This window comes from Triticum urartu, chromosome 6A (assembly GCF_056163025.1).
Source record: "Triticum urartu cultivar PI428250 chromosome 6A, HENAU_Tu73, whole genome shotgun sequence".
In the NCBI taxonomy this organism is placed as follows: domain Eukaryota; kingdom Viridiplantae; phylum Streptophyta; class Magnoliopsida; order Poales; family Poaceae; genus Triticum; species Triticum urartu.
This window is the reverse complement of record NC_141878.1, coordinates 100999927-101072015: the sequence shown is the minus strand read 5'-3', so window position 1 is coordinate 101072015 and position 72089 is coordinate 100999927. Positions and strand designations below refer to the sequence as shown.

General features: G+C 45.6%; 1 protein-coding gene and 1 pseudogene across 1 annotated transcript; one reads left to right on the top strand and one right to left on the bottom strand.

Annotated features, from left to right (window-relative positions):
• Positions 1-54192: 54192 nt before the first annotated feature.
• On the top strand, positions 54193-55960 carry LOC147964232 (uncharacterized; annotated as a pseudogene).
• Positions 55961-61401: 5441 nt separating this feature from the next.
• Positions 61402-62683, bottom strand: LOC125526858 (uncharacterized). Its single transcript, XM_048691475.2, has one exon. The coding sequence runs from the start codon at positions 62569-62571 to the stop codon at positions 61621-61623; it is 951 nt and encodes a 316-aa protein (XP_048547432.2). The 5' UTR covers positions 62572-62683; the 3' UTR covers positions 61402-61620.
• Between the last annotated feature and the right edge of the window lie 9406 nt (positions 62684-72089).

Here is a 72089-nt window from a genome sequence, read left to right as displayed (position 1 = left end):
AATGTGCCACAAATAACTGATGTATATGTTCAGTTTTCTATGCAGATACTTCTTTGTATCTCGCTTTCAGTTCTTCATTATGGACCAATGGATTATGTTTTTCTTTCCCTTTCCTTGAGAAATGGGCCTTGGTGTTCATATTTTTTCCATCATCTTAATCTTGAGCCATGAGCTTTATTGGTTGCATAGTCCATTCTATAAAAAAACATTATATCTGTTAGCGTTACTCTGGAGTGGAGTAATCACTTAGCTGTCAGTGACACGAGTTTAGTTGTTCAAAATTTGAAATTCTTATCAAAATTTGCCTCTAGCTAACAAGATTAGCATATGTTTTAGCATTCTTTCTAGGCAAACATTAGAAGAAAGAAGTATCTGCAGATTATTGGTATTTTGTAGCCGGTGCCGCATAAGGTATTTGTGAAACTTGGCAGGTGTATAATTTTCTAGCCTCACGTGACTAAGGGGAAATAATCACGAATGGACAATGAACACCTATATTTGCTTGGTTCCCGGATTCTAGGAGAACGCTCTGTATGGGTCGAGTACTAGATCTTTCATCAAGTAGCCTCCCACAGTTTTAGTTAAGATAACAGAGCTCACAACAACATGGTTGGATAGCCTTCCAATGTTGTTAGTTAGCAGCATAGAATACATGTCACCAGGTAAATCTAACAAGCATTATCAGCCATGGTTTACAAAATATCTTTTGAACTTCTGCATGAGCATGGATCAATATACATCTTTTAGCTAAATGTTCGTTCGATGGTTGGAAGTTTTGAAGAGATTTGATGTTTGAGATCATTGAGAGGTTATGCATCATAAAGTTTATAAATTGATCTTGTGTTGTTTGATAGGCGTACTATTGTAACAGCGAGCATACCGGAACAACAGTTTACCGCAAGAAGTCACCAATCGATTGTCCGCGGGTGCGTGCCAAGGAAAAGTTTGGTGTATAGTCACAGAATTGATTTTAGGATGAGCCGAAGTGGGTCGGCCCAATTTGCTTTTTTTAGGATCCCATTTGGTATGAATTCATTTGCTTAGTTTTTTGTCAGCCTTTCGATGTCTTTCTTTGGTTTTCTCCTTTCCCTTTTTTTCGGTTTTGTATGTTTATTCCTTTTCTCTTTTTTTTCTTTTACAAAAATAAAATTAAAAATCGTGTGACCACTTTAAAAACTTGAGCAGTTTTAACATGCTCCCACCTATCTTCTCTATTCACATGAGAGGTAAGAGTATATAATAGATCTGAGCCATTGATCTCATTAATTAGTGGTCTGATTAACTCTTATCTTCTTACTTTATGTGTAAAAGGAGAGGGTAAGAGGGAGGATGTTAAAATTTGCCTTAAAATTAATTAGAAAAATCTTAATTGCATGAATATTTTTTGAAAACATGGGGACACTTTTAGTTACAAAAACATAAATAATTTGAGTAAAACTAGTTTCTTGATAAAGTCAATGCCCATCTTATAGTTGATTCAATTCATCGATCTCGCCTTTTCTTTCGGACCGAGCTAAGGGGGCCAGAAGACACCAACTAGCCCGACGGATGTACCTAAGCTCTATTCCTGCTCGAAATAAAGATGAATGAGAATATAGTCATGAATATAACTTAATCGAATGAACCCAGTTTTGGATGATTATACCTTAGCATCAAAGGTTTGTCCTCTAGGTGGTTCATCCTTTTTTACAACACCATTTTGACCAAGCAATATACATAATTATGATCAATCACTAGTAGAAAAAGGGTCAAATGTGAAGCACATTAGTGCCGGTTTGAATTTGAGCCTGCACTAATATGTGCATTAATGCCGGTTCCAACGGCTAGCCGGTTGCTCTCATTAGTACCGGTTCGTGGCGAACCTTTAGCACCGGTTCGTGCCACGAACCGGTACTAAAGTGAGTGGTGGCAGGATGTTGTCAGTCCCGGGCCCCTCCAGCACCTTTAGTACCGGGTCGTATCATGAACCGGTACTAAAGGTCGTCCTACATAGACCCTTCGTCCACCCGAGCTCGCTCTGTTCTTCCCCTTTCCCCTCTCCTCTCTGTTCTTTTCCCTCTTCCTCTCAAGCTCATCACATATTTTGCCCAAAATTTGTCAAGATTTGAAGGCCCCCATCCATTCAAATGATCACAAAGGTTAGCAACTTTGTCCTTTCATCTCTCATTGCTAGATTAGCTCGTGCAATGCTTTATATACTGATTGATTTTTGAGTTTAGTAATTTGGGAGGAATTATATATATGTGCTAGTATTTGATTTATATGCAATTTGAGGTCAAAAATAACACTTAGTTTGCACATGTAGGTGTGGTTTACTTAGTACCTTCTAAATCTCCGTCGTAACCACCGTCGATCGCTCGCAACGTCCCGTCGCCGGCACCACCCATTGATGTTTGTGTGATTTGGATATATAGTTACTCGTATAATTATCTTACCCATACATTGTTTGTTATACATAGTGCCATGGTTTTGATATCCGTCCTCGTCGGCCCTCGTCCGGGTTATGATTCGGATGTGGTATATTCTCTTTTAAAACTATTCATTGCATTTCGTGTTTATGACAAATTATGCCCATCAAGTTGACATAGATATTTGTATGTGGAGGTAGTTGAACCAGAAATTCCAACCGACCCTATTGTCGAGAGGTTAAATTTAGTTGAAAGAGAAAACGAGGATATGAAGGAAAAATTGAAAAGAATTGAGGGGGAGAAGATGGAATTGGAGTTGCATGTTGCCGATGTCGTCGATGATCACAAGATTAAGATGGATAAAATGCGCTTGAAGATTAGAAAGATTAGAAAATATGCCATTCATAGTGAGGCTTGGTATCATTATGCTGTTGGGTCAATTGTTACCATAGTTGCGATCTTGATCGCATTTGTTGTTGCATTTAAATTCTTTAGCTAGAGAGTTATTTGTTTGTTGCATTTAAGTGTTGTATGATCTTTATGTATGAACTTTATGTATTGCATTAATTTGGTGTTTTCGGTGCTGTGTATTGAAGATGAGCCGGCAATGGATGTACGATGACCGATGCTCTCCCGAGTTCATTAATGGCGTGCGTATTTTTCTGCTTGCGGCTGAGGCAAACAAGCGGGCTGATGGTTTTATGCCTTGTCCATGTGCTGGCTATAAGAATCACTACAGGAATCAGCTACTTTGCCATCTGCCACGGCAGACGGCAAAGGCATGAATGGCTGACGACAAAGGTCTTTGCCGTCTGCTGCGGACGGCAAAAGGGGACGGCAAAGTAAGGTTCGGCAAAGAGCTACTTTGCCGTCTGCTTTCGGCGGCTGACGGCAAAGGGGCCTTTGCCATCAGCAGCCGACAGAAAAGAAAGCAGACGGATGGCAAAGCCACTGGATAGGGTTTGCTCCGTTAGCCTCTAACGGGAGGCTTTGCCGTCAGCCTCCTACAATCACAGACGGCAAAGAAGTTTGTTTGTTTATTAAAATAAATAAACAGTCCAAGTGCAGAGGCTATAAATAAACATGACATTATCCATCCACACTTTGTTCCAAGAATCAAAGACGAACGGACAAATTTCACAATACAAAATTACAATATTTACATAGAATACATCATCCACGAATGGACAAATTTCACAATACGAACATGACATTATCCATCCACACTTTGTTCCAAGAACGAACGGACTCCTCTATGCCCGTGGTCGCCGGAGCAACTAGCAGTCGCCCCCTCTAACTTCTCCTCGAGGACGGGGCCGGGGTTCGAGGCCGACGGAGGCCGGCGGGGCTGACGGAGCCGGGGCCGATGGAGGCCGGCAGGGGAGACGGGGTGCGGAGGCCGCCGCGGTCGACGAGCGACGAGACACGGAGGCAGGCGGGGGCAACGGGCGACGGGGCCGGGGCCGGCAGGCGAGATGGCGGCCAACGAGGTGGTGACCGGTGCCGGCGGGCCGATGGAGGCCGGTGGGGGCGACGGGCGAAGTGGCCGGGGCCGGCGGTGAAGGGGGAAGTGGACGCGGCCGGCGGAAGAGGTGGTGGCCGGCGAGGCTGGATCCGGCAGGCGGGCGCCGGCCGGCAAGGCCGGGGGTCAAGGCGGTGGCGGGCGCTGGCCGGCCGGTGTGCCGATTTGGATCGAGAGGGAGAGAAAGGAGAGAGAGAGATGTGGTAGGGTGAGGTGGGGATAAGGGACAGAGAGAGACGTGGTGGGGTGATGCTGCCCTCAGGGCGTGTGCATCGTGGGTGCATGCGTGGGCGTGCGTCCGATGGGGTGTGGGTGGGGATGCCAAGTCATCGATCCGCATGATCGATCCGGGTGTTGTGCTTCTTCTTTGCCGTCCGCCCCGGCTTTGCCGACTGCTATTTGTTCTTTGCCGTCTGCTAGCAGACGACAAAGAAGTTAACCTAGCCACGCCATGCCCCATGGGGCCACTAGGCTCTTTGCCGTCTGCCTTTTCCCTCTTTGCCGTCAGCTGGCAGACGACAAATAGCCAGCTGATGGCAAATAGTCTCTTTGCCATCTGCCAGCTCTTTGCCGTCTGCTATCCCAAGGCAGACGGCAAAGAGCCTCTTTGCCATCAGCTGGCAGACGGCAAAGAGCTGGCAGATGGCAAAGTAGCAGATTCCAGTAGTGAATGGTCACAATTACTCTACATCAAGAACCATTCACGTCCACCTGTTTGAGTCCGGTTTCATTCCCCCCTATAATGTTTGGACCAAGCATGGATAAAGAGGGGTTATGATGGAAGACAATGAAGAAGAAGAGGACGACGACAACTATCCTGGCCATGGGTTCCCTGAATACGATGATACAACAATGAGCGAAGAAGCCGAGCCGGTAATGCGGGAAGAAGCTGAGCCGGCAATGCGGGAAGAAGCTGAAGAAGAGGCATCGGATGAGCCCGTTGATGATCTAGGTCGGGCCATTGCCGATACAAAGAGAAACTACGCAAGTGATTTGGAGAAGAAGAAGTTGCAGCGCATGTTAGAGAATCACAAAAAATTGTTGTACCCGAATTGCGTAGGTGACACGAAAAAGTTGGGCACCACACTGGAATTGCTACAATGGAAGGCAGAGAATGGTGTATCTGACAAGGGATTTGGAAAGTTGCTGGTAATGATAAAGAATATGCTTCCAAAGGACAACGAATTGCCCGAGAGTACGTACGAAGCAAAGAAGGCTGTCTGCCCTCTAGGGTTAGAGGTGCAGAAGATACATGCATGCCCTAATGATTGCATCCTCTACCGCGGTGAGTACGAGGATTTGAACGCTTGTCCAGTATGCGGTGCATTGTGCTATAAGATCAGCCGTGATGACCCTGGTGATGTCGAGGGCGAGCGCCCCAGGAAGAAGATTCCTACCAAGGTGATGTGGTATGCTCCTATAATACCACGGTTGAAACGTTTGTTCCAAAACAAAGAGCATGCCAAGGCGATGCGATGGCACAGAGAAGACCGTAAGAAAGACGGAAAGTTGAGAGTACCCGCTGACGGGTCGCAGTGTAGAAAAATCGAAAGAAAGTATGGAAAGGAGTTTGCAGATGACGCAAGGAACATATGGTTTGCTCTAAGCGCAGATGACATTAATCCTTTTGGGGAGCAGAGCAGCAACCATAGCACCTGGCCTGTGACTCTATGTTTGTATAACCTTCCTCCTTGGTTGTCCATGAAGCGGAAGTTCATTATGATGCCAGTGCTCATCCAAGGCCCTAAGCAACCCGGCAACGACATTGATGTGTACCTAAGGCCATTAGTTGAAGAACTCTTACAACTGTGGAATGGAACAGGTGTACGTGCGTGGGATGAGCACATGGGGGAATAATTTGACATAAAGGCGTTGCTGTTCGTGACCATCAATGATTGGCCTGCTCCTAGTAACCTTTCAGGACAGACAAACAAGGGATACCGCGCATGCATGCACTGTTTGGACGATACCGACAATATATATTTGGCTAATTGTAAGAAGAATGTGTACCTGGGACATCGTCGATTTCTTCTGAGTAGGCATCCCGTAAGAAAGAAAGGCAAGCATTTCAAAAGTGAGGCGGATCACCGGACGAAGCCTCGCCACCGTACTGGTGCTGATGTACATGATATGGTCAATGATTTGAAGATGGTCTTTGGAAAGGGTCCTGGTGGACAACCTGTTCCGAATGATGCTGACGGACACGCACCCATGTGGAAGAAGAAATCTATATTTTGGGACCTGCCCTATTGGAAACCCTAGAGGTCCACTCCGTAATCGACGTGATGCACGTGACGAAGAATTTTTGTGTGACCCTGCTTGGCTTCTTGGGCGTGTATGGGAAGACAAAAGATACACCTGAGGCACGGGAGGACCAGCAACGTATGCACAGAAAAGACAACATACATCAGGGTCATGCAAGCTACGCTCTTACCAAAGAAGAGAAGGAAATCTTCTTTGAATGCCTACTCAGTATTAAGGTACCGTCAGGCTTCTCGTCGAATATAAAGGGAATAATATACATGGCAGAGAAAGAATTTCAGAACCTAAAGTCTCATGACTGCCACGTGATTATGACGCAACTGCTTCCGGTTGCATTGAGGGGGCTTCTACCGGAAAACGTTCGATTAGCCATTGTGAAGCTATGTGCATTCCTCAATGCAATCTCTCATAAGGTAATCGATCCAGAAATCATACTAAGGTTAGAGAATGATTTGATGCAATGTCTTGTCAGTTTTGAGTTGGTGTTCCCACCATCCTTCTTCAACATCATGACGCACGTTCTAGTTCATCTATGTGAAGAGATTAACGTTTTGGGTCCTGTATTTCTACACAATATGTTCCCCTTTGAGAGGTTCATGGGAGTCTTAAAGAAATATGTTCATAACCGTGCTAGGCCAGAAGGAAGCATCTCCAAGGGCCATGAAAATGAGGAGGTCATTGAGTTTTGTATTGACTTTATTCCTGACCTTAAGCCGATTGGTGTTCCTGAATCGCGGCATAAAGGCAGACTGGATGGAAAAGGCACGCTAGGAGGGAAACAAATAATATGTATGGACGGACATTCTCTCACTAAAGCACACTACACAGTTCTACAGAATTCTACCTTGGTGGCTTCTTATATGGATGAACACAAGAATTTGCTATGCTCCAAACACCCGGAGCGGTCTGATGACTGGATTACACATGAACAAACCAGGAGTTTCGCCAGCTGGTTGCAGACACGTACCATGCATGACGCCTCTATTGAAGATGACCTGTAGTTGCTGTCCTAGTTACCATCTTCGAATATAATGACTTTCAAAGGGTACGAGATAAATGGTAATACATTTTACACGATCGCCCAAGATAAGAAGAGAACCAACCAAAACAGTGGTGTCCGCTTTGATGCAGAAACCAAGACGGGAAAGGAAACATATTATGGTTATATACAGGACATATGGGAACTTGACTATCGACGTAGTTTCAAGGTCCCTTTATTTCGGTGCAAATGGGTCAATATGACACGAGGCGGGGTAACGGAAGACCCGCAGTACGGAATGACAACAGTGGATCTCAACAATCTTGCGTATGCAGACGAACCATTCGTCCTAGCCAATGATGTGGCACAGGTTTTCTATATGAAGGACATGTCTACCAAGCCGAGGAAAAGAAAAAGATAAGGAAGCGAATGCATCGTACGATGAGCCAAAGCAGCACATAGTTCTTTCTGGGAAGAGAAACATCGTGGGAGTCGATGACAAGACAGACATGTCAGGAGATTATGAAAAGTTTGATGAAATTGCTCCATTCACAGTGAATATTGACCCGAGCATCCAGTTAAATGATGAAGATTTTCCATGGCTACGGCGCAAAGGGACACACGCGAAGAAAAAGTTTCACACCCAAAGATCTGGGATGTGATCGACTTCACTATCATCACTTTCTTCTGTGTTTCACACCCAGGAGGGAATCTCTGTAATAGTTAGGGTAGCTAGTTATGTGTTTTGGCATTTGAAACGCGAAGAAATTTTATGTGCAAGCAAATTCTTTCATGCATTTACTGATTTTTTCAGCTAAATGACCCTAAAATTGAAAAGCATTTCAAATGAACTCAGAAAAGGTTGAAAGTTGGCATGGTATCATAATTTCACCCACATAGCATATGCAAAAAAGTAGAGAGGGTTACCGCAAAAACTGGTTGCACTTCGTGTACAAAATGGACAATCTCTTCCGAAGTATCAGTGTTTCGGACGAAAACTCATCCGTTACAAAGGCATTTCATTTTTTAAATAATCTAAGCATTACCAAATTGAATATAATGATAAAACACACTAATATTAAACATAAGAAAAAAGAATCATTAAAAAATCTATTTTCAAAGTTAAGTTATTCACAAACTAGTGATTCACACAAATTTCAAATAATTCAAAATTTAAACTATTCAAATTTGTAAACTACCGGTACTAACAGAAAGTTTGTTATTTTTTGTACCTAAAGCAAAAATATTCATAAAGAAACTCTAAATACAACAAAAAACAACTCAAAAATAAATAAAACAAAAATAAATAAAGCAAAAAAATAAGAAAAAAAAGCCCACCTACTGGGCCACAGCGGCCTGCATACCACTAGAAACCCAAATTCAAGTTGGGACAGCATGCAGGCCCGCTAGCCCAGTAGGTCCAATAGGGCATCGCAGCAGAGGTACGCCTAGAAGGCATGCTTAAGAGAGGAGCTCGAGACAGCAGCGACGGCGGGGCTTATAAGCAGATGCGAGTGCCCCTCGGCTAGCGAGGTGGGACTAAACTTTTGCGCCCCTCGCCTGGCAGCGCACACCCTTTAGTACTGGGTCGTGGCTCCAACCGGTACTAAAGGGGGGGCCTTTAGTACCGGTTGGCACCATGACCCGGTACTAAAGGGGGTGCGGTTCCTGCCGCTTCGCCTGGCCAAAACAGATCTTTAGTACCGGTTGGTGGCTCCAACCGGTACTAAAGGTGGGTTCTATATAAGAAAACACTTCATAAAAAATTGTCAGTTTCTCATCTCTCCCTGCTTCTTTCTCCTCTGCCCCGTCACCGCCGCCACTCGTCGCCGCCCCCGTTGCCGTCCGTCGCCGTCCCCGTCGCCGTCCGTCGCCGTCGTCGTCCCCGTCCCCGTCGTCCCCGTCGCCGCGCTGCGCCCCGTCGCCGCGCCCCGCCCCGTCCTCCCGTCGTCCCCGCCCGGCCCGTCCCCGTCGTCCCTGTCATCGCCGCCCCGTCCCCGTCCCCGTCGCCGTCTCCGTCCCCGTCGCCGCCCACCGTCGTCGCGCCTCGCCGGTGAGCTCCTGCCCCGGCCGCCAACCACACACACACATTAATTGTTATAGAATTGTTAGCAATCTTTCTGTTTTTAGTTATAGAATTATTAGAAATGTTAGTTTTAGTTATAGAAATGTTAGTTATATAGAAATGTTAGTTATATAGAAATATTAGAAATGTTAGTTATATAGAAATGTTAGTTATATTAGAAATGTTAGTTATATAGAAATGTTAGTTAGTTATAGAAATATTAGAAATGTTAGTTTTAGTTATAGAAATATTAGAAATGTTAGTTTTAGTTATAAAATTTAGAATTTGCATATATGAAATCACAATCCATCATTTAAAAAATGTTACTTTACTTTTGTGGAATATAGTATTTGTTGTCGACGATGCCCGGCCCGCATCCTCACCGTCGACCCGTTCGCGACGACGTCCTGCTTCAGAGGACCCATGTCCGGGACTGGGCTCCGCCGGGCTGGCACTGGGAGGTGCTACCTTCAGGGCCGCGACGCTTGGTGAGGAACCCGGCCCCGGGTCCCGTTGTCAGTGTCAAAACCGGCGGATCTCGGGTAGGGGGTCCCGAACTGTGCGTCTAGGCCAGATGGTAACAGGAGGCAAGGGGCACAAAGTTTTACCCAGGTTCGGGCCCTCTCGATGGAGGTAAAACCCTACGTCCTGCTTGATTAATATTGATGATATGGGTAGTACAAGAGTAGATCTACCACGAGATCGAAGAGTCTAAACCCTAGAAGCTAGCCTATGGTATGATTGTTGTTATGTATGTTGTCCTACGGACTAAAACCCTCCGGTTTATATAGACACTGGAGAGGGTTAGGGTTACACAAAGTCGGTTACAATGGTAGGAGATCTGCATATCCGTATCGCCAAGCTTGCCTTCCACGCCAAGGAAAGTCCCTTCCGGACACGGGACGAAGTCTTCAATCTTGTATCTTCATAGTCCAGGAGTCCGGCTGAAGGTATAGTCCGGCCATCCGGACACCCCCTAATCCAGGACTCCCTCAGTAGCCCCTGAACCAGGCTCCAATGACGACAAGTCCGGCGCGCAGATTGTCTTCGGCATTGCAAGGCAGGTTCCTCCTCCAAGTACTTCATAGAAGATTTTGAACACAAAGATAGTGTCCGGCTCTGCAAAATAAGTTTCCACATATTGCCATAGAGAGAATAATATTTACACAAATCTAATCTGCTGACGTATTCCGTAGTGTGACACACCACGGCCAAGCCTTTATCCGAGTCGTTTCATTATCCCACCTCAGCGCGTCATGCGAGGCGGTTTCCTTGGCATGTCTTGTTAAAGCAGAGATTGTGTCCCCTTATTCCGGGATTCTCATCAATACGGGCGTGGGTAACCCAACCGCTTCTAGGACTCCTAGATTATAGGCAAGTCCAAACGGGCACGGAGAGGACGCTTGATATTCACCCTCTTTATAAAGGGACAAGGATTTTATTTTTCCCTTCCGTGCTCAATCGAATCCTTCCCCCACCTCAAGCTCAAGCGCCCAAAGTTCAGGTCAGGTGTTCCGAACCTTCAGTCATGTCCGGATCTAGCCTTCAAGGCCAATGGGTGCCTTCCTCCGTCACGGAAGAAGACATCAAAAAGTTGAGGGAGGCCAGATATCTGACCGCCGAGATTTTGCATCAGCTGCCTCCGCGAGGGCAGGCCGCCCCCACCCCCGAACCCAACGAGAACATCGTGTTCGTCTCCCACTTCCTCCGAGGTCCAGGCCTTACTCTGGATCCTTTCGTCAGGGGTTTGATGTTTTACTACGGGCTAGACTTCCATGATCTAGCTCCGGACTCCTTTCTTCATATCACGACATTTATTGTCGTGTGCGAGGCCTTCCTCCGGGTTACCCCTCACTTTGGCCTATGGCTCAAGACCTTTGAAGTGAAGCCGAAGATGATCGAGGGGAAACATGCAGCGTGTGGAGGTGCCTTAATACGCAAGATGACAGGAGCTCCGTGGCCCAAAGGTTCCATCCCAGAGGTGTCTGAATTGTGGCAACAGGAGTGGTTCTACATCATGGCTCCTAGAAGTGCCAAGTGGGCGGCCCCCCTGTTTTCCGCTCGGGCCCTCCACCACAGCTGATGTCATGGATCAGCAGAGGTCTGAGCTGGGGTCCAGCCAAGGACGTGCCTGTACTGCAAAGCTGCATTCGAGATCTCTTCAATGGAGATTTCAGTTTGGTTGCGGTAATACAGGTTATGCTGGTTCGTCAAGTCCAGCCTTGCAAACGGCGGCCTCTTCGCCTATGGGAGTTCAATCCCGAGGGACCGCGTGCCATTCAAAATTTTCTCGGCCTGACGCACGAGGAGATGTACAAGTCATTCTTCGGACCTGAGGTGGAGTGTCCAGAAATCATCGAGGACGTGGGCCTGAGTAGTAACCGCGCCGCCGAACAGGTAAGGCATCTTCCGGCCGAACATACTATCTCTCCTTTGTTACGAAGTTATTTCTGAGAGTTCGCTTTTTGACCAGGACTCGCAAACAAAGGCGAAGTTGATTCGGTGTTCAGCCCCCCTCCCTGAGGGTTTGGAAAATCCGGTGTTGGAAAAGATGCTCCAGACCACACCTTGCCCGGAGCCCTTGAAGGAAGATACTGTGGAGGATAATGCGGGCGGACGTGGGCCCCCAACGCTGCCCATTCTAGCCGAGAGAGCGAGCGTCTCCATGAAGGAAGACTACCAGAAGAGGAAAAGGACTGCGCCCGGGGATTCAGAAGCCGAAGCTTCCAAACGGGAGAAGAAGTCTCCCACAGAGGGTCCTACCTTGGGGGGCGCTGTTGCCGCACAAAGTCCGCGGGGGGATAAATTCTCCCGCGAGTTGTAACCGACCCGAAATACTTTAATAGTACAAATATGCCATCTTTTTCTTCTGAGAAAATAACCACCGCATATATTTTTGCAGTTCGGGCCTTAGCCCCTCTCAAATGAGCTCGTCTTCGGGGGATCTTCTTCCAGAGATGATGGAGAGCGAAACGCCTCCTCCGGACTCCTCCGCTCCGGAAGCGGGCGACCCTGAAGTGTCATCGCGGAGGGCCTCTCCGAGTCCCGTGAGACCGGAAGATAATCCCATTGACCCCCGAAGCTCCCAGTGTCCGGCTCCCGAAGAGAGCAGACAAAAGAGTCCGGCACCGTATAGTGTGCGATCGGATGTTCTGAGGGAGTTGGTGGGGCGAGTGGCCATCTCAGATGAACACTGTGTGCTGATGAATACGTGATGGAGAGAATATCGTCCGCCGAAAGCGGATTGCATGAAGCTTTTATGAGTCCACTGACAGGCTTTGAGGTACGTAAAATAATGTATGATAGTCCTGCACATGCTAGGTGTGCCCTGTGTAGATAGTAGCCCCTGAGACTCTGGTTGTCGTCGGAAACGACGGCGAACAGAGGATCATATTCCCAGGTAATAACCATACTGCCTCTATGTGCAGGTGATGGAAGCTCCGGTGGCTAGCCGGACTAGCGAATTTGCCCATTTAGAACGGCAGTTGGATGCGGCAGACGCCGACATCGATCTTGTTAACAAAAGGCTTGACGAGGCACAGGGTAAGTGTCATTATCTGGTAAAGGCCACATAGGAATAGCAACATGATGCCAGTATCTTTAATATGTTGTGACTGCAGATGGAGCTGCCACTGTTGAAGCCTTGCGGGCAGAACTTGCCCGAGCCAAGGGACAAGCGAGATTGGGTAATGCGGCTGCTTTGAAGGCGGCCGAAGAGTTGCAAGCCGAGAAGGCCGCGCATGGTGAGAGCCGAGACAAGATGGCCAAGATGGCCATAGAATTAAAAGCTGCCGCCGACCATTGCCGGGTTCTTGAAAAGGAAAACCAAGCAAAGGCATCGGACCTTGAGAAGGCTGCTGTGACGAAAAAGGACCTCCGCTCTGCTATGAGGGCAAAGAAGGAGGAGCTGCGGGAAGACGGGGATATTGTAGCTGGGAAATCCTTTATGTTGCGGAGGAAGTTCGGAGATCCACGGTATGCCCCTCTGGATCGGCTGTGGAGTTCGGAGGATGTATACATGGATTTGGCGGCGAGCGCTGCCGATGCGGCCAAGTATTTCCAGGGTCAGACGGACCGTGAAGTAGACCAGCTGTTTTGGAGACAATTCCATTCTCCCGAGCATCCGCTTTCCTTGACTGACCAATTAGCCGAATGGGCCGAACTAAATAGCTTGTCCGGACTTTCCCTGAGGTCTATTGTGGACCAGCTATGGCCGGAAAGGTCAAAATCGAACAGCTATTTCAGCTTGGTGCAGCAGTTCCTTGACGTGGTGCCGCGCATTAATGCGATGAAGAGGTCGGCGTGCATAGAGGGCGCACGGATGGCCTTTGCCCGTGTTAAAGCATACTGGGCGGAGATGGATGCTACCACTGTTGCAGCGCGGGATTCGGCCATAGGTCGAAGGGCTGCTGAGCACTACTTTGAAGAAGTTCTTGAGGGTGCTCGTTTGATAGAGACCCAGTGCTCAAAAAATATTATGTTTGAGTGATATGTAATCTCATTGTAAGCGAAATGCTTTTATAAATTTTTATAAGGCTATTTTTATACTTTTGCCTGAAAGTAATATGATGCCTCCTGGGCGGCCGTTTATGTATACACGTGTATAACCTGAAAGATTGCAACCGTCGGCTTCAACCCTCACACATATAATGCGGAGGTGCGCGCAAAAACACACATTCACACTTAACCCAACGTCTTGGTCCTATTAAGGAGGTGATAGCGGAACGAGCGAGGCAACCGGACTATAATGCTTTAGCACTTTCACTTAGCCATAGGAGTTTGACAGCGGGGCTACTAGCTAGCCCCTGGTGGCTCCGCACTCTCCCGATCTCGGGGTGCGTACATGCCTGGCCGGAAAACGGCCCTTCGTTAAGGCGGAGGAATTCTAACATTCCCACAGGTCATCGAGTGGTTGACCAGTCTCACGCTATATCATGACAATCAGTTTTCGGCTTTCTCTACTGAGGTGCTCGTCCGGATGAACCAGGGCACAATCGCAGTAGTTCTCCTGGTGCTACCTTAGCCGGTAAAGCAGAACGTAAGGCACCAAAACACAGGAGCCGGGAAAACCCAACATTTGACCAAAGACAATGATTCGGAGCTGATGCATATAGGGCCAAACTCGCGACGCCGAACACTCCCTAAGGTATTCAGTCTTTGTGGTATAAACCGGGCCTAAATAATGGCCTTTGTAAGAAGCCCCTTGTGTCCAGGTACGTGCGTTGTTCTGGCGTGGCCACATGCCAAGACGTCACCATCCTTCTCAACGGTGGATATGTATCAACAAGAGACAGTAAAAAAAGGTTTACGCGGGGTCTTAATCTAAAAAGAATCCTTGGAGCGGGTCCCTGCTGCACGTCTGCGCCTGTGTCTCCGTTGTGCCGTATCCTGGACGGGTGTAGCCCGATGATCGTCTGTAAAAGAGAGGAATTTAGGTGAAAAAGTTGTCGTGCAAAAAGATAGTTTGTTAAAGAAACCATGTATAATTCAAGATGAGAAGAAATTGCCACTTGTCTGCGCGTGTTGAGCCCCTTGTATTGACAAATAGGAGTTTGACCGTTTATTCCGTATAAGTAGCGGCGCCGGACTCGATTAGTTGTGTCTGAGCTCTTGATGATCTATTGGACGCTTTCGCTGGTCCGGGCGCCTTTAGTGTGCGGCTGCCAAGGCAGCCGCACTCTCTTCGGCGTGCAGAGATCGCTTGATATTTCAGTGCACTGTAATGATGCCACATGGACCGGGCATCTTGAGTGTGAGGGAGGCGTAGTGTGGTATTGCATTAAAGCGAGCGAAAGCTTCGCGTTCGAGCAGTGCTTGATAGCTACTTTGAAACGGAGCAATGTGGAAAGTTAAATGCTCGTGACGGAAGTTATTCGGGGGGGGGGGGCGAATATAACTTGTAGTAGGAGGGAGCCCGTACAGCGAGCCCCTGGGCCTGGCGTTACTCCCTTAAAGGTAGTATTGCTATGGCGAATTTGTGTTGGGCCTAACCCCATCCAACGGATTGTATCCTGATATATTAGGTTTAGGCTACTGCCGCCGTCCATCAAGACTCGTGTGAAGTGATATCCGCCAATTACTGGGTCTAATACCAGGGCAGCCCATCCTGCGTGTCGGATACTTGCTGAGTAATCGCGATGATCGAAGGTGATCGGTTGAGACGACCAGTGGCAGGACTTCGCGGTGACGGGCACTTGGGTATATTTTCCTGGGAGTGCCGCGTTGTTTTTTCCCTTGATCACGTGTAACACGTTTACTGTTTTGACTTCTGGTGGAAATTTCTTTTGTTCCCCCGTGTCTTGCTTGGGGGGCTCGTCCTCGTCTTCACTTGGTGTATCCTCCCCCTTGTGTACGGCGTTTAGCTTGCCGGACTGCTTGAAGACCCAACATTCTCTGTGGGTATGATTAGCAGGTTTACCAGGGGTACTATGGATCTGACATACTTGGTCCAGAATTTTTTTGAGGCTGGACAGTTCATCCCTGGTGCCTTTAGGGGGCGGCTTTTGACCTGGCCAAGAGCTTTTGAATCCAGCATTTACTGCCATGCCCTTCGTGATGTCTTCTTTATTCCGGCATTTGTTATTACTGTTGCATCGTGATTTCCCGTTTCCATCTCTAACTTCAGATGTACTGGGGTCGCTGGTGCTGCATCTGGCTAGCCAGCTGTCCTCGCCCGCGCAAAAGAGGGTCATGAGGTTTGTTAATGCGGCCATCGTTCTCGGCTTATTTTGGCCGAGGTGTCTGGCGAGCCATTCGTCATGGACGCTATGCTTGAAAGCTGCCAAGGCTTCAGCGTCCGGATAGTCGACAATCTGGTTCTTTTTAGTAAGAAACCTGTTCCAAAGCTTTCGGGCTGACTCTCCGGGCTGTTGAGTTATATGACTCAAATCGTCCGCATCCGGAGATCGGACATAAGTCCCTTGAAAATTTGCCCAAAAGGCGTCTTCGAGCTCTTCCCAACTTCCAATGGAGCTTTCGGGGAGGCCTTTGAGCCAGTGACGAGCTGGCCCTTTGAGCTTGAGGGGTAAGTACTTGATGGCGTGGAGATCATCTCCTCGAGCCATATGGATGTGAAGGATGTAGTCCTCAATCCATACCCCAGGGTCTGTTGTTCCGTCGTATGCCTCTATGTTTACGGGCTTGAATCCCTCTGGAAATTCATGGTCCAGCACCTCATCGGTGAAACATAGGGGGTGTGCGGCACCCCTGTAGCTAGGTGTACCGCGTTGTTCGGATGTTTGTTGTGTTGCATTGTATGCTGGGGCGCGCTTGCGTGGTCCATAGATGGATTTTGTTGCGCTGTCCTTTGGGTGCAAGCCCTCACATGGGTCGCGTATTGTATTGTGAGCGGCGTTGTATGCCGCTCTGTGTTGGTAGAGGGGTCGTCATCCGACCAGGTGGCTGCTTTGATATTTGGTTGTGGGGGGTCTGAGGCCTCCTCATCGAATTCGGGTAGCAGCTTCCGCTCTGGGTAGCTCTTGGAGGGGCGATTGTCGCCGTACCTTGCTGCAGTGTTGAGTATTTTACTCCATCTGATTTGGAGTGTGTCCTGCGCGGCCTTGAGCCTTTGCTTCTGCTTTTTAAGACTCCTCGCGGTGGCAACAAGCCTTTTACGGGCAATCTGCTGCTCCGGGTACCTGTCCGGCGTTATGTCGTCCGGACCATTATCCTTGATAGGATCTGTTTGTTCGGTTTGATTATCCGAATTGCCGTTGTCCGGCAGCGGTTCGCCCTGCTCCAGCGCTGGGTCTGTGTGATCGCTATTTCTGTCGAGGCGGGATTTGGGGCGGCGCTTGCGTCGCCGCTTTGGCTGCTTTTCGAGGGAACAATCCTTCGGTGCGTCCTTCTGCTCCTCGTCGTCATCTTTTGGTGCGTCCACCATGTATACGTCATATGACGAGGTGGCGTTCCAGGGCCCAATAGGCGCTCGTTCTTCATCGTTTCCTTCATCGGCGTCCATACCGTCGATGTCTTCGGAGTCGAAGTCGAGCATGTCGGTTAAATCGTCGACAGTGGCTACAAAGTGGGTGGTGGGTGGGCTTTGAATTTCTTCATCGTCCGTATCCCAATCTTGCTGACCGTAGTCCGGCTAGGGCTCTCCTGATAAAGAGAGAGACTTTAGTGATTTCATAATATCACCAAAGGGCGAGTGCTGAAAGATGTCCGCGGCAGTAAACTCCATGATCGGCGCCCAATCGGATTCGATCGGCAGAGGCGTGAATGATTCAGAGTCCGGAGAGGAGTCCGGCTCCTTAGAATCACGAGTCTCGCGGAGTGCGGGGCTGGTGTTCGGCTCGATCGCCGTTAGGATCGCAGCCCCCGAGGCGGCGTCCAACCACCCATCCTCGATCGGCGTAGTTGGCTCTGAATTAAGGGTCGAAGCCGATGTGGGTGCGGCCTCTAGGGCACTGTTCGGCGGCAGAGCTAGATCATGCTCGTCGTGACAGTGCAGCGCGCTCGGCAGTGGCTCGAATCTGTCGAAGATCAAGTCCCCGCGGATGTCAGCCATGTAGTTTAAACTTCCAAATCTGACCCGACGGCCAGGGGCATAGCTTTCGATCTGCTCCAGATGGCCAAGTGGATTGGCCCGCAGTGCGAAGCCGCCGAAGACAAAGATTTGTTCGAGGAGGAAGGTCTCACCCTGGACTGCATCGTCATTGATGATCATAGGAGCCATCAAGCCTGACGGCGACGACACAGAGGAACTCTCAATGAAAGCACCAATGTCAGTGTCAAAACCGGCGGATCTCGGGTAGGGGGTCCCGAACTGTGCGTCTAGGCCGGATGGTAACATGAGGCAAGGGACACGAAGTTTTACCCAGGTTCGGGCCCTCTCGATGGAGGTAAAACCCTACATCCTGCTTGATTAATATTGATGATATGGGTAGTACAAGAGTAGATCTACCACGAGATCGAAGAGGCTAAACCCTAGAAGCTAGCCTATGGTATGATTGTTGTTATGTATGTTGTCCTACGGACTAAAACCCTCCGGTTTATATAGACACTGGAGAGGGTTAGGGTTACACAAAGTCGGTTACAATGGTAGGAGATCTGCATATCCGTATCACCAAGCTTGCCTTCCACGCCAAGGAAAGTCCCTTCCGGACACGGGACGAAGTCTTCAATCTTGTATCTTCATAGTCCAGGAGTCCGGCTGAAGGTATAGTCCGGCCATCCGGACACCCCCTAATCCAGGACTCCCTCACCCGTCGTCGACCCTCATCTCCTTTGGTGGCGTTCGCGTGGGCCACTTTCGGTGCGGAGGGAGCCGGCCCCGCCGGAGGTGGTACGTCGCTGTGTCAGGGAGGAGGACGAGCACGTCCATCGCTACATGGCTGCTATGGACGTCAGGTTCTCCAATACCTGGCAGGTTCTTTGGGGAGATCACCCGAGCTATGATCCAGTGATGGTTCCTTCACTTTGGTTGTCCACCGCCTAGATCTCTAGTATTCAATCTTTATTAGCTAGCTAGCTAGCTAGCTAGTGATGTATTCGATATATAATATTCGAGATGATTTATTCGACATTATATATATATTATTCGAGACGATGTATTCGAGATTATGTCTATTATTCGAGACGACGTATTCGAGATTATATTCGATGATGCTTATTATGTTATATGATTGATTCAGTTTTTCCTTATTAATTGATTGCATCCATGCATTGTAATTTGAATATATTTCTTTTAGATTAGTTAAACAAAACCTATGGCAGACAATACCGGTAGAGAGGGAGAAGAGGCCCTGTTCAATATCATACGCAATCCTCGCGGGCCAGATGATGATCAAAATGAATAAGATTATGACGGCTCCGAATATCTAAACAACACCGGGGAGGGTGATATGATATTCGATCGCGACGACTGAATTGATGAAGTCATGAACTATGAACATAACAAAGAAAATGTTGATCTTGAAACAACAAAGACCGGCAAGGTATATATATTTATATAAGCAGGCATCTGGTGATCATCACATGTTTTAAATGACTTGAAGATATATTAACGAATCGATCTTTCTTCTTTCAGCCATCTGGATCGAGCAAATCTTCAGGCAACAGGAAACGAGGCCCGAACAAAAAGTTGAAGGAGGGCGTAAAGTACAATATCGAGGCCATCAAACCTAATGGCGAACCATTAGAGCCTAAGAAGATTGCGGACAAGTTCATTCGTCAGTGCGGAGTTCTTGTGAAGGACCAACTCCCGATCTCCCTTCAAGAATGGAGAGAGCCAGCAAAGCCACGTCCAGGAGTTACTTTTGTCGACGACAGACAAAAACTTCTGCTTTGGTAAACGCTCATGGAACATTTCACCCTACTAGATCATTTCACAGATGCAGATGTGGAGAAAGTCAAGGCCGCTGCTCTTAGGAAGATGGCGGTTGCATTCAAGAACCACAAGATTCGTGAATGGGCCAAGTACGTCAAGGAAGGAAGGAAGACTCCAGTATTCGAGGGAACACTAGAGAAGCAAAGTGCTCATTGGGATGATTTCGTGAAATTCAAGGATTCGGAATTATCTAAGGAACGGTCGAGAATAAACAAGGCCAATGCCGCAAAAAAGGATACGTTCCATAAGCCGGGGCCAGGTGGCTATGCGGTGGGAATGCCTAAGTGGGATAAGTCCGAGAAAGAGATGCTGGATGCAGGTGTCACTCCAGAAACATTGAGCTGGCCCCCAGGTGCAGGACTTCGTTCTATGCGCATGGGGGGAGTTGGACCCGAAGATAGGCAAAGTTTTGAAGAAGGCATGTCTGGACAGAGCCGAAGATAAGCTACTTGTTGCAATAGAAGAGGCTCGATCGGGGGTGTTCGAGCCCAACAGAGAGAACAACGAGCTTACGCGTGCCCTGGGAAATCCTGAACACCCTAGGCATGGGCGCTATTCCGTGGTATGAGGGGTTTTCGGACTGGAACACCGACTACAGAACCCGTGCGAGAAAGAAGATTGCAGAGGAGAAGAAGAGGAAGATGGAGGAGGAGCAGAGGAAGCTAGACTATGAACGCCTTCAAGGCCTAGAATCAGCGCACGCGGACTTGGCAGTCAAATTCCAGCGGCAGCAGGAGCAGATCGACTCACTTAGCTAGCAAAGGGGGTCTCAGCAGCTAGCGGATGATCCACCATTGGATAGCACCGTCCCATCCATGCCGAGAAGCAGCGTGGGTTCCGCCCCACACACGTTTGCATGTCTTAATTAAGCGGGCATATGTAAGCAAAAACATGTAGCTAGCTAGTAGGCAAAAACAGAATTTGTAGTACAAGACAGTGTGACTCACTGGAAGTTGTAAGGAAGTAGTATATATTTATTGTATTTGAGGCGCTTAAATAACTCTAGCATGCTTTCCTCTACACTTTTTTCGTAATATGGATCTAATTTCCATGTGTATTCATTAATGGTATTTGGGTCAACGAACCCAATGCCATAACGTCCACCTTTTTTCATTTCATAAATCTTCATCCTGCATAATACCACAGAAAAGAATATAGTGAGGATAATTACAGGTAATGATTGATCAAAATGATCACTACAGCTAGCTTGAGACTTAAATTACAGAAAGAAATCACTTACAGACAATAGCAACTGACGATAGATTTGTCGAGTGCGTCTTGATTGTATAGCTGAAATAGTTCTGAATACTCAACGGTCACAGCTTTCTCATGGTAGTAATGATCCTTCTTGACATCCACCATGAGGGACTCTCGATTGGAAATCTTGGTAATGTCCATGTACCATTGATGCAATTCATACATTCTCATTGGGAGCTTATTGACCTCGTCTGGCTCGACCAAAGGTTGGTCCCGGACATATTTCCATTTTATTTCCTCCTATCTAGTCGGAGACATGGGCTCGATATCGAGGATTTGTCCAACAGTGATCCCGATCGTTTCAGCCTGCTCAATATGCTCCTCGGTTATTACCACATCGCCCACCCCGGGAACGTTAACGGTTTGCCCACAATAATATTGGGCGCGCCTGCTCTCATGTGTTGTTGGCACAACAAGCAGGGGGATTGATTGTGCCGCCTGTTCTCCTAGCTGGGGAACGGTTTTACCGCTCCTTTTGCCAGTTGATTTGCTCGAGCTCGAGCTCGCCTCTTTCTATAGACGTGCTCGATTTAACTTCTTGATGTGGCGCTCATAGTCTGTGTCAACAGGCTTGGGAGCTGGTGCTCTAGCCATACGAATGAAGTGGTCAATCTTTTCCACAGGCACTTTCTCCCTTGGCGGCGGTGGCGGTTTCGGTGCAAAATGGGCTTCCACCTCGGCCTTCGATATGGCTACGTTTTCCTCCTTGGACTTGTCGTAAGGCCTCTGCGGAAGAGGCGCGGGGCTTGGACCATATTGAAATCGCTTGCCTCCGCCTGTACCTCCAGTACTACCTCGACTTGTACCGCTACACACCATAGCTGAGGTGGCTCTCTTCCGTGATTGCTAAGGCGGCGAAGACGGTTGACGTGGCTGAGTTGGAGGAGGAGGAGTGGCCTGAAGCTGTGCCGGACTTGGAGGAGGAGTGGCCTGAAGCTGTGCCGGACTTGGAGGAGGAGTGGCCTGACGCTTTGCCGGACTTGGAGGAGGAGGAGTGGCCTGAAGCTGTGCCGGACTTGGAGGAGGAGTGGCCTGACGCGTTGGTGGACTTAGAGGAGCGGGAGTCTGCTGACTCGGTGGCGGACTTCGATGAGGAGTCGGATGACGCGGTGTCGGTGGCCTTCGAAAGATGATGCAATCCTTTCTCCATAGGATGATACGATGGTTGGCCTCTCCCAGTGTGTGCTCATCGTCACCTCCAGGAATGTCAAGCTCTAGCCCCGAATATTGGTCCACCACCTCATCAACCAAGACACGAGCATAGCCCGCTGGAATCGGGTTGCCATGGAAGGTTGCCTCAGGGGGATTTGTAAAAGCAAGGGCGTCCGCCACCTTCATGGATATGTTCTTAATTTTGAAGTGTAGCTCGCAGTTAAAGTTGATGAAGGAACAGTTGAAGTACTAGACTCACTACTTAAGAAAGCAAGTGACTACACCATCGTGAAGGGGATAGTCAACAGGTAATTTCAATCATTATTAACTATATCTCGGCCTATTTAATTAGTTCGTCATTTCCTGATAACAACTATTTAATAACCCATTTATTCATTTTCTTTGTCGGCGGGCAGGGCTTGGGCAAAGTTCATCAGGGCCACTCCAGGCCCATGGAAACAAAATCTGAAATGGTATCGACCCCAGGTAAGTAATTAAGTAGTACTAGCTAGCTGCCATATCTTTAATTATCATGCTTGATTAATTATTATCTGATTAAATTCCATTCTTATAAAGGCCCTGAAGCAGGCGTCGGGGAATAATCTGTGTGCATACTACGTTTGCGAGAACATTCGCATGATGGCGTCCGAAAGGAGCAGATCTCAAAGACAGGAGTGGGTACGTTTGTCAGAACACTATTCACAATTTTTACACCATTATCGATATCTAGTCACACAATTAATACACATGCATATTGATCTCCTTCTTAACAGTTCAAAGAGGTGCGGGAGAAGCTCCTAACAGAGAACCGCATAGAAGCGATTCAAGAGGAAATAGCGGGATTTTTGCTCGACCAGGTCATAGATCCCAAAGGAGAATACTATTACCCGCTACCGCCCCCATGAACCACTTCCAATTGTTATCGTGCTCCGAAGGCACCAATTAGGTTAATGTCACTGTCTCCGAAGGCACCAATTAGGAGAAATTGTATATATATATATATATATATGTGTGTGTGTGTGTGTGTGTGTGTGTGAATTAATTAATGGTGGTTGTGAGACATTCGATGATATATATATTATGATCGGTTCTACTAGAAATTCTATTTATATATATATGCATAACGTGTACAATATGTAGTATCGTAAAATACCAGCAAACGAAAAAGAATTAAATGGAAAACACAAAATTAAATAAAAAAGAAATCATAAACCCAAAACCCCCAACGTTTTAATACCGGTTGGTGACACCAACCGGTACTAAAGGGCTCCCTGCCTCCGGAGCTGACTCATGCCACGTGGTTGCCCTTTAACACCGGTTCGTGCTGAACCGATACTAAAGGGGGGGGGGGGGGCTTTAGTGCCTACACTTTAGCGCCGGTTACCAAACCGGCACTAAAGGGCCTTACGAACCGGTGCTATTGCCCGGTTCTGCACTAGTGAATCATTGGAAAGTGTAAATAAGTAAACTGAAACAATTTGACAATCAACTGCAAATAACCTATGTCTAGCTAAATTGACACAATTGCCCTTTTCCCCACAAAAAGATTCAGTTGCCCTTTATATTATTTTAACATAAAGGCAGGTGCTCTGTCCATTTCATTAAGGTAGGGGAAGTGAAAAGTGTGGGACATTTACAAAAAAGAGAATCAGAAGGAAAAATAAAATAAAGAATTCGCCTATGACACTAGAGAGTTTAGACAACCAACACCGCGTGATGTCCTTTTTTGCAGGCCAAGACAAGAGTAGTGGTTTTATAATGCTATGAAGCTCACATAATCCAAATCGAACCATAGACTTTGCCTTATTGGCCAAATTGGCACAAAGGAAACACACGAAATACAAACACCATAGATTCAGTGTGCATGTTCATAGTTCATACAGTCATTAACAAAGGTCCCACGCATGTTGTTGGGCACAATCGCCTCACCAGAAAATAGGTATACCTGAATCGCTAGGCACACAAGTCACGAGCAACACATTTGTTATCTCTGCCTATTGCATACACACACGAGTCAAACAAACTCCTTAGATGTCAGGAAAAAATGGACGATGGACATTTGAGTGGAGTTCACAAATTGATGTTAGTTTGGCAGTTTCCATCACGTTACTCCTGCACCCATGGGCGAGACTTAGCGACGACCCTTGAGGTAAACAACAGCTTCAGATGTAGTATCATCTTTCTCCGCTCTACTACGGCGTCTTGGGCTGCAGCATGAAACGTGCATGACCGTGAGACACAAGCATCGACCGAGGAAGAGACATGTCCTGAGAGCGGTGCTGGGTCGCTATTGCCACACATCAAGTTAAATCTCTCAACGTTGAGTAACATCAGTGCTCCTTGCGACTGCAAACTCCGGCCGCCACCTGCGAGGAGAATGGTTACCCAGTGAAACTGCCTCCAGTTGACTCCATGAATAGGAATCTGGTGGAAGGACATGTACTTGGTGTTGCAGATCTCAGAGGATTCTCATCCAATGTAGCCGAGGCGATTTCTCAAGTAACTCATCAAATAGGAATGTTGAAGCTTAGCTCTCAATGAACCACGGGCACACACCCTTGCCTAACTCAGCACACAGACATATATTTCTTCCCGACGCCTCTTATTCCCTCACTAACGGATTTATGATTAGTTGATTACTACACTTCATTAGATCTTTCTCCTCCATTTGAATGTTGCTGGGATGTACTACAGTACTATTATCTAAGAGTTATTTATTTTATTTCCCCCTTTTATAGCTTACCCTCTCTTTCTCCTCCATTGCCTACGTATTTTCGTGTTGTTACAAGCAGTGGCAAACCAACAAGGCCCAAGGGAGAGACTGATGATGGCTAGCTCCCGACACTTCCCAATATATGGTGGCGCTAGTGTACTATTGCTTCATTGATCCATTTTGAAAAGAGATATGCTAGCTTCTGATCACAAGGACAAATGTAGCTAATGTTTGCAATCAACGTGCAAAATTAATATCCTTAGCTACCACGCATCCGCCAATCATCATCGTCGATCTCGACTGATCTGACCGTTAGAATTAATAGTTGCAAAAAAAGTCTTGTTTTTTAAAGAATTATGAGTCTTCAACTCAGAGAGAAACATTCGATCAATTGATTGTAATAGTTTTATTTGACTATTATTACAATGAAATTTTAGTGGACTATTTAGCCAGTGACAATTGTTGTTCCTCTAGGAAAGTACCAATTTTCAGTACTGCGACCATATGAGTTAGTACTTTCTAAATATGGCGATTTAGTACTGCAATAATAATTCTAGTACTAAAAATCAGTACGGGGATCATAGGAGTCAGTTTTATTTCGTTACTATCGAAGATTATACTCAGCTAAATACATGCCGATTTTGGATACAACATTGACGTTGCCAATTATTGTTCCGCTAGTGAACTATCGGCTTTCCAGAGCTTCTAATACCTGAATCACACTTGTGTGATGTCTACTTTCCTGGAAGATCTTAGTTTTTAGTGGACTAGCTGTCTTCCAAGATAGATTTGTGCTTCCTTTATGTGGGTTGCAGAACCATTTTTTAATAGCATATTTAAACTTTTACATGCAATGGAGGGACATGACAATATACCAAGATTTAATATCACTAGAATATTAAGCATGCTTGACATATAAGTCGAGAATACAATCTCTTCATTGAGCTTTCAATGATAATCATCTAGCAAAAGTGTTCATAACTCAGGGATAACAAAAGGAATTAAGTACTGTCAAGTACTACTCTATGAAAGCAACAGTTTCTCAATTTTTCAATTCAACCATATTACATCATATATCTCAAGGTTGTTGTCTTCCATTTCATCAAAGATTCCCCTCAGGAGTATCGTTAGTTTAGTCCGTCATGCGTTTTCTGATGAACCATTCATTTATACGAACCTTAATAGGGTTCTTGGTAACCTTCACTATAGCATCTTTCCATGAAAATGGTCGAGCATGGTTGGTTTGATGCCAAAAGTTGGCATGCCAATAGTGTTTGGTTGTTTACCAATTTTACTTGTCAATCTCACAAGAAGTTGCCAATTTTTGGCAACTTTTGATATTGCCAATTTTTGCCTTGCCAAGTATTGGGAATGTTGAATCATGGCACCAAACCAATTAGCTTCGTCATGCCTGGTGTAGGTTGCTTGCCTTTTAACTCTATTTTCTTGAATATAATATCTGATCACATTGCTCGGGAGTCTTGTTGGTATCTTTGACAACTTGCTATAGTGGCTTAGAGGACTGACTAACACAAGGTGAACCAAAATAGTCCATGAGTGGAATCCAATAAATTCCACCTCGAGTGACGAGTGATTGATGCCTCTGGCATCTTATGATGCAAATAGTATGGCACCTTTCTTAGAGAGCTATTACAGGTTTTGCACGGCTGACGTCCAAGCTTACGACTTTGCCTTATTCATAGGTTTGAAGGTAAAGTTCTCATGTCAAAGCACCAATCAAGATAGTCGCGACCATTCAGATCTAATTTAGTCATATACATGGTATATCCAGTAATGAATGTATTTTTGGTAATATATGTACCAATAGTATATAAACCAATGGAAAGTTTCTCAAGATTTTCTCACTGATCCTATACATATTCATCAATTTTTCTTGTGATTTATAGCATTTGCGCACAAGAAACTAATAATACAAATCTAGACAATATATAGAAATAAACCACTGATAAGGCATGAATGTAGACTATGTAATTTTACACATTGTTAGACTAGCAATAGAGGAGAGTAACTTACATTAGTAACATACACATGGCCCTAGAATATGTTAACACCTTCATAGTGGGTAGTAATATAAATGTGGTGTCATGTAAAGCTTAATTTGTTAGGTTATAAACTCATATTGTCTTGGGATATGTGATGTTACAGTCACATACTATGTTACCACAAACCTCTCTTTTCATTAATTACTTTTCACATCAGTTTTTTTGCCTACGTGGCATCTACTCCCCCGTTCTTAAATATAAGTCTTTTTATAGATTTTTTTATAAACCCCACCCATAGATTGATCAAATAACAAGAATCATACAATTGTTCATTACGCAGTTAGCCACACAGAGCGGAACAATATTACAAAGTAGACCATCGGACCTGCTATCAAAACTAAATTTAGCTATCTCATGTGCCGCCATATTAGCCTCTCTTTCAATCTTAACAATCTTGAGATCCTTAATAAACTTTGCAACCCTGATTGCTTCCTTTTTTTAGATCCACCAAAGGAGACCTGTCAAAGGTTTCTTTTGCAAGAAAAGATGCAGCAATAGAGCAATCAGTTTCCAAAATAATTGGTTTGAGAAGAGTGATACCAATGTATATCCCGGCAAGACACACACGAAGTTCCGCTTCGTCCACTCCGGAGCACACACGAATAAAATCCCATGATGAAATCAGGACTTTTCCCAGATGATTCCTGGCGATAACCCCAACGCTAGCCGATCCTAAACTCTCCACGAAGCCAGTATCAACATTTATCTTAATATACTCTGGATCCGGAGGCTTCCAAAGAGCACAATCATTTTTTGGCGGACTAACGTACTTCCCGTTACCAAACACCCCCTTACACGTTTTGCTTAAATCCACTTGCACACAATTGTGGCAATCGTGAATGTTTTCCAATAATTTTCCACGAAGATTACAAAAGCGGTCACAGATTCTTTCCCTTTTTAAAAAATCAGGTCATTCCTCAGGTGCCAAGTTCTCCATAACATAAATAAAACTTGCTCACGAACCAGCGACCCCAGTTGATCAAGCATGATGAGGAGCCAGTCCGGCCTTGTAAATCTGAACAACTCCTCACCCAGAATATTCCACACTTCCCCCAAGGCAATACGCAACGCACGCGCCTTAGGACATGTCACAAGGGCATGGAAAATACTCTCATCCTGAACACCACAAATAGTGCACAAACCCAAGACCGTTTGATGATGGTTTACCCTATTTACCTGTACCGCCAAACTGTTGGTCGCTGCTCTCCAAGCAAAAATTCTAATTTTTTGCGGGACTTTAGCCTTCCAAATAACATCCCACATTCTTCTTTCCTCATTAACCGTACTGCTAGAAAATCCTATCTCCTCGCTGCAATCCTTGAGATTTGATGCCAGCTTGTACGCTCTTTTAACAGAGAACATACCACTTTGCTCATAGTGCCAAGCAACAAGACCCCCCTTCCTCACTGACTGAATGTGTAACTTTAAGATCTCTTCAGCATCATGATGAAAAAATTGTTGCCTAATCAAATTTTCATCCCATGTTTTAGTCCCGCTCATGAATAATTCCAACACCCATTTCAGTCTAATACGTTTCTTTTTTGAGCTTTTAGGCCTGAATTTCTTGGAAGCCAATTATCTCTCCAGATGTCAACATTGTTGCCATCGACCACTCTCTATATGACCCCTTTTTTTAAACACTTCCAATCCATGTATAATACCCTGCCAATTCACCGACGTGGCTTGCGGGAAAACCATATCCAGTATGTGACCATTGGAATAATATTTTGCCTTCAAAACCATAGCACACAACGAGTCCGGGTACACTATAATAACCTCCAGGCTTGCTTAGCTAATAGTGCTTGATTAAATGACCTTAGATCATGGAACCCCATGTCGCCCTGACATTTCGGTCTTGCTAGTTTATCCCAAGCTAGCCAATGTGTTCTCCTTCTACCCTCTTCATCTCCCCAGCAGAAATTCCTCATAATTTGAGCAAGTTCCTCACATAATGAGACTGGAAATTTAAAAGATCCCATGGCATACAATGGGAGCGCTTGCAAAACACCCTTAATTTGAGATTCCTTTATACCACTAGAAGCATACTTTTCAATCCAATCTGACGCTCTTTTTAAAGCCTTATCCTTGGTCGCGTGAAAAATTTCCCAACCTTCATTCTACCCTCAGGCACCGGTAATCCAAGATACTTATCCTCAAAACCTTCAGCGGTAATATTGAGAATCATCATCGTAGACACCTGATCCCTATGTTGTACATATTGGAATCTCTAAAAACAATTATATTTTGGAACAAAGCAGGTATGTTACTAGCTAAATTACTCCCATCATAGCTAGTCTTATACAAAGACCAGGGTGTGAATTACAATTTCAGCATGCAAATACCCTGGGAAGTAAGTACTTCTATGAAATTGGTTTTGCAATTTTTTGAATGCTAAGAAATAACCAATATAATTTAGAAAAATTTGGGAAGTTCTCAATAGAAAGCCGCACTCAGATCCCCTCTTTTCAAATCTTTGGACTTTCTTGCCTTTTTATTGGATTTTATTAGGCCCAACGCGATAGGTTGAATTGTCGCCTTCTATTTTTCTTCTTCTTTTTCCTACTAATCTCTTCTTTCCGCTTTGCAGGAGATTGACCCGATTCCACGGCCAGTTTACGCCCCATTGACCAGGGTGAAAGCTAGTGGCTGATCGCGTGCCAACGATGTGGTCGGCGCATGCCACACGCAATGCAGTGAAGGCCGAAGGACGCGTGCTGCGCCGACACAATGCTCAAGGACGCACGATTGTCGACGCGCCCCGACGATGGCAAGTTCGGCAAGAGTTGATACGCTTCTAGTTGATGATGGGATGTGTTGTTGCAACACACAGGAGGGCGTAGCTGTCGTCCACAACGTTGTGGTGTGTCGCGGCAGGCCGTTGCTACGATGCATGCGGTCTCTCCGGTTGGCCGCGATGCAAGTTTAGTCCCGAGAAAGGTACCACCACAGCCTCTTGCTCAAGTCTCCCCAAGCACAAATATTTTCTTCCCCGACGTCTCATATTCCCGAACTACTAGCAGATTTATCATAACTGGTAGTATTTAAGTGTTGTTTATTGAGTTTCACCCTAGTACAGCGAATTCTCTCTTCCCCTTCGGCGGCGCACGAATTTTCATGTTGCTTCCAGTAGGCTAGTCATAATGGGAGTAACTTAGCTAGTAACATAGCGCACTTCAAGAAATTTGTGCTTATGTAGCAAATAATTAATGAGAGGTGGTAACATAATATATTACTGTAATATAGCGCTTTCCAAGACAAGATGAGTCTACAAGCTAATAAATGAAGTCATCTAAAATACTACTATTATGTTACTTTGCATTATGAAGGTAGTAACTTAGGCTAGTGTCACGAGCTAATAAATGAAGTCATCTAAAATACTATTATTATGTTACTTTGCATTATGAAGGTAGTAACTTAGGCTAGTGTCACGAGCTAATAAATGAAGTCATCTAAAATACTATTATTATGTTACTTAGCATTATGAAGGTAGTAACTTAGGCTAGTGTCATATACATGACACTAGTCTAAGTTACTCTCCACTATGACCAGCCGTATAGACAAACCAGCAAGGTGCAAAGGAGGGAGCGATGATGGCAATCTCTTCTTAATACTTGTCAAATATATAGTGGTGCTAGCAAGCTCTCGTAGTACTATCACAACCGCTTATTATTGCCTCGTAGGTAACAATGTACCACTGCGTCACTGATTTATTGTGAAGGGGAATGCCAACTCGAGATCAAAAGGACGAATGGAGCGAATCTACTTAAGTTACTAAGCTCTCTAGCCAATTGGTTGTCAGCTAATGAGCGACATCTTCTTCGCTTGGCTCATCTGGACGCATCAAATTTCTCTCATGCTCCGTGTCTCTCCCTAAACTCCTTAAACTGTTTTTCTTTCTCCCTATAGATTGTTAATTTGCCGATATGTCCATTGCTTCTCTGTTAGTGGTCTGAGCACTATTGTTTGTTTTGGCATGAGCAAAGTTTAGTGATGTCCAGAAGAAATGCACATGGTCATCAAAATTTAACAGGGCATTATTCGGTATTTTACCAACTTTTATTCTTGACAAATGTGAAATCTAAGAAACACTGCCAAAACAGTAAAATCTACAAGTCATGATTTGTATCGCGGGCATTGTAGAGATTTAGGGTAACCATAGTAACAAATAGGCATCGTGGTATTCATCTGCAAAAATAATATCAAGCTATGATATGAGTGACGGGACTTCTGATTGTAGTATTCATAAAAAAATCATACAACTCCATGATTTGCCCAATCGAGATTCCATATAGCTTACCCATGTGATATATGAATAATCCACAATACTAACAATCATAGTCCTGGCAGCATCACTAAAACGCAGTGTCTATGATAACGGTAAAATAACAGTGGAAGTAAGACGCACTTTGAATCTACATGACCATGTCTATGATATAAAAGTAGATCTAATTTAGTCATCTACGTGCTATACCCAATAATGGCTCTACTGTTGGTATAATATACGTACCAACAATATATAATGCAATTGAAAGTTTCTCAAGATTTGCTTAGTAATAATGCTAGTACTCACCCATCAAATTTCTAGTGATCCATAGCATATGCGCACAAGAAAATAATAATACGAATCTATATGTAGCAATACCCAAAAAGGCTTTCGCCCCGCTTTATATGTAGCAATAAACCACTGATAAAGCATGAATTTAGACTATGCAATTTCACGCATCATTATACAAAGAAACACGGTGGAAATTTCAATCTCGGCATGCAAATACCGCGAGGGAAGTGCTGCTTTTTTTATGAAATAAGGTTTCGCAATTTTTCGAGTGCTAAGAAACAACCAATGTAATTTTGAAAAAATTGGGAAGTTCTCAACAGAAACCCGCACTCAGATTCCATCTTTTCAACTCTTTGAGTTTGCTCACTTTTTCTTTTTGGATTTTATCAGGCCCGACGCAATAGGTCGAACTGTCTCTCCTATTTTTTTTCTTTTTTTTTCTCCCAATTTCTTTCCACTTTGCGGTCGGATTGACCAGATTCCACTCGCGGCCCATTTACAACCCGTTGACAAGGGTCAAAGCCAGTGGAGCCCGTACTAGTGACGTGGTTGACGCATGCCACATGCAATGAAGGCCAGCACAACACGGAAGGCCACACCGTTGTCGACGCGCTCGGGGAGATGATGGGATGTGCTCGTGCATCACTGAGCATGGCACAATTGTGGACAACAGAGCTGTGGTGTGTCGCGGTAGCGTGCGCTACGACGCATGCGGTCTCTCCGGTTGGCCGCGATGCAAAAGGTTGATGCTTAGTTCCGAATGACCAACAACCAGAGCCCGTTGCTCTCCCCACACACGCAAATATTTCTTCCCCGACGTCTCCTATTCCCGAACCAATAGCAGATTCCTCGTAACTACACTTCACTGCCTTTTTCTCCTCCATTTCTTTTGTTTGTTGTACGAGTGTAGCCCGTACTACAACACTAGTCTCGCAGTGCTCTTTATTGAGTTTGTCCCTCGTACAGCTTATTCTCTCTTTCTCTTCGGTTTCGTATGAATTTGCATGTTGTTTTCAGTATAGACAAACCAACAAGGCGCAAGGGAGAGAGCGATGGTTGCTACTATCTCTTCTTAACACTTTTCAAATATATAGTGGTGCTAGCAAGCTGTGATAGTACTATCACTGCCGCTTATTATTTTCTGGTAGGTGTACTACTGCTTCACTGATTTATTTTAAAGGGGAATGACAGCTTGTGATCAAAAGGACGAACAGAGCTAATCTACTTAAGTTACTATTCTTTCTAGCCAATTGGCTGTCAGCCAATGAGTGGTGCCTTCTTCGCTTGGGCTCATCTGGATGCATCGAATTTCTCTCATGATCCCTCTCTCTCGGTCTCTCCCTTAACTCACTGAACTGTTTTTTCTTTCTCCCATTGATTGTTAATTTGCAGATAGCCCTTTGATTCTCTGTTAGTGGGCTGAGCACTATTGTTTGTTCTGGCATGAGCATAGTATAGTGAATTAGTGATGTCCAGAAGTAAGGCACGTGGTCATCAAAATTTAATAAAATTTAATAGGGGATTGTTTGGTATTTTTATGACATTTATTCTTGACAAGCGTGAAATCTAAGAAATACTTTCAAAACAATGAAAAACTAAAAGTGGTGATTTGTATTAACATTCAATAGAGCTTTAGGGGCAAGAGGCTTTTATCGGAACATGAGTAACGAATAGGCATCACAGTATTCATGTGCAAACTTTTTTTTTCAGAAACTTCACCCTTTATTAACATTCAATATTCATCGGGATACAGATTATATCGGGCATAGAACCTAGCCACACATGGCGCCCCGTATGAAGACATATGAGCCTCTCCATTCTTCTGATGTCCTTCATGGGTGAAAAGCACGTCTCGAAACATGTTCCTTTGGTCTTTGATCTCTCGCAGAGTTGTGACATATCGACAAGGCGGTCTAGAATCAATGTTTCTCACCACTTCGATGCATTCCGATGCGACACAGATGGAATCCAAGTGAAGATCCAAGACAAGAGCTAGTGCTTCATTGCACACCCGTGCTTCAAGAGATGCCGGGCCAACAAGCCCCTCCACCACGACAGTGGATGCGCCTATATACTGACCATTTTTGTCCCGATAAATTACCGCCGCCGCTCCCCTTGACCCATCTTGAGACAAGCCTCCGTCCCGACAAACCACCAACAACCGTTGCTCAAGTCTCCACACACGCAAATGTTTTATCCCCGACGTCTCCTATTCCCGAAACCAGTAGCGAATTTATCGTAACTACACTTCACTGGCTTTTTCTGCTCCATTTCTTTCGTTTGTTGTACGAGTGTAGCCCATACTACAATACTAGTCTCAAAGTGTTGTTTATTAACCTTGCCCCTCGTACAACTTATTCTCTCTTTCTCTTCGGTTGCGTACAAATTTGCTTATTGCTTCCGGTATTGACAAACCAACAAGGCACAAGAGAGAGAGAGGGAGAGCGATGATTGCTACTATCTCTTCTTGGTACTTGTCAAATATATAGTGGTGCTAGCAAGATCTCATATTAATATCATGGCCGCTTATTATTGCCTGGTAGGTAACAATATACCACTGCTTCACTGATTTATTTTGAAGGGGAATGCCAGCTTGTGATCAAAAGGACGGACAAAGCTAATATACTAAAGTTACTAAGCTGTCTAGCCAATTGGTTGTCAGCGAATGAGAGATGTCTTCTTCTTGGGTTCATCCGGACGCATCAAATTTCCGCATGTCCCTAAATCCCGTAAACTGTTTTTCTTCTTCCTACTGATTGTTAATTTGCCGATATGTCCTTTGCTTCTGTGTTACTTCACAGAGCACTATTATTTATTTGAGGCCTGCTTCGGTACACCCCCCTCCACAAACCGCATAAAGATCATTTCATTAAATTGTATACATGTCTGCATATGTGACACGCACGAGGCATCGTACCCACTTTTTATTAAACTTCAAAAAACTGCGCACGCACCTCTTGGTCTAAGGAGAACCACACCAACCAACAACGACATCCTAATGTTTGTGCCTATTTACTTCTTTTTTTGTTTTCTTCTACTTCATTTCGCGGCTGGGTCGGCCCATTATTAAACCGGTCCTTTTATCACTATTTCTTTCTTGTTTTTCTATCCATTTTTTCTTTTTTTCAAAAAATTCTCACACTTAAAAAATTTTGTTCAAAATTTCAAAAAATGCTCGCTTTTTAAAATTTTGTTCATAAAGTACAGATATTCGCATTTAAAAAATTGTATAGATATGTCAAAAAATTGGTCTTTTATATACAAAAATGCTCATATTGATATAATTAAATTCCTAAACATCTATTAAATAGAAAAATTATTCGTTTAAACATAAATGTTAGTTTATTGTTTGTTTCTAGAAACATGCTCACATAAAAACAATTAACGCTTATGAGATTTCTAAACATCTATTAACTAGAAAAATGAAAATGAAAATATATCAATTAGCGACCATTTTATTGTTTCTTTTTCATTATTGTTTTTTCAAAAAATGCTCATATCGACACATTTTTTTGACACACTAGCATCACCATGCCAAGCATCCATGATAAATTTTATTGAGTTCTGACGTTTTATGCATTTTATAGGGTTTTCCCGGTGAAAAACCCTAAAACACTAGTCAAACGTGACATAACGTGTGTTCGGTGTCCGAATTTCTTCAAATTTTGCATGGAGGCCAGCCATTAGTATGCTCACATGCTGGTAAAATTTTGTGTCATTTCATATATGGCAAGAAGCACACCGTGTTCAAAGGTGGTGGTTTGGCTAGGCCAGTAGGGTAAGTCTGGATGCACTTTTTTCCACAACAATAAAATGGAACCAAAATTTTCGCCACGCTAGCATAACCATGCCAAGCATCCATGATAAATTTCATTGAGTTCTGGCATTTTATGCATTTTCTAGGGTTTTCTCGGTGAAAAAACCCCCCAAAACACTAGCCGACCGTGACGCAATATGCGTTCGGTGTCTGAATTCCTTCAAATTTTGCATGGAGGCCTGTCATGAGCATGCCCACATGTTGGAAAAATTGGTGTCATTTCATGCATGAAAAGAAGCACACCAGGTTCAAAGGTGGAGGTTCAGGTAGGCTGGTAGGGCAAGTCTAGATACACTTTTTCACATCAATAAAACGGACACATTTTTTTCTACACACTAGCATTGCCATGCCAAGAATCCGTGATAAATATCATCTAGGTTCTAACAATTTATCTTTTTTTAGGGTTTTCCCGGTGAGAAAAATAAATCCTAAAAGACTAGCCAAACATGATGCAACGTGCTTTAGGTCTCTATATTCCTTCAAATTTTGCATGGAGGCCTGCCATGAGCATGCCCACATGCTGGCAAAATTTGGTGTCACTACATGCATGTCAAGAAGCACATCATGAAGGTGGTCGTTCGGGTAGGCCGGTAGGGTAAGTCTGGATGTATTTCTTTTTGCTCTTCAATAAAATTGACCCAATTTTGTTTCACACACTAGCATCACTATGCCAAGCATACATGATAAATTTCATTGATTTATGACATTTTATGCATTTTCTAGGGTTTTCCCGATGAAAAACATAAAAACACTAGCCGAACATGATGCAACGCGCCACTACTAAGGAAAACCTTATACACAGAACTTTAGCAGTAGCGTTTGTTAAAAAAGCGCGCTAGTGCTACATAGCTGTAGCGCGTGCAGGATAACCGCGCTACAGATACATATGTAGCAGTAGCGCGTCTAGCGGTAAAAGCGCTACTATTAAAATTTCCGCTACTAAGCCGATAGGCTACATATAGTAGTATCGGTCTTATAGAAACAGCGCTACCGCTAATATTGTTGTAGCAGCGCGTTTATATAGAAAGGCGCTACTGCTAACGAAAATGAAATAAAATGAAAAGCAAATAGAAAAGTAAATGAAAATGAAAGAAATAGAAAAAGAAGAAAGGAAAAAATAAAATGTAAAGAAAAATAAATGAAAAAAGGAAAAAAAGAGAAAGGCATAGCAGTAGCGCGTTTAGTGAAACGCCCTATAGCTAACTTAGCTATAGCGTCTTTTCAGTAACGCGCTACCGCTATGTTTAACTTAACCAACGGTTTCCCTCCCTCCGGTCACCACTTCTTCCCCAAATCCCTCGCCCCACTTCGCCGTCGTCTTCTCAATTTGCCGTCGCCCCACTTCGCCGCCGTCTCCTGCCGACGTCGACGCCCGCAACCTCATCGTCTCCCCCCGAGGCCACCCTCAACCTCATCGTCATCGCCCGAGGCCGCCCTCAACCTCACCGCCGCCACCCGAGGCCGCCCCCGACCTTACTATCGCCGCCCTTGACCTCACAGCCACCGCCCTCGACCTCACCGCCGCCCAAGGCCGCCCAGGACTGCCGCTGCTCGAGCCCGCCCTCCCCGCCCCTGCCTCCGTCGCCGAGCACTTCCCCGCCACCGTCTCTCCCCTCTCTATAAGCCCCCACCCCTCCTCTCTCTCTCTGCATTTTCTTCCTGCCATGTTAATTAGCAGTAGTAGTAGATGTTAATTAGTAGTAGGGTTCATAGATAATGTTTTTAGTAGTAGTAGTACTAGATGTTAATTGGTAGTGGCGGTGGTACTAGTTAACTAGGGCAGTAGGATTAATAGTTGATGTTTTTTAGTTAGGGTAATAATAGATGTTAAGTAGTAGATAATGTAGATGTTAATTAGTTCAGTAGGGTTTAGTTTTTGAATTGAGTTTGTTTAACTAGATGTTAATTAGGGTAGTAGGGTTTAGTTTAGAGTAAAATTTAGTTCAGTAGGTAACTAAATATAATCTATATTTGGTTTTTGAATTGAGTTTCAAAGAGCATGAGATTTGTGTAGATTTTCTTGAAGTGTCAAACACTAGGAGATGCAAATTTGAAGTGGTCATGATATATGGAAATTCCTCAATTGTGTTTGCTCATGTTTATCTACTGTTGTAGTTTCTCATGTACATATTCTTAAGTGGTCTTGTTATATGCAACATAGAAGTGGTTCGATTGTGCCCAAGTGGCCTTTTGTTGTTTCCAGGGAATGAAGCCGAGTGACCTATGATCTGCTGGAATGTTGATTCATTTCTGTTCCGGCAAATTTTAGGTGCTTGATTTGGCCACTTTTTAGCAAAGGTCATGCTGAAATTTTCCATGAATTTCGGCATGACTTGTGCTACAAACTAGGACATATCGAGTGCCCGGGATTTGCCGCACCGGGAAGGAGTCAACGTTCCTGCAAAACATAGGCATTTTTATGTCATTATTCATTTTATTAAGTCTAGATTAATTGACTAGATTTAATCGTAGGAAACATGGCTAGCAACGATGAAGGACAGGGTTCTGGTGATTGTGACAATGTCTACCTGGCGGCAGACGAATTTTTGAGCCTTGCTGACGATCAACGGATGTTGTTGTTGGGTCCACCTATCGCATCAGGGACTGAGACTGACATGCATACCGGCGCCGAGACTAGCGGAGCCAGTATATAACCGAAAGCAAAGAGGCCACGGTGCCTAAACTAGCTCATGACTACTAGACTGGTGGTCACGAAGATGGACGACGGCATTTCTGAGCCAACAGCGTCCGAGGAACCGCGATCATGCTACGACAATCAAATAGGATGCATTGTATGGACAACCGCCACCATCAACAATGAGAAACTAAAGAAGATAGATAATATGAGGCCCTCCCTCCTAAAGAAGCTACACCAGATATTCTTGTTCCCGGGCCGGAATGAAAAGGAATATAAAAATCCAGATAAGGACCCGGCAATGAAGAAGATAAACAAACACACCATGACCAAGTTTAGCGACACGTTGGCCGCCTGGAAAGCAAGGGTGAAACATCGGATCGTCAACAAAAAGGAACCCTACTCCGAGATTGTAAAGGATAATCCAACAATCATAGAAGAGCTGTTTGAAATATTCAAGGCGGCTTGCGAGGCCGAAGCTGCAAAAAAGTCGAAGTACATGAAGGGGCTTCAATAGAGGAACATGGGGCGCCACCACCTCGGAAGCCGTGGTTACGGCGAGAAGAGGTCCGTATGAGCCAAGGAGGACGCGGAACATGAAAGTCTGGGCATTCCAGACCCCTTGGTGGAATTCACCGTCCCACAGGAGCGTGACGTCCTCAGGGCACGACACCATTGGGACTTCGTCAAGAAGGTTTTCACGACGGACCCGATCACGACGGAGTTCATGAGACTGCTGGTAATTTTAATTTCTGATCAATTCGACTGCACATTTAGTCATATTTGTAAACAATCCTTGTTCCTTTTGCAGAGAGAGCAGCACAGGATTGTAGCCGAAAGCGACTCGCCGTCTGAGGCATTGGCGAGGCCCAAGTGCGACACCCCATTCAACCGGGTGTTGAAATATTGAAACGACTCCCGGTGGACACTCGGCCGTCGTATGGACGCGTGCACGGTGTCGGAGACGGCGTCACATGGAAGAAGTACTACCATGAGACCACGGAGGAGAGAAAGGAAAAATGGAGATTAACTCGAGAAAACATCGACAAGAAGGTTGAGATTGCGGTTGAGAAGAAATCAGTTGAGACAATCGCGACAGCGGTAGCTGCAGCAAAACAGGTGATTGCGGATATGTCTAGTGTCTTGGTTTCGGCCGTTTTCAATTGGGGCAGGCAAAATCCACAAAAAAAATGCAGCGGACTTTTCCCTTGCCGACTTCTTCGGGGGCAGCTCGACTAGCGTTGCACCAGCACCAACACCTGCACCTTCTCCCGCACCGGCTCCTGCACCGGCTCCCGCACCTGCTCATAGCAGCCCGTCTTCCGTCTCGGACGTGCTCGGCGGTGCTTCATCTTTGGCTGAGCTCGACGCCCTCACGGTATTTGTCACACCGGCCCTCTTCAATAAATGTATAATCTTCCATTTTCGTTGCCTTTCGGATGTCTCACGTCGCAGACATGTCTTTGCAGGCCGACGTAACCCCGTGCACCATATTGTACACCATCGACGACCAAAAGGTGGACGTAGGGAAGGCGACGATAATGAAGCCGAAGGCGCCATTGTTCCACAGCCGGCCGATCCCCCCTGACGTCTTCAAGGTTTCCGTGGTCAGTGTCAAACCGGGCCACGAGAATTTGGCTCCTCCGGTACTAGGGGGATGACGACGAGACCCCGTGGCGGCTTGGTAGTTGCAATGGGTGGGTCCTGTTGTGGCCAAAGAGTCTGCTTCATCTGGAGGTGGCCGAGAGCACACCCACGAGCACGCAGCCTCAGCAAGGTATGAACATCAACACCCCACCTACCCAATTAGCGTCGACTGTCATGCTAGGTGATAGCAGACGGGGTGAGGAAGAGGCTCCATTAGACACTGATCACGTCGCCATAGATGAGGATGACGATAACACTGAACAATATCTCAATACTGGCACCTATTATGAGTACTCAGGGTTTGAGTGTCATGAGTCGGTGCATGAATTGCCGCCTCCGGAGGCTGAACGTATTATAGACGAACTTCCATTAGGAAAGAAGCATAGGAAGAGATGGAGGAAAGGCAACAAAGCTGCTTCTATGATCCAGCCGCCTCAGCAGCCTTGGGTTCAAGATCGTACACCTATCCCTGGTGCGGCAAAATGGCATGTCGTCGGTGAACCAATCCTACCTAAGGCAGTGTTAGAGGCCACACACGGCAATCTAAGGAGACTTCATGAGGATGTGCTGCACGGAGAGAAAAGCCTCATCGCCTTGGAAAATCCAGGATACCCACTCTATGTGGTTAATGTGTCGCGACAAAGGTCATACGTCCACTCATGCCCTGTGGACAAGTTCTTCCTTCGATTCGATTATATCTTCGACATGTTTCACTTGAAGAAGCTGGATATTACGTTTGTCCGCCTTTATGCCTTGTACATGAACTACATCATCGGGATTGAGCAGATACCTTATATGTGTGTCGCTGACCCGTACTTCATGCACGAGGATCTTGGCAATTTGCACAGAGCATCGTGAATACGCGAGGGACTACATCGTTGATTTCATGGTCGCTAATAAGGACAAGGAGGCGATTATCGTGCCTTATCATTCCCTGTAAGTCATCCACGCGGATATCCTTCCTTCGATTTCAATCATTCATTTGCATGGTGGAGGCTAATTAATTTGAGGTGTACTTATTTTGCGCAGCGGCGGGCGCGCCATCCTCATCATCCTTTACCCCCGATACTCCCACGCTCTTTACTTGGACTCGTCGAGGAACATGAACAAAAAGGATTACACCCACATCAAGTCTGTTCTCGACAGTGCTATCTTTTACTACGGTGTACGGGGTGGAGAGATCAAGGACAAGAAGAAAAGGGACGGTAGGCCCGCATTCGGCCATAAGACCGACTTCTGCTGCATCCAACAACCGAGTGATTCTCTTAGTGATGGATTCTATGTCCTACACCACATGTTGGAGTACAGACGGGATCATTAGGACCTTCGCATGTCACCTAAATCCGGCGATGCCCATATTCTGCAATGGGCAAAGAACGTAGGAGATATCCCGGATCATCGACTTCGAACTGAGTTCTATCACATCCAGCATGAACTTGCCCAAGTCATCGCGAAGGAGGTCCTCGACAAAACAGGTATGTTCTACGAGGAAGGGCAAATGTCGCGGGAAGACGTCCGAACACGCGTAGCCGCTTAGCGTCTCGACCTGAAGCCTTTCACTAAGCTCGGGGACTATCTCCCTGACTTGAATGGATGAAACAACATGTTGGAGTGATTGTCGATATATGACAATATTTCCGTTTAGTCCATACTTTCTGAATGACGAAACTTTGAGTTATGCACGATGAAACTTTATTTGTGATGTAATTAAACCGTCCTCCTCGACTAGAGAAGATCACTCTGGTTAGGGCATTTTGGGTACGATGAACTTTGTTATTTATGCTTATGATATGTTGCTTCTATTTTTGCCAAGTCTGTCTCTTTCTGTGGCTCAACTATGTATGTTTCATATCATCGACTCATGTGACGATGCAGGTGCATAGATCATCAATGACAAAGAAGTGCAACGCCAGGAGTATACGACGAGTGGCCGGAGTGTCAGGCCCCAGGTGTACCGGTTTTCGGTTTCCGAGCGACAGCCAGTAGTTAGTTTAGGTTCACGCTAATGCGAGAGAGGGATACAAACTCATGTACTGCATAGTTCCGCTCTCACTCATAGTGATAGCTCTTCTTGCATATATCATTGTTTAGATGGATGACGATGTAGTTGCAAGTAATCGAGACTTGTATTGTTATTTTCGAGATGATGACGAGAGACCACTTTATGTTGGATGATGATTATGATGATGACATGATTTGATGCTATGGTTACATTTGTATGTGTATGATATGCTAAAGATTATTGTATAAAGCCTATTCAAATACAAAAAAATATGCAGAAAAAACTAATAAAACTAATAGTAGTGAGGGGAATAAAGTTAGCAGCAGCGCGCTCTTACCAGTAGCGCATCCCAGTTAAAAGCGCTGCAGCTATTAGCAGTAGCGTGTCGAACTAAAGCTCGCTGCTGCTATCCATGTATAGAAGTAGCGTGGGGCAACACGCGCTACTGATACATGTTAGATGTAGTGTCTTATCAGTAGCGCAGGACCCCGCGCTACTGATACACCAAATACCCGCGCTACTGCTAGGCTTTTCCCTAGTAGTGTGCATTAGGTGTCTGAATTCTTTCAAACATGGAGGCATGTCATGAGAATGCGCACATGTTGATAAAATTTGATATCATTGTTGGGGAACGTAGTATTTTAAAAAAATCCTACGATCTCGCAAGATCTATCTAGGAGATGCATAGCAACAAGAGGGGAGAGTGTGTCCACGTACCCTCGTAGACCGAAAGCGGAAGCGTTAAGTAACGCGGTTGATGTAGTCGAACGTCTTCGCGATCCAACCGATCAAATACCAAACGCACGGCACCTCCGCGATCTGCACACATTCAGCTCGGTGACGTCCCTCATACTCTTGGTCCAGCTGAGGCCAAGGGTGAGTTCCGTCAGCACGACGGCATGTTGACAGTGATGATAAAGTTACCGATGCAGGGCTTTGCCTAAGCACTACGACAATATGACCGAGGTGTAAAACTGTGAGGGGGGCACCGCACATGGCTAAAGATCATCTTGTGTGTCTATGGGGTGCTCCCTCCCTTGTATATAAAGGAGGGGAGGAGGAGGGCCGGCCACAAGGGGCGTGCCCAAGGGGGGGGGGAATCCTACTCCTAGTAGGAGTAGGTTCCCCCCTTTCCTAGTCCTAGTAGGAGAAGAAGGAAGGAGAGGAAGAAGAGAAGGAAAGGGGGCGGCCCCCCTAGCCCTAGTCCAATTCGGTTTGGGCTAGGAGGGGGCCCGCCACCTTTTGGCCTGCCTCCTCTCTTCCACCACTAGGCCCATAAGGCCCAATAACTTCCCGGGGGGGGGGGGGTCCGGTAACCCCCGGTACTCCGAAACTTATCCGAAACGACCCGAACCATTCCAGAGTCCGAATGTAGCCTTCCAATATATCAATCTTTATGTCTCGACCATTTCGAGACCCCTCGTCATGTCCATGATCTCATCCGGGACTCCGAACAACCTTCGGTACATCAAATCACATAAACTCATAATACGAATCGTCACCGAACGTTAAGCGTGCGGACCCTATGGGTTCGAGAACAATGTAGACATGACCGAGACACATCTCCGGTCAATAACCAATAGCAGAACATGAATGCTCATATTGGTTCCTACATATTCTACGAAGATCTTTATCGGTCAAGCCGCATAACAACATGCGTTGTTCCCTTTGCCATCGGTATGTTACTTGTCCGAGATTCGATCATGGGTATCATCATACCTAGTTCAATCTCGTTACCGACAAGTCTCTTTACTCGTTCCATAATGCATCATCCCGCAACTAACTCATTAGTCACATTGCTTGCAATGCTTATAGTGATGTGCATTACCGAGAGGACACAGAGATACCTCTCCAACAATCGGAGTGATAAATCCTAATCTCGATCTATGCCAACTCAACAAATACCATCGGAGACACCAGTAGAGCATCTTTATAATCACCCAGTTACGTTGTGATGTTTGATAGCACACTAAGTGTTCCTCCGGTATTCGGGAGTTGCATAATCTCATAGTCATAGGAACATGTATAAGTCATGAAGAAAGCAATAGCAATAACCTAAACGATCATAGTGCTAAGCTAACGGATGGGTCTTGTCCATCACATCATTCTCTAATGATGTGATCTCATTCATCAAATGACAACACATATCTATGGCTAGGAAACTTAACCATCTTTGATTAACCAGTTAGTCTATAGTAGAGGCATACTAGGGACACTCTGTTTGTCTATGTATTCACACATGTACTAAGTTTCCTGTTAATACAATTCTAGCATGAATAATAAACATTTATCATGATATAAGGAAATATAAATAACAACTTTATTATTGCCTCTAGGGCATATTTCCTTCAGTCTCCCACTTGCACTAGAGTCAATAATCTAGTTCACATCGTCATGTGATTTAATACCAATAGTTTACATCGTCATGTGACCAACACTCAAAGGTTTACTAGATTCAATAATCTAGTTCACATCGCTATGTGATTAACACCCCAAAAGTACTAAGGTGTGATCATGTTTTGCTTGTGAGAGAAGTATAGTCAACGGTTCTGTTATATTCAGAGCTATATGTATTTTGCAAATATTCTTTGTCTACAATGCTCATGGAGCTACTATAGCTAATTGCTTCCACTTTCAATATGTATCCAGATTGAGACTTAGAGTCATCCGGACCGGTGTAAAAGCTTGCATCGACGTAGTTCTTTACGACAAACTCTTTATTACCTCCATAATCGAGAAATATTTCCTTAGTCCTCTTAGGTAACTAAGGATAAATTTGACCGATGTCTAGTGATCTACTCCTAGATAACTATTGTACTCCCTTGCCAAACTCATGATGAGGTACACAATAGGTCTGGTACACAACATAGCATACTTTATAGGACCTATGACTGAGGCATAGGGAATGACTTTTCATTTTCTTTCTATTTTTTGCCGTGGTCGGGTATTGAGTCTTTACTCAACTTCACACCTTGCAGCACATGCAAGAACTCCTTCTTTGACAGTTCCATTTTGAACTACTTCAAAATCTTGTTAAGGTATGTTCTCATTGAAAAATCTTATCAAGCGTCTTGATCTATCTCTATAGATCTTGATGCTCAATATGTAAGTAGCTTTACTGAGGCCTTTCATTGAAAAATTCTTATTCAAGTATCATTTTATGCTATCCAGAAATTATGTATTATTTCCAATCAACAATATGTCATCCACATATAATATCAGAAATACTACAGAGCTCCCACTCACTTTCTTATAAATACAGGTTTATCCAAAAGTCTGTATAAAAACCATATGTTTTGATCACACTATCAAAGCGTACATTCCAATTCCGAGGTGCTTGCACCAGTTCATAAATGGATCATTGAAGTTTACACACTTTGTTAGCACCTTTCGGAATGACAAAACCTTCTGGTTGCATCATATACAACTCTTCTTTAAGAAATCCATTAAGGAATGCAGTTTTGACATCCATTTGCCAAATTTCATAAAATGCGGCAAATGCTAACATGATTCGGACAGACTTTAAGCATAGATACGAGTGAGAAACTCTCATCGTAGTCAACACTTTGAACTTGTCGAAAACCTTTTGCGACAATTCGAGCTTTGTAGGTAGTAACACTACTATCAGCATCCGTCTTCATCTTGAAGATCCATTTAATCTCAATGGCTCACCAATCATCGGTCAAGTCAATCAAAGTCCATACTTTGTTCTCATACATGGATCCCATCTCAGAATTCATGGCCTCAAGTCATTTCACGGAATACGGGCTCATCATCGCTTCCTCATAGTTCATAGGTTCGTCATGGTCTAGTAACATGACTTCCAGAAAGGATTACCATACCACTCTAGTGCGGAACGTACTCTGGTTGACCTATAAGGTTCAGTAGTAACTTGATATGAAGTTTTATGATCATCATCATTAGCTTCCTCACTCATTGGTGTAGGCATCACTGGAACTGATTTCTGTGATGAACTACTTTTTAATTCGAGAGAAGGTACACCTACCTCATCAAGTTCTACTTTTCCCACTCACTTCTTTCGGGAGAAACTCCTTCTCTAGAAAGGATCCATTCATAGCAACAAATATCTTGCCTTCAGATCTGTGATAGAAGGTGTATCGAAGAGTTTCCTTTGCGTATCCTATGAAGACATATTTCTCCAATTTGGGTTCGAGCTTATCAGGTTGAAGCTTTCACGTAAGCATCGCAGCCCCAAACTTTAAGAAACGGCAATTTGGGTTTCTTGCCAAACCACAGCATATGGTGTCGTCTCAACGGATTTCAATGGTGCCCTATTTAACGTGAATGCAGCCGTCTCTAAAGTATAACCCAAAAACGATAGTGGTGAATCAGTAAGAGACATCATAGATCGCACCATATCTAATAAAGTGCGGTTACGACGTTCGGACACACCGTTACGCTATGGTGTTTCAGGTGGCGTGAGTTGCAAAACTATTCCGCATTATTTCAAATGAAGACCAAACTCATAACTCAAATATTCACCTCCACGATCAGATCGTAGAAACTTAATTTTCTTGTTACAATGATTTTCCACTTCACTCTGAAATTGTTTGAACTTTTCAAATGTTTCGGACTTATGTTTCATCAAGTAGATATACCAATATCTGCTCAAATCATTTGTGAAGGTCAGAAAATAACGATACCCACCGCGAGCATTAACACTCATCGGACCACATACATCAGTATGTATTATTTTCCATGAAGATTACAAAGGCGGTCACAAATTCTTTCCCTTTTCCAAAAATCAGGTCATTGGTCAGGTGCTAAGCTCTTCATAACATAAATAAAGCTTGCTCACGAACCGGCGACCCCAGTTGATCAAGCATGATGAGGAGCCAGTCCGGCTCCGTAAATCTGAACAACTCCTCACCCGGAATATTTCACACTTCCCCCAATAAAATACTCAACACACGCGCCTTAGGACATGTCACAAGGGCATGGAAAATACTCTCATCCTGAACACCACAAATAGTGCAGAAACCCAAGACCGTTTGTTGATGGTTTACCCTATTTACCTGTACCGCCAAACTGTTGGTCGCTGCTCTCCAAGCAAAAATTCTATTTTTTGGCGGGACTTTAGCCTTCCAAATAACATCCCACATTCTTCTTTCCTCATTAACCACACTGCTGGAAATTCCTGTCTCCTCGCTGCAATCCTTGAGATTTGACGCCAGCTTGTACGCACTTTTAACAGAGAACATACCACTTTGCTCATAGTGTTAAGCAACAAGATCCCCCTTCCCCACGGACTGAATGCGTAACTTTAAGATCTCTTCAGCATCATGATGAAAAAATAGCTTCCTAATCAAATTTTCATCCCATGTTTTAGTCCCGCTCATGAATAATTCCGACACCCATTTCAATCTAGCACGCTTCTTTTTTGCTATAGCTTTTAGGTCTGCATTTCTTGGAAGCCGATTATCTCTCTAGATGTTAACATTGTTGCCATCGACCACTCTCCATATGACCCCTTTTTTAACAGTTCCAATCCATGTATAATACCCTGCCAATTCACCGACGTGGCTTGCCGGAAAACCGTATCTAGTATGTGACCATTGGAATAATATTTTGCCTTCAAAGCCATGGCACACAACGAGTCTGAGTACACTAATAACCTCTAGGCTTGCTTAGCTAATAGTGCTTGATTAAATAACCTTAGATCACGGAACCCCATGCCGCCCTGACATTTTGGTCTTGCTAGTTTATCCCAAGCTAGCCAATGTGTTCTTCTTCTATCCTCTTCGTCTCCCCACCAGAAATCCTCTTCGTCTCCTCACCAGAAATTCCTCATAATCTAAGCAAGTTCCTCACATAAGGAGACTGGAAATTTAAAAAATCCCATGCATACATTGGGAGCGCTTGCAAAAACCCTTAATTTGAGATTCCTTTATACCACTAGAAGCATACTTTTCAATCCAATCCGACGCTCTTTTTAAAGCCTTATCCTTGGTCGCCTAAAATTTTTCCCAACCTTCATTCTACCCTCAGGCACCGGTAATCCAAGATACTTATCCTCAAAACCTTCAGCGGTAATATTTTGAGAATAACCATCGTAGACACCTGATCCCTATGTAGTCCATATTGGAATCTCTAAAAGCAATTATATTTTGGAACAGAGTAGGTACGTTACTAGCTAAATTACTCCTACCATGGCTAGTCTTATACAAGAGCGGGGTGGAAATTACAATTTCAGCATGCAAATACCCTAGGAAGTAAGTACTTTTATGAAATCATTTTTTTATTTTTTGAATGTTAAGAAATAACCAATATAATTTAGAAAAATTTGGGAAGTTCTCAACAGAAAGCCGCACTTTGATTCCCTCTTTTCAAATCTTTGGATTTTCTTGCTTTTTTATTGGATTTTATTAGGCCCAACGCGATAGGTTGAATTGTCTCCTTCTATTTTTCTTCTTCTTTGTCCTACCAATCTCTTCTTTCCGCTTTGCAGGCGATTGACCCGATTCCATGGCCAATTTACGCCCCATTGACCAGGGTGAAAGCTAGTGGCTGATCGCGTGCCAGCGATTTGGTCGGCGCATGCCACACGCAATGCAGTGAAGGCCGGAGGACGCGTGCTTCGCTGACACAATGCTCAAGGTCGCACGATTGCCGACGCGCCCCGACGACGGCAGGTTCGGCAAGAGTTGTGACGCTTCCAGTTGATGATGTGATGTGTTGTTGCAACACACAGGAGGGCGTAGCTGTCGTCGACAATGTTGTGGTGTGTCGCGACAGGCCGTTGCTGCGATGCATGCGGTCTCTCCGGTTGGCCGGGATGCAAAAGGTTGAAGTTTAGTCCCGAGTAAGCTACCACCACAGCCTCTTGCTCAAGTCTCCCCACGCACAAATATTTTCTTCCCCGACGTCTCCTATTCCCAAACTACTAGCAGATTTATCGTAACTATACTTTACTAGCTCTTTCTCCTCTATTCTTTTGTTTGTTGTATGCGTATAGCCCGTACAACTAATTCTCTCTCTCTTCGGCGGCGCACGAATTTGCATGTTGCTTCCAGTATAGACAAACCAGCAAGGCGCAAGGGAGGGAGCAACGATGGCTATCTCTTCTTAATACTTGTCAAATACATAGTGGTGCTAGCAAGCTCTCGTAGTACCATCACAACCGCTTATTATTGCCTCGTAGGTAACAATGTACCACTGCTTCACTGATTTATTTTGAAGGGGAATGCCAGCTCGTGATCAAAAGGACGAACGGAGCTAATCTACTTAAGTTACTAAGCTCTCTAGCCAATTGGTTGTCAGCTGATGAGAGACATCTTCTTCGCTTGGCTCATCTGCACGCATCGAGTTTCTCTCATGTTCCGTGTCTCTCCCTAAACTCCTTAAACTATTTTTCTTTCTCCCTATAGATTGTTAATTTTCCGATATGTCCATTGCTTCTCTGTTAGTGGTCTGAGCACTATTGTTTGTTTTTGCATGAGCAAAGTTTAGTGATGTCCAGAAGAAATACACATGGTCATCAAAATTTAACAGGGCATTATTCGGTATTTTTACAACATTTATTCTAGACAAATGTGAAATCTAAGAAACACTGCCAAAACAATAAAATCTACAAGTCGTGATTTGTATCGCCGACATTGCATAGATTTAGGGTAACAATAGTAACAAATAGGCATCGTGGTATTCATCTGCAAAAATAATATCAAGCTATGATATGAGTGACGGGACTTCTGATTGTAGTATTCATAAAAAAATCATACAACTCCATGATTTGCCAAATCGAGATTTCATATGGCTTACCCATGTGATATATGAATAATCCAGAATACTAACAATCATAGTCTTGGCAGCATCACTAAAACGCAGTGTCTATGATAACGGTAAAATGACAGTGGAAGTAAGATGCACTTTGAATCTACATGACCATGTCTATGATATAAAAGTAGATCTAATTTAGTCATCTACGTGCTATACCCAATAATGGCTCTATTGTTGGTATAATATACGTACCAACAATATGAGTAACAAATAGGCATCGCAGTATTTATCTACAAACTTTTTTTTTGAGAAACTTCACCCTTTATTAACATTCAATATTCATCAGGATACAAATTATATCGGGCATAGAACCTAGCCACACATGGCGCCCAGTAAGACGACAATTCGCCGCTTTGGCAGGTATATGAGCCTCTCCATTATGTTGACGTCCTTCATGAGTGAAAAGCACGTCTCGGAACATGTTCCTTTGGTCTTTGATCTCTCATAGAGTTGTGACTAGTCCTGGCCATGGGCCGCCCGGCCCAAACAGCCCGGCCCAAAAAAGCCCGGCCCGACCCAGCCCGACGCTACTCCCGGGCCAGGCCTGGGCCTAGGTTTTGAGCCCGAAGACTAGGTCGGGCCGGGCCTGGGCCCACTGTTTATGCCATTTACTGAAGAGGCCCGGCCCGAGGCCCGAGGCCCGACGTGTTTTTTTGCTGTGATGGGCCGGGCTCGGGCCTGAGTTTTCTACCTCGGGCTTGGTCAGGCCCGGCCCGGCCCGGCCCGGCCAGGTCCGGTTGTGACATATTGACAAGGCGGTCTAGAATCAATGTTTCTCACCACTTCGATGCAGTTCGATGTTACACAGATTGAATCCGAGTGAAGATCCAAGGCAAGAGCCGGTGCTTCATTGCGAGCCCGTGCTTCAAGGGATGCCAGGTCAACATGCCCCTCCACCACAACAGTGGAGGCGCCTATATACTAGCCATTCTTGTCCCGATAAATCACTGCCGCTGCTCCCCTTGACCCATCTCGAGACAAGCCTCCGTCCCGACAAATCACCAAAAACCGTTGATCAAGTCTCCACACACGCAAATGTTTTTTCCCCGAAGTCTCCTATTCCCGAACCAGTAGCAGATTTATGGTAACAACACTTCACTGCCCTTTTCTCCTCCATCTCTTTCATTTGCTGTACAAGTGTAGCACGTACTACAGTACTAGTCTCGAAGTGTTGTTTATTAACCTTGCCCCTCGTGCAGCTGATTGTCTCTTTCTCTTCTGCGTACGAATTTGCATGTTGCTTCCAGTATTGACAATCCAACAAGGCGCAAGAGAGAGAGAGAGAGAGAGAGAGAGAGAGAGAGAGAGATGATTGGTACTATCTCTTCTTGATACTTGTCAAATATAGTGGTGCTAGCAAGCTCCCATAGTAATATCGTGGCCGCTTATTATTGCCTGGTAGGTAACAATGTACCACTGATTTATTTTGAAGGGGAATGCCAGCTTGTAATCAAAAGGACGGGCAAAGCTAATCTACTAAAGTTACTAACCTCTAGCCAATTGGTTATCAGCCGATGAGGGATGCCTTCTTCTTGGGCTCATCCGGCCGCATCAAATTTTCTCATGTTGTCTCTCCCTAAATTCAATAAACTGTCTTTCTTTCTCCCTATTGATTGTTAATTTGCCGATATGCCCATTGCTTCTGTGTGAGTGGGCTGAGCTCTATTATTTGTTTTGGCGTGAGCAACATATGGTGATGTCCAGAAGAAAGACACATGGTCACCAAATTTTAATAGGGCATTATTCGGTATTTTTACAACATTTATTCTTGACAAATGTGAAATCTAAGAAACAATACCAAAACAATATAATCTAAAAGTGGTGATTTGTATCGTGGGCGTCATAGAGCTTTAGGATAACCATAGTAACAAATAGGCATCGTAGTATTCATCTGCAAACATAATACCAAGCTGCGATATGAGTAAGAGAGACTTCTAATTGTAACATTCATCAAAAATCATACAACTCCATGATTTGACCAATCGAGATTCCATATAACTTACTCCAGTGATATATGAGTAATCCACAATTCTAGCAATCATAGTCTCAGCAGCATCACTAGAAGGCAGTGTTTGTGGTAACGATAAAATGGCACTGGATGACTGGAATAAGACACACTTTGAATCTACATGACGCGATGTCTACAATAATAATAATAATAAGTTGTGGAAGTAACAAAAACTTGGAAGCTACAACACTTTTGAATCGTGCGCACAAGTCCGGTTGAACTCATGCTAAGAAACAAAGGAACGCAGAAAAGTAGTACAGGATTGCAGCGTGCTGTATAGATGAGAGATGTTTAGTTCACAGGAAGTCGTTCAGAGAGGTAAGTAAGTACAAAAAGAACAGAGGTGGCGATGGGGAACGAGGGTCGCTTGGTGGATCGGAAGGCTTACATTACAGCTTGGTTAATCTCGTGTTCTCCTCTGTTCCCAAACCACCATGGCTTGTAAGTCCTGCTTTGTTGAGTCAACTAGTAGTGAACTGGGTTGTTATCATTTGAAAAGTGTGGAACAAGTTTTGCATAATTTCATCTTCAATGCAATTCCAGTTTCAGTTTCATTTGGACCACATAAACATATCTTTTTTTTTTGAATTTTCACATAAACATATCTAACATTTAACAATCTGCATTCAAGAAGATCCTGAAAGATCAATCCCCACCACCATCTCCGACAAAAGTAATCTTGATATTGCACAATTTCATCTTCAATGCAAATTCCAGTTTCAGTTTCATTTGAACCACATAAAAATAATTAACAAACTGCATTCACGAAGATTCTGAAAGATCAATGCTCACCGCCATCTGCTAACCTATTCACCAAAATTCAGTAAAACACAAGAAGGGAAAATTTTCAACCAGTTCACAACCATCTTCTAGCCAGTGGCTGGCTGTGTGCCAGTTGACGTAGTCGACAAGCCCGGTTGACGGCAGTCTCAGCATGAGTGCGACGCTTTCAGGCGATGGTGCGATGTGCAGAGCAAAGGGGTGGCGCAGCAGTCGACAACAGCACGCGGTCTCTCCGGTTGGACGCGACACAAAAGGTCGAAGGTCAGCTCTGAATAACCACCAACTAGAGACCGTTGCTCAAGTCTTCCCACACACAAATATTTCTTCCCCGACGCCTCCTTTTCCCGCACTAGAGATTTATCGTAACAACACTTCCCTAGCTCTTTTTTTTTTGCGGGGACACTTCCCTAGCTCTTTCTCCTCCATTTTTTTGTTTGTTTGCTCTACGCTTGTAGCCCGTCCTACAATACTAGTCTTTTTTTTGAGAATCCTACAATACAAGTCTCGAAGTGTTGTTTATTCAGTTTTCCCCTCGTATAGCTTAATCTTTCTTTCTCTTCAATTGCATACGAACCTGCATGTTGCTTCCAGTATACCAAACCAACAAAGGCGCAAGGGAGAGAGTGATGATGGCTATCTCTTCCTGATACTTGTCAAATATATAGTGGTGCTAGCAAGCTCTCATAGTATCACGCCTGCTTATTATTGCCTGGTAGGTAACAATGTACCTCTGCTTCACTGATTTATTTTGAAGGGAAATGCTAGCTTGTGACCAAAAGGAAAGACAGAGCAAATCTGCTAATAAACTTACTAAAGTTACTAATTTCTCTCATGTTCTCTCTCTCTCTCTCTCTCCCTAAAGTCACTAAACTGTTTTTCTTTCTCCCTATTGATTGTTAATTTGCCAATATGTGCTTGGCTTCTCTGTTAGTGGGTTGAGCACTATAGTTTGTTTTGGTGTGAGAAAAGTATAGTGATATGCACATGGTCTTTGAAATTTAATAGAGCATTATTCGGTATTTTTACAACATTTATTCTTGACAAATATGAAATCTAAGAAACACTGCCAAAACAATAAATTCTACAAGTCGTGATTTGTACCGCAGTTGTCGTAGAGCTTTAGGGTAACCATAGTAACAAATAGGCATCGCAGTATTGATTTGCAAGCATAATACCAAGCTATGATATGAGTAACGGAGACTTGTGATTGTAGTATTCATCAAAAATCATACAACTCCATGATTTGACCAATCGAGATTCCATATAACTTACCACAGTGATATATCATATATGAATAATCCACGGCGCCGGAGGTGACCGCGGCAGCGCCGCCGCCGGTCACGGCGTCTCAGATCAGAGCGGCTCGCCAGGAGCGTTTGAATTCGCTCCTGGGCCGCGAGGGGAGGCGATATGTTGATGGGCTGCTGGGTGTCTCTGGGCCGGGGTCTGCTGGGTATGTGGCCCAGACAGAACCGCCTATTGAGCACGCCGAGAGGGTCGACGCATGCAGCGTCTCCCGATCATCGCTTCCGCCCCCTTCGCAGCGCCATAGGGTTCTTCGTCCCACGCCGACGCGGCGAGTTCTTTCGGCGGGGGACGGCTGGGCTCGGCGCATTCCGCCTCTCGGGACCATGGCTGGGCGCGGCGGGCCGCTGGTGCCCGCAAAGGCCTCTTCTGGCGGCGGGGGGGGGGGGGGGGGGGGGGTTGGCCGCGGCGGTGGTGCGCCGCAGGTGCCCGCAAAGGCCTCATCTGCCGGGGGGGTGGCCGCGGCGGTGGTGCGCCGCCATTGGGCGTTGGCAGTGTACGGGCCGCTCCTTCCCTGCCCGTGCATGGCGCCGGTCGAGGTGGGGTGCCGCCCTTGTCTGTGGGACAGGGCACCGGTACTCCTGGTGGAGCGACCGCGGCGACAGCTGGTCGCGGCCTTGGCGTACAGCCCGAGTTTCGGCCGCCGGCGCCTAACTCGGCAGCTTTGGCCGCGGGGCGTGGCGCGGCTCCGCCAAGGCCTCCGAACCCTACGGCGGTGGGGCATGGAGCTGCTCCGTCGAGGCAGCCGTTGTATAATGGCCCTCGGCCGGTTGGTCAAGTCAATTCCCAGGCCACTAATACCGGCGTGCAGTCTCGGGCCGCGCCGCCGCCTCACTTTGTGGCAAGGCCGACGCAAATGCGCTCGGGACATACGCAGACAAGACAAGACAAGATGGCTGGAGAGTCTACTGATCCGCCCCGTGAACAGTGGGGGGACGATGGCCATGATGCTTATGGAGATGGTCAGCACCGTGGATCGTCATCTACGGGAGGTGGCCGCGGTTATGCTTGGCAGAGTTATGGTTCCGCTGAGAGGCCGTTCTTTGGCCCTCCGGGCGATTTCGTCGAGGGTGCTTCTGGGCCGGACTACCGGCAGAGAGGTGGCTACCGTGGACACCATGGTGGTCGCGGGGGAGGTCGTGGTCGATTCCGCAGACAGCCTCCGCCGCCGGCCAGCAGGCTACCGAGGTGGCGACCGATTCCCCTCAGGTGACCGCACTGCCTAGCCAGGCTATGGAGGTAGTGACGGCTTTGGCCAACACGGATGTTGCTATGACTGGTGCTTCAGCTGACGAAGGTATCATGTCTGAGTCTGAGAGGGCACCCAAGTGGGCATGGAGGAAGGAGAAGATGCTATGCTATCGATGTGGTGAGAAGGGTCACTTCATTTCTGAGTGCGTGGCTGAGTTGTGTGATACATGTGGTAAGCCAGCGCACGCCACAAGGGATTGCCCGCTTCTGCATGATCAGGCTCCGGCTCTTACAATGTATGGAGTATATTGTGCTGAGCTGATGTTTTTTGAGTCCCCGGCTGCGAGAGAGATTCCAGTTGAGACGCAGAGCTTGACTACTACTGGAATTGTGAAAGCTACCCAGGGAGCGGTCTCTGAAGCTCAGATTGTGCAGAGGCTTCAGGAACTGGCTCCTGGTGTTTTTCAGTGGGAGCTTGTCCACATCGAGGAGCATGTGTTCAGGGTTGACTTCCCATCGGTAGAGGACTTGCGGCGGTTACTGAGCTTTGGGTTGTGCAAGGTCCCCGGCACTAATTTCATTCTAGAGTTTCACGAGTGGAAGAAAGTGGAGCCTAAGGAAAAGCCCCTCACTCAGGTGTGGCTGCGGTTTTCTGGGGCACCCTCGGAGTCTCTGACGGATGTTCGGGTTGTGGCCAGTCTGGGGATCATGGTAGGCAAAACTGAGAAAGTGGATATGGCTTTCACTCGCGCACACGGGGTGGCCCGATTGCTAGTGAGTGTTCTGGACATCGAGTTCGTCCCAGATGTGGTTAACTGGACTTATAGGGGTGTGGTGTTCCCTCTAGAGATTGAGTTTGAGGATTCAGAGTTGTTTGCTGAGGCGGTTAATGGGGTTGATGTGGATATGCACGAGGGTGACGACAATGCGGGTGCTAGGGAGGATCAGACTGATGAGGCTGGACGAGAGAGGTTCAACGGATCGGGACCAGTGGCTCAGTTACCCGAGAGTGGGTCCGGGGTAGAGCCGGCCCCATCTCCGTCGGTCCCAAAGAGTACTTTGCGGTTTGGATCTTTGAGCCTGCGTCTGCCCCTCCTAGGATTTGGAGCGACCGGGTTGAGTCTGATGATGCTTTTGAGTGCTCGCTCCCAGTGCTGTATTTTGGGACTGCTGATCGTCCCGTGGTGGGCGACCGTGTGACGGTACACTCGGCGACGACCGTGGAAGGGGGAGGGGACGTTGAGCCTCAGGAGGTTCCGCTCCTCCCAACGCCACCAGTGGTCACGGGCGGACAGATGTTGGCCGCTTCGGTGGTTATGCCTGGGGGGGAGTTCGGGGCAGGTGGCCACGAATTCTTCTCCACATATCCTAACGCCGGTGACGCCTGCCGCACCGGCTGTGGCCGGCCATGGGGGAGACCGTTTGGGGCAGGTGGCCCCGGCTCCTTCCCCTTCGGCACCGGCTACTGAGGCTATATCTCCGGTGGTACTGGGCGGGAGTCTGGGGCAGGTGGCCCCGGCACTTCCTTCTCCTTCGGCAGTCGGGACGACGACGCCCTCATGCTTGAGGGTTGGGGCGGGGCGGGTGCTCGGGCAGGCGGCGCCGGTGCCTCCCTCCCCCGGCTTTCCGTCTGTACGCCTTGGGAGCCCTCCGCCACCACATCCTCCGAGTGGCACTACTCGGGAGGAGGTTATTGCCTTTGGTGGGATCCCCGACCCAGTATCTGCGGGACGACGGATGAGTTCTCGTCTCCAGGACCACCCGGAGGTTGATGACATGCAGCAGAGGTGCACTATGAGGGCGGCCAAGCTTCAGGATGCTGAGATCTCTACTAGTATGTCCGTCAACATATCTAATTCTTTATTGCATTTTTCTAATGAGGAAATTATAAATAATGCAAACCAGTTAGGAGTTTCGCTAGGGGCTAATGATAGTGAAATTTCCAATTCGGTAAATGATCTTTTAGATTTGGAGGCGGAATGTGCCTTAGAGACTATTCGTAATCTGGCTGCGGTAAAACCCATGAATGATGATGAGATTGATGCGTTGGGGGTCCGAGTGCTCGATAATTTGTGTGCGGATCTAGCACCATCCAACCATGAGTCTGAGGATGATGATGTTCCTCTAGCTAATACAGTAGTTAGTGCCACTGAGCCCGGTTATGAGGACCGGGTGGAAGAACCTAGTAAACCAAAGCGCAAGTGGAAACGGAAGATTTATCCCGATTCTGCGGTTTGTAGGAGTGCTAGGATTCGGACTACCAAAAAATTTTATGATGAATTATGGAAGGAATCCTTTGGAATAGCAGAGGTTTGAAAGACTTGGCTAAAAGAAGGTTTCTTACCGAGGCATCTTTAGAGCATCGATTAGATTTTATTGCTCTCTCAGAAACTGGTCGTGAGAACTTTGCGCCCCAGTTTCTTACCTCTCTTGTGGGCAGTGTTGACTTCGATTGGCATTGCCTTCCTCCACGAGGAAGATCGGGTGGGATCTTGCTTGGTGTGAGATGCGACTCGCTAGAAGTCCGCAGCGTAGTGATGGGTGACTTTGCGGTTAAGTTTCGAGTCAGGTCTAAAGCCGATGGTTTCAACTGGGCTTTGGTGGCGGTATATGGTGCCGCACAGCCCGAGCTTAAACCAGAGTTTTTGGCGGACCTTGTTCGGATCTGTGGGTCTGAGCAGCTTCCAATTTTAGTTGGGGGTGACTTCAATATCATTAGGAGGAGAGAGGAGAAGAACAACGATAATTTTGACGGCAGGTGGTCGTTTATGTTCAATACCATTATTGAAAGCTTGGATCTGAGGGAGATAGAGCTTTCTGGTAGAAAGTTTACCTGGTCTAATGCATTGCCAAACCCGACATACGAAAAGATTGATCGAGTTCTCGCGAGCGTTGAGTGAGAACAGAAGTACCCTCTCGTAACGGTACAAGCCCTCTCGCGTGGAATATCCGATCACACTCCTTTGTTCGTGGACTCGGGGGAGCCGAACCACGTGGGAAACAAAAATACCTTTTTTTTCGAGATGGCCTGGTTTGAACGCGAAGGTTTCTTGGACCTGATTGCCAGGGAATGGGCTAAGGGTGCAGGAGGTAGGACTTCGGTTGAGCGTTGCCAGAATAAGATTAGGCATTTGAGAAGCTTCTTAAGGGGGTGGGCTAAGCATCTTAGTGGGGTGTATAAGATTGAAAAGGACATGCTCCTTTCTCTTATTCACACACTTGACTTACAGGCTGAATCCACGATTTTGCAGCCAGCAGTGCTTCAGGTTAAAATCGAGGCAGAGAAGAGATTGAAAGAACTTCTCCGCGAAGAAGAATTGAAGCGGGCATTGCAGGCTAAGGTCCGCAAAATTGTCCAGGGGGACGCGAATACTCAATTCTTCCACTTGATTGCTAATGGCAAGCATAGAAAGAAGATAATCTTTCAGCTTGAGCAAGCAAAGGAACTATTTTTGGACAGGATAACCTAAAAACTTATATAACCGGATATTACAAGCAGTTATTTGGACCTCCCGAGGATAGCTATGTGTCCCTCGATGAGTCCAGGATTGAGGATGTGCCTCAACTATCGGCTGCCGATAATGATATCCTGGTTGCCCCGTTCTCAGAGAAGGAGGTGTTTGATGCTATTGCACAGATGAAAAACAATAAGGCTCACGGACCGGATGGTTTCCCGGCTGAGTTCTACAAAAAATGTTGGCACGTTATTAAGGGGGGTTGTTACCTATGTTCCATGATCTGTTCTCTGGATAGCTTCATTTATTTCACTTGAATTTTGGAACTATCACTTTGCTTTCTAAGAAAACGGATGCTGTGAGAATTGAGCAGTTCAGGCCGATCTGCCTTCTCAATGTTAGTTTCAAAATCTTCACCAAGGCCAGGACTAATAGGCTAACACAGATTGCGCATTCTGTGGTGCAACAGTCCTAAACTGCTTTCATGTCGGATAGAAACATCCTTGAAGGGGTGGTTGTCCTTCATGAAACGCTCCATGAAATCCATTCTAAAAAATTAGATGGAGTAATTTTTAAGGTGCATTTCGAGAAAGCGTACGATAAAGTCAAATGGCCATTCCTCCAACAGGCATTGCGTATGAAAGGTTTTGATGAAGCCTGGCGCCGCCAGGTTAAATCGTTTACGCAAAAAGGGAGTGTTGGAATTAAGGTCAATCACGATATTGGTCATTACTTCCAGACACATAAAGGCCTAAGACAAGGAGATCCGATGTCCCCTATCCTATTTAACATTGTGGTTGATATGTTAGCACTTATGATAGGAAGGGCTAAGGAGAATGGTCAAGTAGGTGGCTTGGTACCTCATCTTGTTGATGGAGGTGTGTCCATTCTTCAGTACGCTGATGATACAATCATCTTTATGGAGCATGACTTGGCCAAGGTGAGAAATATGAAGCTGGTGTTATGCCTTTTCGAACAATTGACCGGGCTAAAGATTAACTTTCACAAGAGTGAGTTGTTCTGCTTTGGTAGAGCCAAGGATGAAGAAGATGTTTATAGGCAATTGTTTGGGTGTGATTTGGGGGCGTTACCATTTTCTTATCTAAGTATACCAATCCACCACCGTAAGCTGACAAACAGAGAATGAAAGTGCATCGAAGACCGATTTGAAAAGAAACTGAGTTGCTGGAAGGGCAAGCTCATGTCATACGGAGGCCGACTAATTTTGATAAATTCGGTGCTCACAAGTATGCCTATGTTTCTCTTGTCGTTCTTTGAAGTCCCAGTTGGAGTCAGGAAAAGACTGGACTTTTATCGATCGCGTTTCTTTTGGCAGGGTGATGAACTGAAAAGAAAATACCGGCTAGCTAAATGGGATATCATCTGTAGACCGAAAGACCAAGGGGGTCTTGGTATTGAGAATCTCGCAGTTAAGAACAAATGCCTTCTGAGTAAGTGGCTGTGGAAGCTATCCCATGAGACTGATGCCACGTGGGCGCAAATACTTCGTAGCAAGTACCTTCAGACCAAAAAATTGTCACAAGTGACAGTTAGGCCGACCTACTCGCCTTTCTGGAAAGGACTGATGAAAGTCAAACAATCCTTATTTAATAGGACAAAGTTTATTATTGGCAACGGTGCTAGTACACGGTTCTGGGAGGATACTTGGCTCGGAGAGACACCCTTGGCCATTCAATACCCGTCTTTATATCATATTGTTCAACGTCGTGAGGTGTTCGTTGCAACGATATTTCAATCTATCCCCCTTAATATTCAGTTTAGACGGTCGCTAGCGGGCAATCGATGGGAAGAATGGCTCCGTCTAGTTAGGCGACTGATGGAGGTTCGGCTTTCCCAACAACCCGATGAATTACGCTGGAAGCTCACTAGGTCTGGAGTATTCACAGTTAAATCAATGTATATTGATGTTATCAATTCGAGCTTCATTCCTACCTCCAAGCATGTTTGGGCTGTCAAAGTTCCTTTGAAAATAAAAGTGTTTATGTGGTTTGTCCATAAACAAGTAATTTTAACCAAGGACAACCTGACAAAGCGTAATTGGACAGGATCTACTAGGTGTAGTTTCTGTGATCGGGATGAGACAATTAAGCACCTTTTTCTTGATTGCCCGTTAGCCAAAGTTCTTTGGCGGACAGTCCACATTGCTTTCAATATTACTCCACCAAATTCTGTTAACACGTTATTTGGGACATGGCTTAATGGGATTGAGCCTGACTTAGCGAGACATATTCGTGTGGGAGTATGCACTTTGCTGTGGACTATCTGGAATTGCAGAAATGATTTGGTTTTTAACAGAACATCACGCTTTCATTTTGTGCAGGTTATCTTCCAAGCCACGGCATTGATCCGTTCGTGGTCGCTACTCACTCGGATGGAGGCCAGGGAGCATTTGGTTACTGAATCTATCCGCTGGGAGATGGTAGCTCGGGATATCTTCAACCGGTTTGGATGGCGGTCATGTAATAGGATAGGCAATTAGTTTACCTATCTCTCTTTAGCCAGCCGGTTGTGGCGTCCCTTATTTGGCTAGTTTGTCTTTCTAGCCTATTTGGCTCTGAGTGAGCTTTTTTCAGTTGGAGACTTTGAGACCTTGTTAGAACCTTATTTATTTGTTTTAATAAGATGGCCGTATGCATCATTCTGATGCAGAGGCCGGGGTGACCTCCTTTTCGAAAAAAAAAACAATCTTAGTGTGTCACTAAAAAGGCAGCGTCTATGATAACAGTAAAACTTTGAATCTATATGATGCGATGTCTACGATAATGCTAGTAAAAAGTAGTGGAAGTAACAAAAACTTGGAAGCTACAACGCTTTGGGTCGTGCGCACAAGTCCGGTTCAACCCAAGCTAAACCCTACGTCTGGGCAGGTCAATTGGCCGACACAATTGGGCCTATGCCCCGTCCGATATACAGTACAAGTTAGAAAAACAAAGGAACACAAAAAAAGTACAGGATTGCAGCGTGATGTATAGGTGAGAGATTTTCAGTTCACAGGAAGTCGTTCTGAGAGGTGAGTAACTACAAACAGAACAGAGGTAGCGAGCACTTGAAAAAAAACAGAGGTGGCGAAGGGGAACGAGGGTCGCTTGTGGATCGGAAGGCTTCGGCCTCGTGTTGCCCCCTGTTCCCAAACCACCATGGCTTGTAGTAATTCCTTCTTTGTTAGGTGTAGTAGTGAACTGGGTTGTTATCATTTGGAAAGTGTGCGGAACGAGTTTTGCATAATTTCATCTTCAAACCGATTCCAGTTTCAGTTTCGTTTGAACCACATGAACATATTTAACAATCTGCATTCAAGAAGATCCTGAAAGATCAATGCTCACCAGTCACCATACTACCCGACAAAGGAATTCTTGATATTGCACAATTTCATTTTCAATGCACATTCCAGTTTCAGCTTCATTGAACCACATAAAAATATTTAACAAACTGTATTCAGGAAGATTCTTGATATTGCACAATTTCATCTTCAATGCACATTCCAGTTTCAGTTTCATTGAACCACATAGAAATATTTAACAAACTGCATTCAGGAAGATTCTGAAAGATCAATGCTCACCACCATCTGCTAACCAGTTCACCAATATTCAGGAAGACCCAAGAAGGGGAAATTTTCAACCTCCATCTCCTCGCCGGCGCCACGGGCGCTCGGCTCACTTCTCTGTGACGAGATCCTTGTAGTACCTGATGGCCTCCCTGGTATCGTCGAACCCTGCGGCGGCGTCCAAGAATCGCATGACCTTCTCCAGCTCCTGGTCATTGGCATCGTCGATGAAGGGCGCCACCGGGAGGGCGTTCTCTGGCTGCAGGGAGTAGGCGTTTGGGTTGTCGTCGACGATGATGGCGCAGTCCGGAGCCCGGCCAGTGGCCGACAGGTCCTTGACGAGCCTGCCGTCGCCGTCGTCTCGGCAGGCGCTGCGGTACAGGCGGTGCGCGATCAGCGCGCCCGTGGGGTCGAGGCGGTCGAGCACGAGCGAGGCGTACTGCTCCAGCCCCGCGGTGAAGATGACGACCTCGAAGGCCTCCGCCGCCGCGCGGAGGAAGTCGTCGACGCCCGGGCGCTTGCAGACGTAGAAGGTGACCGCCTTGCCGCAGATGATCGGCCGCACGGTGAAGTCGTAGCGCGCCGGCGCCGGGTCGGTCTGGGAGTGGATGAGCGTCTCGTCGAGGTCCAGAAAAAGGGTCTTCTTTTCCGGATCCGACGGCGGCGGGAGCGCGGCGGCGTGGACCCTGCCGGGCCGCTGAGCGCGGGGCGAGAAGTGCGGCGTGGGCGGGGGCGAGGAGGAGCGGAGGCGCTGGAACCCCGTGGCCCCGGCCCTGCGCTTGGACGGGGAGCCGAGGACGGCGAGGCGGGCGAAGACCTTGATGAGGCGGCGGCGGCAGAAGCGCACGGAGCGGCCGAAGGAGGAGGCCACGGCGGCGGGGGCGGCCGCGAGGGACTTGAGCGGGGACGCCCTCCGCTTCGTGGAGGACGGGCGGCGGCCCCCGCGAAGGGCCTGGCGGCGCCTCGCCGCCGGGGTCGGCGACGGCGACGGCTTCGCGGGGCTGCCGGTGCCGGTGCCGGGCCTGGCCGCCGGCGCCTTCGTGGGCGTCCTCGACACCATCGCGGGATGCCCTGCTGGTCCGCCGCTTGCGCTGGGCTTGTCAGATTCTCGAGCTCTGGGAGACGAAGAGGATGAGGGGGGGAGTGGGGAGTGGGGAGCGGGATGCGATGGGGGGCGAATTTGAGTTCTTCTCGAGGGAGATTTCGCAACGGTCGGAAAGGGGGGAGACGAGGTGGAAATCGTGTGCGGTCTGAATAAAGAAAGAAATGGCAACGGTCGATTCGGACCTGCTGCAAACGCGTCTGTTGTATAAACGGCAGCTCAGCTGGACTTCCCAACTCCTATTCGGCGCTTATGGCGCCGTTTAATGGCTTATGCGCACACCTCCCGCGAACAAATGGGCCGGCCCATGTAAACTATATAACCGCTGGTTTTTTCTTGTTTTGGTAGCTTCCGGCAGGATCTCCACATCTCAGAGGCTGTGATCGCGTTAAATTGCAAGGGCGTCATCCAAAGCCTAGAAGGAGGAACCCCGGGCATTAACGCCATGACCATCGAGGACAACAGACGATTCAAGATGGGATCAGAGGCTATTCTTCTTCGTCATGAGCATCGTGAAGCAAACTTGGATGCTCACAATATTGCAAAAACTCTATAGTTCTTGATCCAGGCCATCATGTTAGGTTTCTGGAGCCCCGGGGCTATGTAAACTCTAATACTATCTAATAGTGTTCGGGTGTTCATTTTCTTTTGGGTTTTTGGTTTTCTTTTTAAAACTTTTTTTAATTCATAAACATTTTCAAATTCGTGAATATTTTTTAAATCGACAAAAAATTCAACTTTATGAGCATTTTTTTCAAATGCATAAACTTTTTATCCAAGTTTGTGAACTTTGTATGAATTTATAAACATTTTTTAAATGTGTCAATTTTTTTGAAATTCAGCAAACATTTTTCAAATCCGCACACTTTTCTATGTGAACTTGTTTCAAAAAAGTCAGCAGTCAGGTCAACGGTGAACTGTGGGCTGAGCGGACGAACCAAGTGGGCACCCGCTGTTTGGGCCGGCCCAGCCAATCAGGCGCGTGAGCGCCAGGTTTCCAAGTTGCGCTAGAGGCGCTGAGGAGGAGCCCTCGTTGGACTTGGCATGAAAAATGAATAAAATGAAAAGTGCTATTCTAGGCCCAAGAACACCTTCGCACTTTTGTCATCCGTGTTTGCTTTATTTTCTCCTAGATTGGGCTGCTGTAGAGGTGAGCCATGGCTCAAGAAAATAATCATATACGAATGCTAACATGGATTCACTAGCCATGAAGGATGGACTCCACTTTGGAAACCTCCTTGAAATCAATAAATTACAGGCAGAATCTAACTCTATGGGGGCGATCAATTTCTATAAACACCAATCACGGTGGTGGGACTCGGTGGCAGCGATTTATTTGGATTTTGTGGACACAACGATACAAATCGGGATTGTTGAATACAAGCATTGCTTGAGAGAAGTTAATGGTCTTGCCCATGAGTTAGCTAGCTTTAGTTATCTAAATAAACAATATATCTTGTACTCTGGATGATGATCCCCCTACTTGCTCACTCGGAAAACATGCCAATGGTGTAAGCGTTGGTTAATTGAATAAAGCTAGATTTTAAAAAAGAAGACCTTACTAGCGGTCCATTATGGTAGCAGTTACGGCTAGAAGCAAGTAACAAAAGCAGTCTGTTAAGAAGAAATCTAATAGACTGCTAAGAAGAAAGCATACACATATTATGCTTCAAGTCCAATGACCACCAAATGGTTTGATGGGAAACAATAAATCAGTATTATGACTCCTAGCGCTTCCCAAAAAGACATGCTAGCATCTGACCATAAGGACAAACACAGTGAATGCATGTAATCAAAGTGCAAATGATGTAGGCCTTAGTAACCATATATCATTTTTCGAGATTGCCTTGGACTATTGACAAGATTCATGGCATATAAGATGTACATAACATGAAAATGAATTTGGCAGTATGTTTTGTGTCACTTGCATGTTATATATTATTGCTCTAACATATGGTCAAAGTTAGTCTTGAAAAACGCATTAGGCCTTGTATAGATGGAAAGAGGGAGTACCTAGATATCGATCGACGGTTAGAATTAATATTGCAAATATGTTATGTTTCTATAGCATTAGTTTTGACCTGGAAAGAAACAGTCGATCAATTGATTGCAATAATTTTGATCATTATTAAAATGGCATTTTAGTATACTATTTAGGCAGTGCCAATTGTTGTTCCTCTATTGAAATACAATATCAATTTTCATATCTACAACCATATGAGTTAGCACTGCCTAAAAATGACCATAAGAACAAAAAAAATCAAGAGACTAACCTGACCATTTTTCAATCGTATTCCATTTCCTGTTCCTTATTGACAGGGCTACATTGTATAACTCAAATTCATTTTCTTCAATTTCATCAGAGATTTTCCCCATGAATATCTGTATTAGCAAGTATAAGTAGACCTTCTAGTTCTAGTGTGAATTTTCCAATCTTCTCTTCTAATGGAGTGTAGGTCAGTCCTTCATGGTTGTTTTTTTTCTTGATCAACCATATATGTAATTGTTGCTTTTACACAACCTTAATAGTTTTTTTTACTACAACAACATCCAGGATGGTGGTTTCATTTCCTGTTATTGGGACCACATATTCTTTGGTGCACCGAGGACTCCTGACCATGTGTGGTTTATGCACTTTGCTTAGCTCTACGAGTTCATGATCTATTTGTTTTACCAATGTCTCAATTGCCATACTCATTGCAAGATAGACATTATACACCATATGGTTTATCAAGCCATGCTTTCCTATTCTTGAGACCAATGCAAGATTTTGTCATGCTTGGTGTAGGTTGCTTTCCTTTTACCTCTATTTTCATGAATAGAATGTCTAATCGCGTTGCCCGAGAGATTCTTGTTGGTATCTTGCCGGCTTGCTAGTGGCTTAGAGGACTGACTGGCATGAGGTGCATCAAAAGGGTCCCTTAGTGCAATACAAAGTCCTATTGGCACCATCATCTCCATTAATTCTCCGTGAGTGATTCGGGCATGTGACATCTTATGATCCAAATAGTATGAGGTCTTTCCTAGAGAATTGTTACGGGTCATTTATTGTGAACACACAAGCCTACAACTTTGATGTAGCCTTAGCAAAGTTATCATGTCGAAGCAAGAATCACGATACTTACAACCATTGCGAGTTAATGTACTCATCTATTTTCTATATCAATGAGTTTACTACCGGCAATATGTGTAGAGCAATGTAAAATTTCCCAAGATTATCTCAGTAATTTTATATGCATGCATACATAAATTTTAGTGATTTGCGCGCAAGAAAACAATAATACAAAGAAAAAATAGCAATAAACTACTGATAATCATGGAATGTATAGTACGAATTCCTACATGTCGTTATAAAAATAAACACGGTGTAAATATGAATTCTGGATGTCAAATACCCCTAAGTTATTGGAAAATCCATAAACTATAGTGGGGTTTTCACAACTTTTTGAATGATTAGGAATGACCAACTTAATTTCCAAAAAAGTTTGGGAACTCTTTAAAAAAAACCGCAACCACAGATTCCTCTTTTCGCATTCTTTAAGTTTCTTGAATTTCTGGATTTTATTAGGCTTGACGGTGAATAAAATGGAGGCACATGCCACCGGTGCTGAACGACCGGAGGCCAGAGTACACACATGGAGGCGGGCGGCGCCAGCACAACACACAGAGCCGCGCTGAGGTCGATGCGCCCGGGCGAGGCAGGGGCGACACGAGTGGCAACGCTTCGTGGCGGTGGTGGCTGTGCAGGTTCATCTGAGAAGGTGACGCAGCGGTCGACAACAGTGCTACGGTCTGTTGCATCAGCATGCTCTGTGATGCATGTAGTCCCTCCGGTTGATCCTGTTATAGAAGATTGTTGTTGCCTAAGTTTGCGCACACAGAGATACTTCTTTCCCAACATCTCTTATTCCCGCACTAGCTCTTCATACTTGTCAAATATATAGTGGTGCTATATGGCTCGCATAGTATCACACCTGCTTATTATTGCCTGGTAGGTAACAATTGTGAAGTATCGATGAAGCGTCTCAACCCCCTAGAGGAGCCCGCGTTGTTATATAGAGTAGCGAGAGAAGATCCTCTCGAGAGAATTACATGCGTACAATTATGGGACTAACCGTAGGAGAATTACAGGGGGTTGGGGAGTTGAGATAGATGCAAACTCTAACATAATAAAGCCTACATCTATCTCCTAGAAGTAGCGCCCAAGACACTTGGTCGGCCCCACAACATTACATGTTTAACATCCTCCCTTAATCTAAATTCTAAAAATTGAGATTACGTCTAAACTCTTCAAATGATCTTGTAGCCAAAGCTTTCATGAATCCATCCGCAACTTGATCTTTCGAGTGTACAAAACAAATGTCCAGTTCCTTGTTTGCAACTCGTTCTCTGACAAAATGATATTCTATCTCAATATCCTTGGTTCTTGCATGAAACATAGGATTAGCAGCTAAATATGTAGCACCAATGTTGTCACACCAAAGACAAGGAGTTTGTGTGTGATGAAGACCAAGTTCCTTAAGAATGGCCTTTACCAAAATAATTTCTGCCGTTGCATTTGACAATGCCTTATACTCTGCCTCAGTACTTGACCTTGAAATTGTAGCCTGTTTCTTTGCACACCATGAGACTAAGTTAGGACCAAAGAAAACTGCTAAACCTTCAGTTGACCTTTTGTCATCCAGACAACCTGCCTAGTCAAAAGCAGAGAAAGCACTCACAAGAGTGGATGAGGACTTGCTGAAGGTCAAACCAACACTCAAAGTGTCTTTCACATACCTTAATATGCGTTTTGCGGCACTCCAGTGAGTAGTCATGGGTGCATAAAGAAACTGACAAACTTTATTGACTGAAAAAGAGATGTCAGGTCTAGTAAGGGTCAAATATTGTAGTGCACCTACCAAGCTTTTGTATTTAGTGGCATCCTCCTGACTCAAAAGTTCTCCTTCGGTGAGAGAGAGTTTTTCTGAACTAGACAATGGTGTTGGTGAAGGTTTACATTCTGCAACCCAACTCTCCTTAAGAGATCATTGCATATTTTTCCTGAGAAAGATGAAGACCACCTTCTCTGTACTTCAATACCAAAGAAGAAATGCAAACCTCCCAAATCCTTGAGATCGAATTCTAAGTTCAAATCTAACAAAAGAGCTATCACTACTTCATTGAGAAACTTGTAACAATGATGGCATTAACATAAATAAGCACGGAGGCATATGCGACTTATTGTAAATGAACGGTGAAGTGTCAGATTTTGAAGGGACGAAACCAGGTTGTTGCAACTTTGTACTTAGGCGAGAGTAACATGCTCTAGGGGCTTGTTTCAGTCCATAGAGAGATTTATCAACCCTGCACACATGATATGGTTTGTTCTTATATTCAAACCCATGAGGTTGCTTCATATACACTTCATCTTTCAGAACACCATGAAGAAACGCATTCTGCACATCTAGCTGCTTGAGACTCCATCCTCTGGATACAGCAATAGACAATACAAGACGGATAGTAGTAACTTTAACAACTGGACTGAAAGTATCCTCATAGTCATGGGCGGATCTGGGCCCCAAGCAGCCCAGGCATGGCCTGGGCGTGGGAAATTTCCCAGCCTATATATCTAGAGAGAGAAAAAACTGGCCTGGGGCGCAGCCCACTTCCTACCCCTCTTGCTGGGCCATTGGCCAGGCCGGCGTGGGAAATTTCCCAGTGAGAAAGAAAAAACTGGCCTGGGACGCAGCCCACTTCCTACCGCTCTGCTGGGCCATTGGCCAGGCCAATATCAAAAAAGTAAATGAGAAAAGGGCCTGTGCTGCTAGTGCATCGCGTATGGGTGTCTTTTGTCGAGAAAGGAGGATGACCCGTCTTAGGCTAGTTATAAGGAAGATATTTCTCTTGCCAGTTGCCACTATTTTCAAATCCCAAATTCCTTTGCCAGTTTTTTTACCGGGGAATTTCTCTTGCAAGTTGCCACTGTTTGATGCTTGATTCAAACATGATTTTTAATTCTTAATGCTTTTCCCTTTTCATATTGTTTTCCTTAGTTTTCTTGTTTTGTAGAGAACATAAATGTGGAATCCGATTTAGTAATTCACATTTTGCATTTGTTATTAAACCTGCTAAGTTAAATTTTTTTTTACCTAAATGCACCGATTTGTAATCAAAATTTATAATTTTTTGCGGGAAAACATTCAATCTATTCATCTTCAATTATGGTAGTACTATTGTCTTGTAAGACAAGCCCACTGAAGACAACCACCGACTAAATTATGCGAGATCCGCTAGAGAAACACCTCCACACGCTATCCGACGATGCTAGACACATCACCGGGATGGAATCTAGGCAGAGGGAACCTTATTCCATCTTCAGATGGCCGCCGACATCTCGCCTTCTTGAGCCGGACATAAACCCAAAAAACTCAAAGAACTATATAAAAACGGAGTCCTCTCGACAGCTAAGGCCGGGATCCACCACATCCCATGGACCTAAGGCCACGAGAGACGAGGTAGATTGGCGTCGCCACCGATGGGCGGCAGGAACCCTAGTCGCCCTTGGGGGAGAGGCGTCATATGTCTTACTTTATAGAACATGCAATCATATGAGGCTCATATCAATCAATCCTTTGATTTGGTACCATCTTTTGTATCATTTATATGCTAGATATTGTCTTTTAATACGTCGTACTTTATTAGTTAAACCGCCATTTAACAAATACTACCATTCAACATTGTGTTTCGGTTTTTATTAGCTATGCCACATAACTTGACTTTTGCATTGAAAATAGATATTGGGGGGGGGGGGGGGGGTAAAAAAATTTACCCTTAATTTCTCGCCTGGGGCGTTAGCCAATCCTGGCTCCGCCACTGCTCATAGTCTATGTCATACCTTTGCTTTGAAACCCTTAGCAACAAGCTTGGCTTTTTAACGATCTATTGTACCATCATACCTTCTTTTTATTCTACATACCCACTTGCAATCAATCACATTTTTACCTTGACGCGAAGGAACCAAATGCCAAGTGCTATTTTTCTAAAGAGCCTGAAATTCATCATCCATGGCTGCCTTTCACTTTGGATCAACAAGAGCTTCATGATGTGTGCGGCGTTCTCCTGTGGATGCAACCAAACCATATTTTATTTTGTAAATGACAGGCTGAATAACAACTGCTTGGAGACGTGCACGTGGTGGTGTAGCAGTTTGCTACATAGAAGATCCAGTGGCCGCAACTGAAAAAGAATCAGCAGCAGGGCTCGGAACCGATCATGAGGATGCTCCTACCTCGCCTGCTGTGTCGCCCAGTCCCGCCGGATCTTCTATGACCGAGCGAGCCGAAGGAGATGATGAAGGGGCAACAAAAGATCCTGGGTTCACAGCAAGACCAGGCTGGAGGCGCGCGCGGGCGCATGCATCGGGCGCAGGTGACAGACGTGGGCCCCGCCGAACTTAGACACGGGGTTCGGAGGCAAACCTCATTGGCCCCGCGTCCAGAGTGGCCGATGTGGCAGCGGTCGGTTGGGTCAGGCCGGGTGAAGACGCGCACCCCGCTGCAGGTGGACTCGTGGCAGGGTCGGAGTGGCGCGGACCAGGCGTAGGCGTGGGGCGTGGATCCGCCTGGCAGGTGGGAAATCCCAAAACCAATTCTATTAGCCCTGGCATACGCAGAGGCGCAGATCCCGAAGGGGGTTACGTCTCATTTTCCATGACGGGTACAATACACATGGAAGCACCGTTTTCTGCTATAGTTGTATTGTTTGGTGCGCCATTTTCACCATCGTTGTCACATGTAGCAGCACGCTCAGATGCAGGATTAGAAGAGTTAGTCATAATTGAATCAACACAATCATCAACGCCCACACAATCAATGCCAGATAGATTAGGAGTAAGGAGAAGAATCTCCTTTCAAAGAAGGGCACCAATATTGGGATGTAGCTTTTCAAAGGGAAACTGAGTTTCATCAAAGATGGCATCTTGAGAAATACACACACGGCTAGTAAAAACACACGGCATTTAACACCCTTGTGCTGAGCGCTATAGCCGAGGAAGACACATTGTTGGGAGCGAAACATAAGTTTGCGGGTGTTGTAGGGACGGAGATTAGGCCAACATGCACACCCAAAAACACAAAGAGTAGTATAATCAGGTGTGACATGGAGAAGACGTTCAGTAGGAGTTTCATGAGCAATAGTGCGACTAGGCCACATATTGATAAGATGAACGACAATAAGAAAAGCTTCGTCCCAAAATTTCAAAGGCATGGAGGTTGCAGCTAAAACAACTAGGCCTACCTCAACAATATGTCTATGTTTCCGTTCTGTGAAACCATTTTGTTGATGAGTATAGGGACATGACACATGATGAGAAATACCTATCTTTTGTAGAGAAAAATTTAGCTTCTCATACTCCCCACCCCAATCAGATTGCATGGCAATAATTTTACTATCAAACTTGTGTTCAACGAGAGCTTGAAAATTATGGAAGACTTGAAAAACATCCGAACATTTTTTAAGGAGATAAATCTAGGTGTATTTTCTATAGTCATCGACGAAACTCGCATAATAAGAGTGTCTACCAACGAAAGTGGGTGTAGGACCCCACACATCAGAAAAAAAAGTTGTAAAGGTTTGGTAGATACACTAGTGGAAACAGGATAGGGTAACTTGTCGGCGTTCTGGGAACGGGGGTCCCCAGACTTTCCTGCCTGCGGCCTGCGGCGTGGCTCAGGTGGGGGCCCAGCGCAGCCCATCTTCATCAGCGCAAGCTCCAGACCCTCATGAGGGGCCAAGCCTCGCAGGGCGGACGACAGGAAGCTTCCTCAAGAGCAGCCTCATCAGGCAGGCTCGCGAGGAGGCAGAGAGATCAATGCAAGGGTACCTCACGAGGATCCCATGACGCAAGCCATGACGATCAAGGCCAGGCGGGCGCCGGCCTGCGCAGGGTCCTTGTTTCCCCTTTGGTGCAAAGGGGGCAAGCACATGCCAAGGTATCAGGCAAAGGTTATCATTCCGGTGCAACGAGACCAAGACCAGCCGGACGGCCTGACGGAGGTCACCGTGGAGCCCAAGACAGCATCATCACCAGTGCTTTTGGCAGCTGAAGACCACCTTTGGTCAGGATAGCTTGTACTAGATGTTCCCCTTCAAAATGACCAATTGTTGGCGCCCTTCCCACTCAATTATTCGGGGAGAGGCCCAGGGCCTCTATAAATAGAGCTAGCCTCCACAAAGAGACAGAGAGGGCAGCATCAAAGAGAGAGAGAGAGAGGAGAGAAAGGAGAAACCCAGTAGAGACTAAGTAGAATACACCGCACTAGCTCAAGAACACCCCTCGCGAGGCTGTTCTTCCCTTGTACTGTCCATCATCAGCCCTAGAGGCAATCCACCACACCACACACTAGATAGGGTATTACACCACAACGGTGGCCCGAACCAGTATAAACCTCGTGTCTCTTGTGTTGTTCATCATTTTCATCTTAGTTCGCACGAGA

Bases quoted from the DNA above. Each gene is read 5' to 3' on its own strand.
- LOC125526858 (XM_048691475.2), bottom strand. From the start codon at position 62,571: ATGGTGTCGAGGACGCCCACGAAGGCGCCGGCGGCCAGGCCCGGCACC.